Source organism: Camelus ferus, chromosome 27, assembly GCF_009834535.1.
Source record: "Camelus ferus isolate YT-003-E chromosome 27, BCGSAC_Cfer_1.0, whole genome shotgun sequence".
Classification (NCBI taxonomy): domain Eukaryota; kingdom Metazoa; phylum Chordata; class Mammalia; order Artiodactyla; family Camelidae; genus Camelus; species Camelus ferus.
In genome coordinates this window covers 9737563-9801088 of record NC_045722.1, presented here as the reverse complement: position 1 = coordinate 9801088, position 63526 = coordinate 9737563, and the positions used below count along the sequence as shown (strand labels likewise).

The 63526-nt window shown below is 42.1% G+C and overlaps 1 protein-coding gene across 6 annotated transcripts; it reads right to left on the bottom strand.

Moving 5' to 3' along the window:
• Positions 1-5892: 5892 nt before the first annotated feature.
• BNC1 (basonuclin 1) lies at positions 5893-34733 on the bottom strand. Of its 6 annotated transcripts, none has more exons than XM_032468945.1 (7): positions 34680-34733; positions 33646-33747; positions 18245-18459; positions 17697-17796; positions 16431-16666; positions 12554-14418; positions 5893-8169 (listed from the first exon to the last, which is right to left on the bottom strand). In XM_032468945.1, exons 3-7 carry the CDS (start codon positions 18353-18355, stop codon positions 7485-7487), a joined length of 2997 nt encoding a protein of 998 aa, XP_032324836.1. In that variant the 5' UTR covers positions 18356-18459; positions 33646-33747; positions 34680-34733; the 3' UTR covers positions 5893-7484. The 6 variants fall into 6 exon arrangements, with proteins under 6 accessions (XP_032324836.1, XP_032324834.1, XP_032324832.1 ...); XM_032468943.1 differs by lacking the exon at positions 34680-34733 and adding an exon at positions 34239-34356; XM_032468941.1 differs by lacking the exons at positions 33646-33747; positions 34680-34733 and adding an exon at positions 33088-33289.
• Between the last annotated feature and the right edge of the window lie 28793 nt (positions 34734-63526).

Sequence of the window (63526 nt, the reverse complement as noted above, 5' to 3'; positions counted from 1 at the left end):
AACCTGTGCTTCAGTGAGCCCTTCAGATGATCTAGTGCATGTCAAGTTTGAGAACCACTTGCCCAGGGACGATAATGCTTGAGATTTAGAAGTCTAAGATGATGCTTCTAGGATATAATGTGCTTACACTCACAGCAGAACTGTTAAAATGCAGATTCTGATTTAGTGGTACGAGAATTTGTATTTCTTACAAGCTCCAGGTGATGCTGACACGGCTGGTTGGCTGGCTAGGGCCCACACTTTGAATTGCAAGGATCTGTGATATTGCTTCCAAAACTTGCCAGGTAATAAGGTAGACCTGAAGTGTATGTCGAAACTTCAAATTCCCCGAGGCCCACTAAGTAAACCATCTCCAGAGGAGGGGCCTATAAATCTGTATTTTTAATAAGTGCCTCAGAAAATTCTCATGATCAAGCAGGTCTGAATACACTGACTTCCGAGGGCAGGTTCAGGAGTTATTGATCAACAAAGTCATCTCCAAGTCCCTTTTGTCTATACCAGAAGTTCTCTACCCCAGCTGAGGAGAATCATCTGGGGAGCTTTGAAACTCTCCCTACAAGGGCCACAAAGCAGATGGGTTACATCAGAACCTCAGAGACTGGGACCTGGGAAGTGGTGCTTTGAAAAGATGCCCATATATCTGGAGAAAACTCTCATTCAAAAAGACAATGCACCCCAATGTTCATAGTAGCACTATTTACAATAGCCAGGACATGGAAGCAACCTCAATGTCCATCGACAGATGAATAAAGAAGATGTGGTATATTTATACAATGGAATACTACTCAGCCATAAAAAGACTGAAATAATGCCATTTGCAGCAACATGGATGGACCATATGAAGTTAAGTCAGAGAGAGAAGGACAAAGCTCACATGATATCACTTATATGTGGAATCTAAAAAAAAGGTACAAATTTTATTTACAAACCAGAAATAGACTCATGGGTATAGAAAACAAACTATGGTTACCAAAGGAGAAAGGAAGGGTATAGGGATAAATTAAGAGTTTGGGATTACTAGATACACATTGCTATATGTAAAATAGATAAACAACAAGGACTACTGTATAGCACAGGGAAATACATTCAATTTCTTGTAATAAGCCATAATGGGAAAGAATCTGAATACATATATATGTATGTATATATATAACTGAATCGCTTTGCTGTACACCTGAAACTAGCATTGTAAATCAACTAGACTTCAATAAAAAATAAAATTAAAAAAGTAGATGAAAATAGAGTTAAAAAAAAAGATACCCAGGTGATTCTAATGTGCAGCCATGTTTGAGAATCAGTGACCTTAGAAAACAGTCTGGCAGTTCCTCAAAAAGTTAAACATGTAGTTACCATATGACCCAACAATTCCACTCCTTGGTACATACCCAAGTGAACTGAAAACATACATCTACACAAAAAAGTAGTACATGAATATTCATAGCAGTATTATTCAAAATAGCCAAAAAGTGGGAAAAAATCCAATGTTCAGCAATGGATGAGGGGAAAAACAAATTAAAATAGTTGTGGTATATCCATACAATGGAATATTATTTAGCCATAAGAAGGAATAATATATATTTCAACATGGATGAACCTTGAAACATTACGTTAACTGAAAGAAGCCAGATGCAAAAGACCACATATTGTATGATTCCACTTAAATGACATGTCCAGAATAAGCAAATCCATAGAGGTAGAAAGTAGATCAGTGGTTTCCAGGGGCTGATGTGAGAGGGGAATGGACAGTGACTGCTTAATGGGTATGGGTTCTGTTCTGAGGTGGTGAAAATGTTTTGGAACTAGACAGAGGTGGCGGCTGCACAACATTGTGAATGTACTTAATGCCTCTAAATTGTACACTTTAAAATGACTAAAATGGTAAATTTTATGTTATATGAATTTTATCTCAATTGAGAAAAGAAAAAAGAATCAGTGACCTCTAGAATTTCTTAATAGAGGTAGAGTCTAAGAAATCAGGCAAAATCTGGATGTGAGTGGATTAACTCACTCAGAATAAGCCCTAAGATAGGTCATACTTGTGCTCCCGTGGCCTTTGACCCTCTGCTAGAGGGAGTAAGTGGTTTCTGAAAGCTCGGTTGGAGGAACAGATATTATCAGATCCCTATGATTAAGGGCAAAGCTAGTTTTCATCTGTCAGTTGAAGTTGTATTGATTTGAGAGCTTGCTCCCAGAATCTGGGAGGCTTGTGCTTTTTTTACGTTCAAAGGCTGATGAAGAAAGTGATTGCTGAGATGAGTTTTCTTAAAGCGTGGGGGTTGTTTCATGTGAATATAAACAGGATGACCCACAAGGCTGAAGGTTTAGGGATGTGCAGCAAACTGACATTAAGTTACATTTATGTAGCCACACACCTGGGAGGGGAGACTGAGAGTGCCCAACCTTGAAGAGGAGAGGTCACAGGGAGATCACGACCCTGTGCCCTCAGTGAGGTGGGCCCAGCAGTGAGGGATGTTAGCGAGAAAAGTTGGAGGCTTTGCTTCTGGAATATCAGCTTGTGTAATTTTAATTTTTTTAGTATAGTATCTGTCTCCCTTGCTGGGCTCTAGATTCTGCAAGAGCAGGGACCGTGTCTATTGCATTTACCACCGTGTACTCAGCCGTGCTTGGCACATAGTAGGGGGTGTTCTCAGTAAGCCTCTGTTGATTGACAGCCAGAGGCTACACATAGAGCCCCTTGGTGAGGGTGAATGCTGACAGCACAACTGCCAGATGTGGGGGTGAGTTGGGGGAAGGCAAGTCTTACAGCAAAACTGACAACACATGGGTGCCAAGGACGGGTCACTCAGTACTCAGAGGGAAGGAGAGGAGGTCACCAGGGGTTTTCTGGAAGTGATGATACCCGAGCTGAGTCTCAAACGAGGACCAAGGGTTAGTGGGTCAGAGACTGGGAAGGCGGTTCCTGCAGAGAAATCGGCATATGCAGGGCCACAGGGGACTGACCAGCCCTGCGACTGTGGGCAATTGCAGGGGCTCAGCCTGCCTGAGGCTCAAGGGAAAGTTCTCGGCGGGGATGACACGGTTAGATCTGTCATGGGAGGACTCCCTCAGGCTGCTGTGTGGAGGATGGATTTGAGGGAGAAATAAAAGCAAGAGGCTGCTAAAATGCTCTCAGAAAAGGAAGAGAGGGGGGTGGAGGATCACCTGGATGAACCAACATGTATGATGAGCAGGAAAGCAGTTTTGTAGATTTGTATGAAAGGAAAAGTCTAGGACAGCGATGATGATGGTGACGAAGACGATGCTTACAGCTAACATTTATTGAGCACATCCGTGCCAGAAACTGTGCAAAGTGCTTCATATACACCGTGGCATTTTAGTCTCATCGTGAGCCCCTGAAGCAGAGGCTATTTTTATCCTCATTATACAGATGAGGAAACTGAGGCTCAGGGAAGCTGTTACTTAGCCAAGATCACCAGGTTAGTGTGTGGAAAAGCCAAGGACAGTCAGACCTGAAGAGCTATACTGTTAACCATACTCGGTACCGCCCCCAGGGTTTTAGTTTGGGTTGGCCGGGTGATGGCACCACTCCCTCAATCCGAGGAAGCAGAAGGAGGAAAATATTTGATTGGTGGGGAAATGACAGACTGAGCTGGGGACGAGTTGAACTGGGGATGCTGTGGATTATTCTGTGATAACCAATAGTCAACAGGGCAGCTCTGGAGGGTTCCTGCTGAAGGTGCAAATTTAGGAGGCATCAGCCTACAGATAGTAGTTGAAGTCACGGGGATGAATGAGACAACTTAGAGCAGGAGAGTGAGGAGAGAAAAAGGTGAGGGGAAGGGACCAAGAAGGCACTGGAGAACCAAATGTGTCCTTTGGATATGGCCATCTGGGTGTCACTGGGAACTTAGGGTAAAGGAAGCAACAAGAATGTAGTGATTAGGAGAGAGGAAAAATCTACTATTCTAAGGACCTTGGCTGTACAAGGAAGAGGAAAGAAGAGTCACCAGGAAAGATCAGGGGTCCAAAGAACTATTTTTTTCTTTTAAAATTAAGATGAGAGAGCGTTGCCAATGTTACAGGCTGGAGAGGTGGAACCATTAGAAAGGATGTTTGATAATGAATGGGAGAGGGGTGAAGTGATGGAGCAGCATCCCTGAGGCAGCTGCAAGGGTGAGGTGAGAGTGTCATCTTTGAAAAGCAACAGAATCCACAGAAAAAAACAGGTTTGAATCCACCTTGGACAGGACAGAGGGGCTTTAGAAAGGTGAGATCTGGCCAAAGGCTCCAGCTGCTGTGTGCTACATTCATAGCCACATTTCCAGAGGCCACACTTCACACAGGCTGCTCACAGCCAGTGACAGAGCAGGGGTACGATTCCCGGGGAACACATTCCCGGAGATGGGGGACTGCTTGGATGGTTGACCTGGGCTCAAGGACTCCCAGAGGCCTTGCTGAACCTTTCCCAGGTACAAGGCAGTCTCAGATACATGACCCAACCCTCCCTCCTTCTCTCCTTCACTTGGGGTCAGACCTGCATTGCATCCGCTGGCTCCTCCAGCCTTCCCTGGTTTTCTTCCTACTTTCTCTCAAAAGAATGTCTCTTAATAAAATCCTTGTACAGTTAGTCCTATTGGCATCTGCTTCTAGGAGGACCCAGATTAACACAGCCACCCATAGGCACACATGGATAAAATCAGGAAGATTGAGGCAGGGAGACTCTGGTCCCTCAATGGGAGGTGATAAGCCTTAGGAAGCTATGATCGTCTGCTTATGACAGCAAAGTGGGTGGTGGGAGTGCAGGGGGATCCTGGCCACCTTCCCACAGGGGTCTGCAGCTCACTGTGACTGTTTTCCAGGAACAGGATAGATTCTCAGGAGGTCCAGGCAGATGTGACCACCAGAGGATGAGTATGAAGACAGACAAATGATGTGTGTGTGTGTGTGTGGGGGGTGGGCAATGGGGGAGAAGATGAAGGGGTTCCCACCCAATTCTCTGAGAGGAGGAAGTGAGCTCATCTCTGAATATGGTGAGTCCATGGGGTGGGGTCTTGCAAAGTAAAGGTTTGCAAGAGTTACTGTGGAGAAAGGGAGAGACAGCTGACAAAGACTAACTGAAGACTAGTGGGGAAAGAGAATGGAGAAGCAGCAAGGATGGGAAGATATTTTAGGGTCTTGTAGGCCTTGGGAGGGTCTCTGGATTTTATACTAACCGATGAGGGAAGCCTTGGAAGGTTTCGAGCTGGGGCACTACATGATCTGATCTACGTCGTAGAAGGACATTCTAGCTACTGTAGGAGGTAAGAATGGATGCAGCAGACCAGTTAGGAGGCTACAGCAGTCCTCCAGGTAAGAGGTGACGTGGCCCAGAGCAGAGCAGGGGCAGTGCAGATGCTGGGAAAGGTCCCCTCTGATGACTGCTCTTCTCCCAATGAAATACGAAGCAGGAACACTGACATCACCTGAGGGAGGGAGCTGGACGGGTAAATGGGACCATGCTTTTATATCTATATTGGAAGGGTAGGAAAAAGAGGTGAAAACTTATTTTTAAAAAAACTGCATATTTAAGAAAGAAAGAAGAGGCTTAAATCTTTCATTATATTCCATTCTGAGCATTGGCTATAAGACCTATCTCTGATAGCATGGTATTATTTTCAAAATTCCTTTATTTTCCTTGATAATACATGGACACCTAGCCCCTCCTCCTCCGAGAGAGGTAATCACTTCATTTCTTTGGAACTCATGAGTTGCTGGAGTTCCTGTTTGGATGTGGCAGTAGTTACTGATTCCTGTCCAACAGACCTCCCCTGGGTTGTCAGATCTGTAAAATTCATTTTGTGTGTGTGTGTGTGTGTGTGCATGCGCACGCACACATGACCACATGCACTCATACAACAGGCAGTATGATGACAAAAATCGCGGTGACAAATGTTTGCCTTTTTAAACAAAAAGTGTGTCATATATTTTATTAAATCATAGAAAATTCATTTGTATACAAATTTTTCCGCTTTCAGGAAACTGGAATACTAAACAGCTGGGTAACAAAACAGTTGAACGATATATCTCACTTTAAGCAGAGACAAGTTTTAAGTTGTCACATTTATTTTTTTAAAAATTTTGAAATAATCAGTAACAGCATTATTGGCATTTTCCACCTTTGGGGCAGAGGAATAATATCTCTTTTAACCCCCCCCCCCATTCTCTTTAAGGATATTTTTCATTACTGAAACCAACCTTGAGTTTAAAAGGTGGTTAACTTTAAGTCTTAAAACAAAATCAATTTCTTTTTCCCTCCTGTGGGCTTGTAGGGTATTGTAAATGCTGAATTTCAGGAGATGGTCTCCTTTCACAGGACCGATTAAGCTCCTTTCTTACAACAGCAAATGTGTATAACGGTGCAGGATATATTTTAGAATAAGTTAAATATTAAGACATACAGTATGGCAATAATGTCCTATTTTTCTCTCTACCATTTAAATTCGAAAGTTCATTCTAATCTTACACATTTATAAAAGGGTGAAGACTGAGGGATCCAGTGATACTGAAAATGCACAACCACCATCAGAACCGTGTTCTCTAAACGCTTTGGCTGACTATATACAAACGGTCCTGCCAGACCTGCATTCGTTCCACGGGGGATCTAAATGAACAGACTCTGAAGTTCACCAAACGAAAATGGGCAGTGGTTTTGAACTTAGGCTGTCACGCGTTCTGCTTTTGAGCAGAGACCCAGAGGTCACACTGACATGCCTCAAATACTCACCCCAAATACTCACATAACATAAACACAAATTAAATATTATCAGACTTATTTTAAATTAAATTGAAGACCACTATTTTTAAGTGCATGAAGTATTTCTCCCTTAACTTCTTGAACACGTGTTACAGACAAGAACTAACATCCATGTTCCTATGTATTAGAGGCCAACCTGCTTCCTCTGAGAACTCCCTGGAGTAACACATGAGAGACTGGGGGGTGGGGAGAAGCAATTCTCCACTTGAAACGGAGGGAATAATCTCAAATAGTCATTTTTCCCAAACTCGAGCCAGGATTTCAGACTCATTAAAGCAGGAACTGGAAAAAGTGATCTTTGGGACTGGCTTCTGGTGTCACCTATGGTGACAAGTTTGTTTCCCTAAGACATTTGATTGGCCCTTAATACAACAAGCCTCACTTCAAGCCGCCCTTAGGTCCTGGGCCCCTGTTGTCAATGTGCAGACCTGGAGCTCTCCCAGGGAATGTGTAAACAGATCTGGAAAAAAACTCCGTTTCTGCAAGCTTTTGTTATGTCAGTGAAAAACCTCTTGGGGTAAGAAAAATAATAGGAAACGCTGCCCCAGTGACAACTTCCCACAAGGCTTATCTTTTGCTCATCCTGCTGTAGAAGGCCATAGTCAACTCAAATATTCTTTGCCTGGCTTGCCCCAAATGGTATTCGACAGAGTTAGAAACATTTCTTTGGACTATTTTATTCCTGAATTGTGACAAACGGTTATCTGAGCAAATGTGGTACACCACCTTGTTACTGGAGGTGATGTGGAGAGGAGGCCAGGCTTTTGTGCAGGTTGGGATTCTGGCTGTGTCTGTTTCGACTGCGCACAGACGAGAACATCGTGTTGCAGCCTGGGACTTTGCATTTGTGGAGCTGGCGGAGGTGCACGGTTTTGTAGTGGGCCCTGAAGGTCCCTTTATTACTGTATGTCTTTTGGCAGAGGTGACACGTGATGGGCAACCCAGAAGGCAGGCTGGCGAGGCTCCGGTCGGCCTTCTCCATCAGGACGCAGATGGGATAGTCATCTTCCCCGGGGGCCAGGCTCGGCCCGTCACAGTTCCCATCGCTGTCCTCCATGAGCATGGCGCCCTCCTCGCTTGCCCCATCTGAGTCCCAGGAGGAATGGCTGCTGCTCTCTGACTTCATGCTTGAGGTAGTACTCAAATCCAGGACAGTGCCCTCGCTTGGCGGACCAGAGTTGTAGCTCTCCAGGCCGGCGCTGTGGACTTGGGCTATCGGGTAAACCAGACTGCTCATCCGACTTGTTCCCTTGAAGATGACAGATGTCTGGGAGGCTTGTGGTGTGAAAGCCACATCCTGATAGGCCTCCTTGGCCACGTCTTTCAGAAGGTAGGCTGCACGGAAATGGTCTTCACCGCTCTCCAGTGCTTCTGGGGTCAGCACTTTTTGGTGGAGGTTTAGGTTTGAACTGTGTCTACAAGAGTGAAAAGATGATTAGCAATGGACTGTTGTTTGGTTGCTTTAAAGACAGGTGTCATTCTGAGTAGAGTGACACTGGGCAGGGAGCAGGAAAACCCGCAGCATGGGAGAGGTGATACTGAGGACTCGGGACACAATGTGTGTGTAGTGGACACTGCCCGCTGCGGTCTACCGCCTGTCACAAGTTAGCATTTGACCAGGGAAGTCGACAGAGTATGTAGTTCTCTTCAATGTCCACAATCTGATTGACATGTAACTTCTTATACCTCATCTTTAGAGAATGACTAGACCACTTCAGTTAGGCCAATTCAACTGGTACACTGGAACCAGGAGATCCCAGAAGAAAACTGGTCACAAACAGTAGGAACTAAGCAGAGGACTTCATTTCAATGAAACTGGGAATTATTATCTTCTGGAGCTGCACTGTCCACTGTGATAGCTACTCATCAATGGCTACTGAGCACCTACAATGTGGCTAGTGTCATTATGTTGAAATGATAGTATTTTGGATAGACTGAAATAAAATGTTACTAAAACTTGTTTTACCTGTTTCTTTTTACTTCTTTAATGTGGCTACCAGAAAATTCAGAAGTTCCTATGTGGCTTGCATATGGTCTAGAGCATTTGTATGCATATCACCACAGAAATTCTATGGGTGTGAAAATCTGACTGGCTAGAAATAGTACATGTGTGCGTGAGGGTGTATGTGTGTGTGCACGCATGCACCTGGTGTGCGTGTGCTGAATTTAGTTCATATTTGCAACATTTCACTATATACCAGACAGGTATTTTGCAGATGCAGCACTGTGAGCATACCGCCAATCGTCCACCCAATGATTACTCCTGAAGGGCAGATAATGAGTATCCATTATGACACATGCCGTTTACTCCTAAGATATCATTTGGATGTAACTTGTTAATAAATGTTGGCCTTGCTCAAAGATCCCCTAAGTTCTGACGAGCAAAAACAGCCCTTACAAAGGGGTACAGTCCTAAAGGTGACTGGAGAATTATTCCGGACAGGAAAATACCTTTCCCAATGAGATGAGAATGCATGCCAGGGTCAAACTGGGAAAACCCCCCTCAACAAAATAACAAAGAATCGAATTTTCTCTTCTATATCTCCAAAGACATATGGGGGGTGTTACTCATAAAATGTATAAAATTTATTACTCAACTTCTCTTTTTTATCCGCTTATACATTCTTTTTTGTGACATAATCAGAATTATACTTCCGGATCACCCACTTTGCAAGTAGCTCTTCACAACTGCGGCTCTGCCCTGTGATTATGTCAGCATCCTGGGCTGAAGGGGCAGGTATGTCTCGGCAGAAAACCAGACACTAGGCTGACATATAGGTTCTACTACTACATACAAGTGGTCAAAAAAAAGTGAGACAAATACATTTACTGGAACCTTGTACAGAAAGATCCCTGATGCAACAAAACAAACCTCTGGGCTCAAATCCCCAGTACCCCATGAACATCAAGAGCTAAACCGTGAGCTCCCCTCTCTCCTCCTTAACCATTCTCAGAGAGCTAGATGAATTTCCTGAGGTGCCATGTCCCTAAGACCACCAACCACCACAGCTGCAAAAACCCTGTGGACCATGTGTCAGGCTTTCTGCCTCCAGGACTTTGCTAATGCTATGCCTGCTGCCCATGTCTGCATTTCTTCCCTTCAATCTCTACCTCCCTGTCCCATTCTTCTGTTCGGTTTCTGACTATTTAGATTAGTTGAGACCAGTGGTTTTCAAAGTGTGGTCTGGGCACCCCTAGCGGTCCCTGAGATCCTTTCAGGATGTCTGTCAAGTCAAAACTCATTTCATAAAAATACTGAGACAGTGGGAAGGGTATAGCTCAACTGGTAGAGCACATGCTTAGCATACACGAGGTCCTGGGTTCAATCCCCAATACCTCCTCTAAAAATAAATAAATAAGTACACCTAATTACCTCTCCCCTCAAAAAAAAAAGCCACTGAGACATTATTTCCCTCTTTCAGTTTCATTCTCTCACTAGTATAGAGTTCTCCAGAGACTACATGGAGCAGACTGAATACAGAAGAAGCTGATATGAGAATCGAGTTGTCTTATATCAAGCCAGACACTAAAAGATACTTGGAAAAATGTAAAACAAAGCTACTTCCTAAGTTTTTGTTCTGGGAAATGCAGTTATTTTTCATAAAAACATTATGTTAACATAAATAATAGGATTATTACTTTAAGTGATGTGATACATGTAAATTTTTTTGTTTTAATTTCTAATACAGTAAACATTGATGGGGATAAACCCAAATAGACAAAAGCTCTCGCAGGTCCTCAGGTTTTAAGAATTTGTAAAGCAGCTGTGAGACCAAAGCATTTCAGGGCCGCTGGTTTAAACATATCTCCTTTCAGAAATCCGTCCCTAACTTCTCAGAGAGTCTGGTCAGGTGTCCTCCCATGCGCCCACAACAGCCTGTATTTTACCGTCACGTCTAGTGGCCACCACGTTCAGCTGTAATCATCTGTTTACTGGTCTGTCTCCCACACTGGCCTTCGTGGGCAGGGGCTGTGTCCAGAGCACCTAATCCAAAAGGTTCTTCAATATTTGTTGGCTAAATAAGTACCCAAGGTCCCTTCCTGATGGGTCCTAGTAACTGCTGTTGGCAGCAGTGGCGGCTTGAGGAGAGGAAGTTAGTTATCCTTATAGAGATGCAATTCTCATCTCTGACTCAGAAAAATGGTGGTGGACCCAGGCCTGTGCACCAAGTCCTGTTTAACATGGTATCATTTTAACCACAGATTCCCAGGAAAATGCAGCCCAAGTTCTAGACTACTAGAATTAGTGGTTTTACAATTAGAATGCAAGATGCTTTCCTATGGTGGAGGGGGAGGGTTGTATCACAAATAGGTCAGAAAATATTAAATACATGAAAAATAAATGTAAAATAAAATAGTAGCTTAAATTCAATATGTCTTCTAACTTAGTAGACAGTGTAGGTCAGAACAGTATCATAGTGATCAAGGATAAGCTGACCAATATGATGATCTCTTCTTTATAATAACAGCTTATTCATGAACAAACACTCCTTTTGGAGGAGGGTGGAGGAGGACTGGTTCACTAATTAGGGTATCCTGGTGCTTTGGTGCAACTTCCAGCTACAGAAGACAGGAATTTTAACTAATATCACCCTTGCTCCATCCTCTTTGCTCAAGACAATGAGGGTGTTCTTATGAGCCCCGTTCAGGAATGTGTGTGGGAGTCTATACATTTCCATCCCCTTAATAAATCAGGCACTACAATTTGGACTAAGGTGATGGTGGTGTTGAGCTGCTTCAAGTCAAGCTTGTCTGAGCAAATGTAACATTTCAATATTCTGTGAACCACTTAGCATCTATAATGCTGTGTTTCATCAGAGAGCTCTGGTCCTCTCCTCAAAGCCTCCTGGGGTCATCTTTTGGTATGCTTCCTCTTCCCTTTATGGGCTTGGGAGGAAGGTGACCTGAAGAAGGGTTGTGAGACTCAAGTTCATCAAGAAAAGCACAGGCAAGGTGGTAACGCCAGTGCTATGCCCCCAGAGTGATGAGTTATACTCTACACCCAGGCACTTTGTAAACAGCTTGACTCTGTGTGTGGGGCTCATGAAAACCCAGCACTGACACACTTCTCATCTTTCAGCCACACATCACAGACCCTGAAATAACCTGCTAATTGCCTTTATTCTTTGATATCTTAATATTTGAAAAACCTTCAATCAGGCAGTTATTCTTTCTTTTTAAACATAGTGGTCAACTAGAAATCAAAGAAAATATTTCATTCAGTGGACTTCATAGAATAAAATTAAAATCTGACAAATTTTGAGAAACTACAATCCTAATTTTAAAAGTTCCCTCCTAATGTGTGCACTAGTTCATGACCCCTTATCCCAAACCCCTGGGGCCAGATGTGTTCCTGAATTCAGACTTTCTCAGACTTTAGAAAAGCAGAATGATGAATATATGGTAATATCATGTTAATGTCCCCATAGTAAATCCATTGATATTTCTGTACGGAATATATATAAAAATCCACACAAAGGGAGAATTAAAAACAATAAAATAGTCTCAGATCATTTCAGGTCAGTTTTGTGGCCAAATGAATTTAAATTTTGGAACTGAAAATTCAGGAATGTGGATCTACAGAACACAGTTTCTCAATCTATGGTCCCTGGAACAGCATCATTGTCACCTGGGAATTTTGAAATGCAAACTCTCACATCTCGTCCCAGATCTACTGAAGCAGAAATTTTAGGGGTAGGGCTCAGCAGTCTGTTTCAACAACCCACCAGGTGATTCAGATGCATGTTAAAGTTTAAGAATCACTGCCTTGGAAGAAATGATTGCCACTAGATGTCTTACCTGTCTCTGCTCCTGCGGGAAGGGAACGTGGCCTTACAGCCCTCCACTGTGCACACATGCGTTTCTTTGGCGTGCATGTTCTTGTGATGCATTTTCACACCACAAGCATTTTTAAAGGTCTTCTTGCAGATGTCACACTGGAAGCGATTTTCCTCCTTCTGCCTCGATAATGCGTGCTGACCCATGTGCTCCAGCTCTTTGGGATCTTCAAAACAAGGAAAAGCCATTCCTCGGTTGGACAAAGCACTGAAGAGTCCCCCGGCCAGGAGGCGCTGCTGCAGTTTGATGTAGTCAGAAAAAGGAACACAGGGCTCCACCCCAGGTGTGAGGTAAGGTTCACGGCCATCCTCCTCCCCATCCCGGGGCACCACGGTCAGCACCGACGTGTGCTCAGTCTCCCTCTCCAAGTTGTGTGTGGCCTGCTCGGGGGTTCGGAAGATGGCTCCACTGGACTCCAACACCGGTTTGAGATGGCAGGGCCTCTCTCCTTCAGGGCAAGGCTTCCCTAAACTTCCTGACGGCGTGTGCTGCTCCTCGGGGACTCTGTCTGACCGGGGACTGCAGGCCTCCAGCTCATCTTCACTGACCACCTGCAGGGGCATGTCTTCATCTGAGCTGAGAGTGTGCCTCTTCTCGTCAGCTACCTCCACGGACTCCTTCTCTATTTTGATGGGCATACTGGACTTTCGGGATTTCTTCTTCGGAAGGGCATCAAATGGCATTTCATTGGAAACCAGCTGTTCTGGGATTGAAGAGGACAACAGGGGGAGGGAAGGCAGCATCCCAGGTGTGTTTGCCAGCTCAGCTGGAGTGGCTGGACTGCGGTAGAAAGGAAGGACCGGCTGGACAGTCTTCAGGTTGGGAAAAAGAACCCCGTTTTGCCCGATACTTGGGAAGGTTGGTTGGCTCCTGGAATCCTCCCCTGAACCAGTGTAGCCAGGGAGAGGCCGACAGTCTGGAGAAGTCACCCTGAAACCCGGGCGCCTGTAGCTCTCAGAGGCGGCCAGGTTCAGGCTGTTCCTCAGATCTTTGTCCCTGTTATTTCTGTTCATCGGCATGTGCAGCCGGGGGTTGGGGTTGGCGCTGTGGCGGTTCCGGCTCCTCAGGGAGCTGAACACCATGTTGCAGCCTTCAATGGTGCACTTGTGCTTGATCTTCAGGTGGACGGCGTTGTAGTGGATCTTGAGGGTGCCTTTGTCGTAGAAGGTCTTCTCGCACGCTGTGCAGAACACCCGGCCCTTCTTCGTGCCGAGGCTGCTCCTCTCAGACTTCACTTTGGCCTCGGGGGACAGCTGTGCCCTTTCTAGCTTTGTGACGATGTTGTATGAGCTGGAGTCACTTAAATGGGCGTTATCTTCCTTTTTAGTAACAGCATCTGGACAGTTTAGACACTGCTCTTTTTCAACCTGAAATGGAGTGGACCTGGAAGTTAAGAAGCTGCTGTCGGGGAAAGGTCCGTGGATTTCCTGTTTGGGGTCCTGATTCTGGTCCTGACCCTGCTCCAGCACATATGGTTCGGGCAGTGACCCTATCAGTGCGGGAGGCACAGGGTTGAAGAACTGGAAAGGCAGCATGAAAGTCATGTTGTTTATGAAGTTCTCAAAGGGGTGTATACTGCTGGGGTTTCCTTTGTCCACAGGGGCCGGGAGGCTGGCGCTTCTGTGGCTGCAGCTCTCGATGAAAGCCCGGATATCGACGTTTGCTGTCGAAGGCGGGATGACGACGGACTGCTCTTCTTTCTCTTGAATCGCCATGAGTTCAACTATGGACTTGGTCTCCCCAAAACGGAGGAACTGCTGCAGGGTGGCTACCTCCTCCTCGCTGGTCATGATGCTCCAGTGATCCAGCACCTTTCCTGACGCATCCTAAACCCGAACCAGGATTTAAAAGTGCAATCAATTTACTATTCCTTACCCTTTTCTCTTAGAAAGGAGTCATGTATGTGGTCAGGGCCTCCACTAGCAACAGAGAGCACTTTCTTGCATGTTAGAAAAAGACACCCCTGTAAGCACAGGGCTTGTTGAATTCAGCTCCCACTCACCCTTCTCCCCTAGGACAGAAACTCGGTGCAGAGAATAAACTGCACAAATGTAAGCAGTGGTCCAAAAGAGAGAGATAAAATTATTATCACTCAAGCCTAAGGGAAATTGGTGATTATTTTCCATCTTATTTCAAACCAATTGGTTGTCTTGCATTAGGCATAATAATTTTCCTCCACTAAAATTAAAATATGTATCATTTGAACAACAGTAACTTCTTTATCTAAAGAGTATAGATGGGGCAATCAGGCCTAGACACAGCTCAAGTATTTATTCATTGCAAGTTTAATAATCTTCCCCAAGCAGCTAACATCAAAAAACAAATGAACCTGTATTGATCTATTGCCTGTGTTCACAAAGCAGAGCTGTAATTACACTGGAGTGTTGGAGATCTTTCAAACTCTAGCAAGGCCTAACTTTTCCCAAAACTACAATAAATATTTTATCACAGAACATGTATTTGATGGCCTACTGAGATTTTTTACAGTGCATGTAAGAGTTTTGAAGATGATGAGGAATGTAACATCATAAATTTTTCATGTGCTAGAGGTTCAAGGTAATTGATTCCATATTTTTAATCCTAACACTAGAAAGCAAGATTATTAGGATCATTAAATATTGATCTATGTCATAATGTAAGATCATAATGCTGCTCTACATAAAAGGTGGTTTCTAGCCTGCTGGGGGTCCTGATTGCAAGGTGAGCAAACATGTTTCCACAGGAAGACTGGGGCATTAAAAGAGTTAGAAAGAAGTGGGTTCAAATTCTGGGTCTGCCACATATGAGTTAAGCCACTTCAGCAAGATTTAGAAGCACTCAGCCTCTGGTTTTCCAACTGGAAAATGGGGTTAATCTACCTACCTCATGAGATTACTGGAAGAGGGTCTAAGTCAACAAATGGTTGTTATCCGTGTTTGTTTTAATGATATGGCCCATCTGAGTCAGACTGAAATGTATGTTAGTCTTAGAAATACATTCATCCCCTGGTTTCATTGAAATTTTTACCAAAGTTAGCTGACATTTTCTAGTGTAGTGGCAAGGAAGAAAATGCTGCAGCTGTTTCATATGTCAGAGAGATGATATAATTCATACCAGGAAATATGTTCTTTGCTTGTGAAAATGCCTTGATAGCCTCTCTGGATACTTAGCATTAAGGCCTCACCCCTCCCCATCCCCCCAGCATGGTACAGAAAAAGAAATAAAACTACTCCACGTAGGAAAGAGATGAGAGAAGGGATGAAAGGCATGGAATGATGGAGAGACGCAGAGAACAGGCAAGAGGCCGAAAGAGAAGTAGGGGGGGAGAGAGAGAGAGAACGGGCAAGAGCACGCACACAGAAATGTCACAAGATGATGGAGCCTAGGAGGGAAAATCAGCAGTGCGATGGACGCCAGAAGGCTTTAAAGAACAGGAAGGTGTGGCATGAAATTGTAGCTGTTTGCTGTGCCGTTCTGCAATGTAAGTTCCCTTCCTCATCCCCAAACCCTCAGTAAAATCTGAAACAGATGATGTCTTGTGTCAGTAGACGGTCTGGAGATAATAAGAGAAATGGAGGTAGCACCGAGGGTGGGGCAAATGACTGTGGAAGAGCCGGCTGAGTGGAACCCAAATCAGAGAGTATGTAATGCTCTCACATCCTAGCTTTCACAGATACCTTGAGGAAAGAGCTGGATTTCTCCCAGAATATGAGGTAGGGCTTAAGCCATTAGAAAAACTATTAAAAGGAAGGATGACCACCAATGGCTGTAGCATTATATAGGCAACTGGGTTACATCTGTTCCACGGACATGAGTTTCAGAAGACATTCTAGGAGAACTGTGCCCACGGTCCCCATACCTGCAGCACGTATCCACGGATGTAATCCTGAAGGGTCCAGTCCAAGGCATGGAGAATCTGGAGGACCTCATCTTGCTTTAATACACTGAAGAGTCGGTCCAGTAGGATTTTCAGGCGAACAGGGATGGCCTGGGTCCCATACAGCATGAGGCTGCTAATATCAAACACCACATTGGACTGGACAATCTCCACCTGGCTTGCTGGATACACAGCAGGGATCCTCAACTTACTTAGAGCTGAAAAATCAAATTGAAGAAATAACATTGTTCAAGATTCTACTTTCAAGAGAAACACTGCACAGGAAGTAGGCTAGAGCTAACTCTCAGTTATCTGTTCAATAGAAAAACCACAAATATGCTGACAATTAATAATCTTAATAGCTATCTGGTTCCAAGTTACTCACAGGAACTTCTAAAATAAAACGGACTAGCCTGAGAGTCTTCTTTTCTCCCTTTCCTGTGGCATGCCCAAGGAGTAAAATGGCCACAAGTAGGGAAGATGCAAGGAAAAGGGGTAAAAACAAAGGTGGCAGATGCACAATTAAGAGAACAAAAAATCAGGAAGCACGGGGTCTAGGGAAGAACCTGAACTTGGGAATCCAACAGATCTGGGTTTGAGTCCTCGTCTGCCACTTGGAAAGTTAAACCACTGAACTCTATGCTATCCAAAGCAACAGCCATCAGCCACATTTAGCTGGCCAAATTTAGATTTAAGTTAACATTAAATAAAATTAAAAATTCAGTTTTCCTGTTGCACTAGTCACATTTCAAGTACTGAGTTGTCACATGTAGCTAGTGTAGGGTTGTCAGGTTTAGTACCTAAAAATACAGGATGCTCCTGTTAAATCTGAATATAAATTTCAGATAAACAATGAATAGTGGGATACAGTTAAGCCAAAAATAGTCATTAGGATATACTTAGGCTAATAATTATTTATAATTTATGCAAAATTCTCATTTAACTGAGCATTCTGTTTTTTACTGAGCAACCGTGGGCTAGAGGCTACTGTATTAGCACAGAACATTTCTATCATTGCAGAATGACAGCACTGAAGCACTATTTTCTACATCTTCGGAAGGAGGTTAATAGACACTTACATAGAATTGTTAAGATTCAAAGAGATAAAGCTCTTAGTCCGTTACCTGGCACACAGCAGTAACTTATAAATGCTAGTTGTCATTCTTAGATATTAAATCCATTCCTGAATAACTACAAGTTATTTAGAGGGAACACTACAGGCCAAGAGATGGGGAGAAATAAAGTTACCGTGGGCCACCCATCCATGTCTGCACTGCTCACACTGACGGTGGTTTATTTTCCCTGGTTTGAAGCTTTGGCAACTACAGTTCAGAGTGCAGCCGATAGCCTGCAAAAGAGAACACAGGGATACCTGGGCATGTTAGTGATGCGTGGAACACACATCACATTTACAGAACAAAACATATTCCTCTACTGAGCAATGTTCACTGAATGATGTGTGCCTATTCTGTGCCAGGCCCAGATATGTATATTGTATCCTGGAAAGAGGAAAAGCTGGCCCCAGATCTGGAGACAGGGAATACTCTACACAGATATTCTGCATGCGAGAATAGGCTAAAACACCAGAACTTTTTGTAAGAAAAGATAACAAGTTGGAAGGAAATATCCTGCTTGTTATTAAGGACATAGAATGGGTGAACAAGAGTCACATTCTCACTAAATCTCTAAGTTGACGACCAGAGCAGCAACCTTGAAAGGTACATACAGGCTGCCTTGGAACAAGTAAATGCGAGAACGATCAGAACTAAGACTAATGCACATGTGTAATTTGTTACCTGCCACCCCCTGCCCCCAAAAAGGCAGAGGCTGAATATCAAAACAGGTTTGAGGTCATGAAATGGTTGATCATGCTGAGGATGATTCCCTGACTCCACGCACTGGACCATGTGACTGACAGAAAGACATAGGCTGGACAAGCCGTGCACTGATGCCCAGTTGCAGGTCAAAGTGGCAGGTGTGGCGTGGGGGTGTGGAGTGTGCAAATTTACGGCTGAAACAGAAAATAGAGATGTATGTGTCAACAAAGTTCTAGTATTAAGAACAAAGCTTCACACATATTTTTAAGATGAATTTCTCAAAAGGGGATAGAGGCCTGAGGAAAGTAATCTATTATTAAAGAGAAAAAGCTCCCACAGGAGCTCTGTCAGTGAGATTCCCGGGAAGAGCCTCTGGGTGGAATCCATATGATTCAAGAGTCTTGATGCTGGGGAGTGCGTGTGTGTTTGGAGTGAATGAAAAAGCCCTACAACTAAGAGTTTAAACCTCCATGTGCCAATTAAGGGACTATGTGGCCTTGTGTGGGGACAGGGAAGAGGGGAATCTGGCCTAGGACACTTTAAAGAGTATACAACTAGTCTTCATTTAAAAAGCAGTTGCTGGTGGGATTGTAAAATGGTGCAGCCGCTTTGGAAAACAGTCTGGCTGATATGCACACAGTTACCATATAACCCAACAATTCCACTCCTAGGTATAAGCCCAAGAGAACAGGAAATATATGTACACACAAAATTTGTACCTGAATGCTAAAAGCAGCATTATTTATAATAACCCTAAAATGGAAACAATCCCAATGTCCATCAGTTGAATGGATAAACAAAATGTGGTATGTCCATACAACAGGATATTATTAGGCAATAAGAAAGAATGAAGTACTACAACATTGTAGATGAACCCTGAAAATACTACACTGATGAAAGAAGCCAAGTACAGAAAGTCACAGGTTGAATGATTCCACTTACATGAAATGTCAAGAAGAGGCCAATCCACAGAGGCACAAAGCACACAACTGGCTCCCAGGGTTGTGGGGAGCAGGTAGGGATGAGGAGTGACTGCTAATGGGTGGCAGTAGGGGGCAAAGGGGTATTCTTTTCCTGTTTCTTTTTATCATTTTTGAAAACAGCTTTAAATTGAGATAGAGTTCATGTATCATACAATTCACCCATTTAAAGTAGAGAGTTAAATGATTTTTTGTATATTCACAGAGTTGTGCAATCAGCATCACAATCTAATTTTAGAATATTTTCATTAATCCCAAAAGGAACCCCATGCACAAGTTTATGGTGGAATATGTTTCCATTTCTTCGGAATATACTCTTAGGAGTAGAACTGCTGGATCATATGGTAACTCTATGTCTAACTTTTTGAGAAACTCCCAAACTACTTTTCAAAGTTTATACTCTGACCACCAATGTATGAGGGTTCCGATTTCTCCATATTCTCACGAACAACAGTTATTGTTTGTCTTTTTTATTGTTGTTATCCTACTGGGTATGAAGTGGTACCTTACAGAGGTTTTAATTTGCATTTCCCTGGTGGCTAATGGTATTCAGTATCATTTCATGTGCCCGATGGACATCTGTATGTCTATTCAGATCCTTTGCCTATTTTTAAATTGGGTTGCCCTTTTAGTATTGAGTTATGAGAATTGTTTATATATTCTAGGTACAAGTTCCTTACCAGTTAAAGATTTGCAAGTATTTTCTCCAATCCTTGGATTACCTTTTCACTTTCTTCATGTTATCCTTTGAAGCACAGATGTTTTAAATTTTGACCACAGTTTTTTTTTTTGAGGTGATGAAATGTTCTAAAATTAGATAGCAGTGATGGTTGCACAACTCAATGAATATAGTGAAACCACTCTGTTCCTCACTTTATAGGAGTGAATTTTATGGTATGTGAATTATATTTTGATAAAAATATTATTTTAAAAAATCAGCCCACTACATGTCTGTTAGAATGGTCAAAATCTAGAACACTGACCAATATCAAATGGGGGTAAGGATGCAAAGCAACAGAAATCTCATCATTGCTGGTGAGAATGCAAAATAGTAAAGCCACTTTGGAAGACAGATTGGTTGTTTCTTACAAAACTAAACCCACTCTTACCATACAATCCAGTAATTGTGCCCCTTGGTATTTACTTAAGGGAGCTGAAAACCTACGCCCACACAAACATGCACATGGATCGTTATAGCAGCTTTATTTGTAAGTTCCAAAATTTGCAAGCAACCAAGATGTCCGTCCGTAGGCAAATGGATAAATACTGTGTATACTCAAATAATGAAATACTATTCAGCACAAAAAAGACATGTGCTAGCAAACCATGAAAAACATGGAGGAAACTTAAATGCATATTACTAAATGAAAGAAGCCAACCTGAAAAGTCTATATACTGCATGATTCCAACTATATGACATTATGGGAAAGGCAAAAATATGAAGACAGTAAAAAGATCAGTGGCTGCCAGGGGTTTAATGGGGGTGGGAGGATGAATAGGTAGAACACAGGACTTTTAGGGCAGTGAAAGTACTCTACGATACTATAATGACAGTAACATGTCATTGTACATTTGTCCAAACCTGTAGGATATACAACACCAAGAGTGAACCCTAAGGTTAAACCATGGACTTTGGGTAATTATGACATGTCAATGTAGGTTCATCAATTGTTAACAACTGTATCCTCCGGTGAGGGATGTTAATAGGGGACGCTATGCATATGTGGTGGCAGGGAGTATATGGGATATCTCTGTAGTTTTCTTTCATTTTTTTTTTCTGTGAATCTAGAAGTGTTCTAAAAAACCAAAATGAAGATCTTAAAAAACCAAAATGAAGATCTTAAAAAATCAGTGACCTTGCTTAACATTTACATGACTTGACTGTTATCTATAATTTCTTTTGGATTACAATGGGCTTGAACAGTACAAGTAGACAGATTTTTCAGGTGAAAGAATAGCACTCTTCATAACTGAAGTGTGCAGCAGAGAGCAACAATGCTACCTAATCCCTTCAAGAGGCTATCAAAAAACAGGAAATACAGGGGAAAAGGGTTTTGCTCTTTGTAAAGTCATACAATATAACACAAAGAACTCCAGATGATCACAACACTCTCTCACTCTAATAATGCATGATTCCCATCCGGTGAATCCCCAAAGGGTGAAAATTGTTCCACTCTTTTTATGTATAAAGTACACATATACAAAAACAGATAGTTTACAGTGTGATACTAAAATTTCACTGGGAGAGGCACAATTAGGAAAAAATTTCTAAAGTCTCTTTAGAGATGGTGGATAATGGAAAAAAAAAAGACTGAGAAATACTGTTCTAATGCCACAAATTATTTTACTTTTTGGTTATAGAATTTCTACTTGTATATACATACACAAATGAATTAAATGTATAAATGCACACATCTACATACCTATACACATAATCATAGTTATCTTGACTAGAGGATAAAAACAAGTAATTATTACATACGGTCAAAATCTAAAAGAGCACCTATGTTGCCCAGCTTCTCAAACTTCCCTGCAACTCGCTGAACTCCAGCTCACAGGTGAACCAATCAACAATATTCTCAACAGCGACCAGCACGCTCAGTACTAAGCCTCCGAAATATTTCACCACCCACATTCTATAAATATATGACTGCTTTAAAGTAAATTTTTAAAAGGAGAAAAGTTCTTATTTTGGATTAAGTCCCTCAAGATGCCATCCACTTTTTAAAAACAAGATTTTTAGAACTATACAAAGCGAATTCACATTTCATTTATTTGGACAATAGGACCTGCTTGAATCAGAGAAAGATGTCCTTGAGCTCATACTTCCTCTATCCCCTAAAGAGTCTGCTCAGAAGGCTCTCACTCATACAGAGCCCTCAGGAAACACTGAGTGACACTATCTCAGGTCCAGCACAGCAAAACTACAGAGGGAACAATTCCAAGTGCGTTTCATAGCCTTAAGGTTGAAACTCATTTTTTTCTGCATCTCTTGACACCTGACTCAGGATTTCTCAACTTCAGCATTATAGACATTTTGAGTTGGGTAATTCTTTGTGGTGGGGGGCTGTCCTGTGTATTGTAGGATGAAAAGTAGAATCCCTGGCTTCTACCCACCAGATGCCACAGTAACACCTCCCCCTTCCCCAGTTGTGAAAACCAAAAATGACTCCAGACGTTGTCAAATGCCCCTGGGGGCAAAACTGCCCCCAGCTGAGACCCACTGATCTAACCTGACTATTGAGTTTTAGCAGCTTCTAGTTTGGGGACTGAATTTAAAGCAGTTTTATCTGTAATTCCAATGTATAAATGCTGCTTTATAAGAAACATTCATATGGTTCTATATGAACCTATTTGAATAAGGCTTAATAAAGCTCATTAAACATCTATGGAAATAAATCTCAGAGGAATTATTTATGAACTAAAAAAGCTAATTACAGTGTCTAAGAAAACTTCCAATATTAAAGCCCTTTGGTTTTTCCACGCATCTCAGAATTCCACAGTGTAGTAAAATTATGGCACCATTATCTAAAGACAAATTAAAACTTCTAAAATGAAATCAAACCAAAAAATTCTAATTACAGGACGAAAAGTACTCATGTAAATCAAAATGGAAAACTTTTAAAATGTACATCCTTTCTTTTAGAATCCTGATACTTGTTCCATTCTTCAGAAACATAAAGCAGATGTTTGCAACATTCTGAACTCATCAAGACATGATTATTGCTTTTAACGCACTCATTTTAATCAGACTATTTCTGAATTGTTATTAGTCACTTTGATGTGCTACAAATCAACATTCAAAATTCTGGTTTGCTATTCTGTAACTATCATTCGCTCATTCATTCACCCAGGAATTACTGACACACATAGTATGGGATGGATGATTCAGTTATCTGCAGTCTTGGGATGGAAAGTTATGACCTAGTTTTTAGGTAAATTTGAGGGTCCCATTTCATCTCCCAGACACCCATGACCTATCTTCAGCTTGGGGAGATGCTGCCATGGACCTCTTGTCAGGAGATGCTGACTTGAACTCCTAGCAGCGGCCAGCCCAGGCACACAGTGGGGTAGGTGCAGAGATATCCACTGCTGGACAGTGCAGGCCTTTGATGGGACTTGAATTATCGAGCTTACAAATAAAAACTGTTCACTTCAAAGCTGTTTGCATCTCTAGTACATGCAAATATTTTCATATCACTGAAGATAAATCCAGGGGGATATTCTTGGGGGACCAGATGGAAGGTGGGAATAGAAAAATTACAGAGGACTTTTGGGGTTTCCAGATTCAGGGTATTGATGCTTTGAGGGGAGTCATTTGTTATCTGGCTCAGGAACAAAATCCAAATGCATATACCAGACAGGTAGCTTTGTAGGTTCAAGTCACTTAGTCTGCATTGTCCAATACAATAGCCACTAGCCACACGTGGCTATTTAAATACGAATAAAATAAAATAATCAGTTCTTTGGTCATTCTAGTCACGTTTCAAGTGCTCAGGAGCCACATGTGGCTAGTGACTATTCTGGACAGCAGAGATGAAAACACTTGTATCATCACAGAAAGCCCTACTGGACAGTTCTGAGTCTGATGGTGAGACTAGCTATTCTTCCAGCATCTGCCCTCCCACATGGGGCATCTGTATGTATTAGGTGATCTCATTCAATCCTTGCTGTATCACTGTGAGGAGGGACTCATTCTCAGGAAACTTAAATTTATGGAAGATTTGTACTTTGTCCAAGGTCATGTAGTTCGTGATGTTTATGGGTTATGTATTATATGTGAGGCTTTGCAGTAAGCAATACCCATGTGTCACCTCATTTCTTACCACCATGCTGGGAAGTAGGTATTACCATCCCCATTTTATAGATGAGGAAGCTGAGGAACTTATCGGCTATGAGGATGGTCTCAAATTTAGATACTGGGGGTAGATTATATCTTGAAATATCAACATTTGGTACTAACTGCATTTGTATTTACGATTTTATTTAATTTCAACAGCAACTCTGAGAGTTGGACATTATCATCCACATTCTGCAGATAAGGATATTAAAGTTCCACATGGTAAGGAAACCTCATTCATTGAATAAATATTTACTGACCATTTATGAGCCAGGCATCCTAAACTCTGGGGGTTTACTCTGGGGATTAAAGTGTTGAACAAAAATGATGAGTTCCCTGCCCTCACGGAACTTGTATTCTAGAAAATGGAGAGAGACAGAATAAACAAGTAAACACACAAACAATACCTTCTCAAAATAAGGCAAGTGCTGTGAAAGAACTAAGCATAAGCAGAAAGCTCTGCTAAGTAATTTTCCCAGGTGGCATGGAAAGGCAGGGGTAGGAGTAAGAAAGTACCTTTTAGATAGAGTCATCACCAAAGGCTTTTGAGGAGGTGACACTTGAACTGAGTCCCAAAGGAGAGCAAGGAGCTAGTGAAGAACCAGAGACTGAAGGTGTGTTTTAGGCAGAGGGCAGAGCACGTACAAAGGCTCTGAGGCACAAAAGAGGCTAGAGTGTTCAGGGACCAAAAAAGGGGCCAGTGTAGCTGGAGCAGAGTTAGCAAGGTTAACGGTAGAAAACAGGGGTGAGAAAGGTGACAGAGAGCACTCTGCATAGGATTTTGTAGGGGAGGCCAAGGAAAACAAATTTTGTTCTAACAGTGAGCCTTTGAAAAAAAAGTATGAAACTAATATGATCTGCCTGTTAAAATGACACCTCTGGATGCAAAGCTAGGGAGCCTGAACTCCTTTCCCCTTATCGCACTGAGCATCTTTGACTGGGATGTAGTAAAATGTGCCATTGGCCTCAGGCAACCTGTGTCTTCCTTCCTGTTAGGCATATAACCTTCAGCTCCATGCCTTGGAGTCTTTGACTATAAAATGGGCTGGATATCTGTTCCTGCCTACCTCAGAGGCCTATTAGCCATATTAATGAGGACATACAGATGGAAAGCTGAAAAGACCAATTAGGTAGTTGTTGCTACCAGGCCTACAACATGTAGGATCTTAGATCCTCTGGGTTCTGTCCGTCTGACTCTGCACAGACAAAGCTAATTAAATACCTATGATAAAAACTTCCATACAAGATGCTCCACAATGAATTATTTCTGAAAGAGGCAACAAAACAATTGAAACTCCAAACCAACACCCAGTGACCAGCACTGGGTCTGATACTTGGTAAGCCTTCCACTGGTACTGAGAGAACAATGAATGAATCATTGAGAGAGCTTCCCCATGCTTACTAATTACAGATGCCCATCCAATATTCTGTTGCCCGATCTGCCTTGGTAAAGGAACTTTAAATAATTTTCACATCTCCTTTGGTGGCCAGGTGACCAAGCACTGATCAACGTGTACAAGTAGAAGTTGTTGGGTGGAGCTTTACGGAAAGCTCCTTACAAACAGGAGCTAACTCAGCTGGGGGACGTTTTTGCCTTTCCTCCTTCCTCCTTTTTGGAATGCGAACACGATGGCTGGACCTCAAGGCTGCAACCATGAGGCCAACGATAAGTCACGCCCTAAGGATGGCTCAGCAGAAAAGATGGCAACTATTATTTAGGAGCCTTTTACTAGCAGCCAAATGCAGTCCCTAATTAACACGCTGATCTTCCTACTGACTGTGAAGCGGGTCACAAAAAAATTACGTGAAAAATCGCTAACTACAGATCACTGAGGGCAAGTTTAGAGTCTGTGGTCCTCTCTTAAGTGTGAGATTCTAAGGCTATGCCAGATTCTCAGTTGTAAGAATCAGAATCCCCCAACTTGAAATCAAAGGACCCAGTATGCTAAATCACAAATCACTTTTTAAAAGTCACTGATCTTTAGAATGAAAATGTTTCAAGTTTTTCCAAGCTGTATTTTTAAATGTCGAATATAGAAAATTGCTTTTAATATGTTTGAGACCTAGAAACCTGCAGTGCGTACCAGTTTTTTGATATATACAAGATCTACATACAAGACAATCTATAGCACAACACATTTTCTAAAGTGGCTGGGCCACCCTAAGCTCGGACAGAGGATTTGATTTCTGTTCATCTACAGTGAATTTGTCATTCCCATTCTCTCTGTGTGCAGGGCTAGCCTACCTGGTTCAGGAAAATGCTTCATTCAAGAGTGGAAGGTCTCTACCCCACTGCTCCTTGGAGCTGCTCTATCTCTGCCTCTTACACACATTTTGTAGTTCTCACTTCTCTTACTAGAATTGGCTTTTTCTTTCTTTCTTTCTTTCTTTTTTTTTTTTTTGCTCTCTCCTCTCAGTTTTTCCTCTAGCTTCTCTTATTTTTTATTTTTAAGTTTTTCACTGTTTTTCTAACAAACGCAAACCCACAGAGGTATAACTAGGATCCTGAAAACAGTATCATCATTTACCAGATGTCCCAGGACAACTGGGATGAAGGGAGAAGAAAACCCATGAGGTCTTTTGTGAGAGGCAGCTTATCTGCTGCTGGTGGCACTGGACTGGAGAAATACACATGGATCAGGTGTTCATCATGCCATCATCTTCCATTAGTAGTTTAACAAAATGAAATCAATTTATTTAACAAATTGTTTTTGGGGGGTTCGTTGTTGTAGTTGTTTCTAAAGCATCTACCATGTACAGATAACTGTGGGGAGCCTCAGGGAGATGTAAAGATGAGGAATTTCCAGTGTCTGCTCCAGGGAAGCACATGGCTTCATCGGGGAAGAAAAGTCATATATCTTGATACGTCAAGAATTGCTGAATATGATCTGCCAAAAATTAGTGTGAGTTGTTCACTATATTGAAATTTAGCAATTCAAAAGATACTAAAAACAGATGCAAAACTCACTGGCTACCTTTAGAGGATGCTACGGAACCAAAAACTGGTTAACAAAGGGAAAGAATCAAGCGTGTATTCTTTTTTATACAAATTGTACTTCAGGGCAACCAAATCACTGATGAGACAAAGATTCCCTTTACAGAAATATTCCAGTGAATAAGTGAAGAATTAGAACACCAGCATACTGAAATTCTTAATGAAAAAGACAATAACCATGTCACTTGCCTCTGCATGGAAGGATACATACTTCTACATACGAGGTGTTCTTGCTCCCAGAAGTTCAAATCTGAATCATATTCGGCCCTTTGGTACAGGGGATAGAGGAATGTTTAAACGTTATCACGAGGAAGCAATCACCAAAATCCAGACTGGGGAGTACTCTATAAAACAAATGACCTAGCTTTTTCAATAGATAAATTGCAAAGAAAAAAGTAAAGTGTAAACATACAGATTAAGAGACATACTTCACGGACCATATCTGGATCCTGATTTGAACAAACCAATGGTAATATAAAGTTTACAGGACAACAGAATAAATTTGAACCCTAGAAATTTAATGACATTAAAGAATGAATTGTTAATTTTTTAGGTGATACAGATATATTGTTTTTGTTCTAAAATAGAGCCTTTGATTTTAGAGCTACATATTTAAATATTTATGAATGAAATTATATGAATGCCCAGGATTTGTTTCAAAGGAGTCCAGTGTTGGGCAATTGTGAGGGGAACAGGCAGGGAAAATAGACGAAACAGGACTGGCCCAAAGATCATCACTGTTGAATCCCCAAGCACATAACATCAAGCTTCATTGAACTATTCTAATTTTGTTTGAAATTCTCTATAATCAAAAGTGAAAAAAAAAAAGATAAATCAAGACTCTATCTCTCCCCAAAATTTTAGTTTTGAGTAAGACAACATAAATGGAGAGTAATGTTATGTAGAGGCCAGAGGAGACTTCTTCCAGAAGGCAGCAGGCATGCTCTCAGCAGTGCATACAACACCGCAGTCCTAGGCATAAAGAAGGCTCACTCTGCACATATGTGTCAAGCCCAGGAACCTGGGCCACAGAGCACAGGTTTCTGTCATGGGCAGTGAGAGCTAGAAAGGCAAAATAGGGTGAGGGTGGGCTGTCCAGATGGGCATCCACGAGTCTCTCTCTTGGGTTCATGGAACTATCAGGGTTCTGAACAATGGGAAGACACTGTTTACTATGAGCATGGTTGAAAGAGGAACCTGGGAAGCCTCAGAAACCAAGTAGGTAGCATTTGCAATATAAAAATGACACTAAAGGAGAATTGACGGGATCTGGTTTCTCACTGCAAGAATGGGGACGAAAAGAGGCCAAAGAATACTAAGAGCGTGGAGAAGGGGGTCTGGCAGAGAAAGGGCAGGTGGGAAGTAGAACTCAGGGAACAGATGTTGGGCCAAGTCTACCTGTGAGCAGAAAGTACGCATGACACGCTTATAGTGTTCTCTTGCTGGTTAGTTCAAAGAGGGTGATGGGGAAAATACTTGTTCTTTTGATCTCTATAAATCAAAGTATAAACTCTGTGCCAAAATAATTTAACAGCTGTGCCTTTTTTCTTAAAATTATTAGTTCTAAAAACAGAAAACATAAAAAGTTGAAAAATATGCAAATATTACCTTAGCAACCAAACCAAATATTTCTTCTTTAAAAAAGCTAACAACAAAATATACAGATACATAAATGATACAGATACATTTTTTCCTTTATAATGTAAGTTTGGGAGACCTCAGTTGTAATCTTCAGAAACCCTTGATAACAAAAAAAAAAAAGTAAGGATGTAACTGCACATGCAGGGAGCTTCTGGACACAACAATCAGCCTTAGGAAAAAAGTAAAAGCCAAAACAAAAAAGGCATTTACACTTTAGGATAATTTTAACAAAGGTGGCTAGTTACAGAAACAATGCAATTTCACCACTACAAGCTAACACACAATAACAATGAGATTACGAACATCATTAAGTAAAACTTTGCAAACATTTCTTTTTGGGACTTAGAACTAGATTTCAAAAACTAAGTGTAAAAAAACCCCGTAGATTTTCCAAATGAAGTTTTTAAAAAGAAAAGATCAGACTTAATTATGCCATCCTGATCACTGCCTTAACATTCAGCATGGTATATCATGAAACAGAAGTGTCTGTATAAAAATTTTATCTTTATAATGAACAATGAAAGAAATAATCAGACGACGACAGAACAACGACAATGCTTCTGGAAGCTGACATAGAGCCGGAAAATAATCTTGATGTTTGTGTCAGTGTGTACTGAAGGATCACACAAATAATCTGTAAGAGGAATCAAACTAATATAACTCTACGAAAAAAAGTTAGCAGCCTCACTTAAGGTTACCTGAGACAACCATTTCCCTCCACACAGGCTGTTTGGACCTGGTCTTCACAATATTTTGTCTTTGTCCATTTGTCCATCTCTCTTTTCTCTCACATTAGCTGGGTGAAATTATCAACCCCACAAGGCAGAGTCTTTCTGTGATACATTAGGCTGGTTTACAAGAAGGAATCTGTGTGTGGACTGTTTGCCTATAACTATGATAAGTTTGAGAAGGTCCCAAATTGGACCCTGGTGAAGCAGGTCTGCTCTGTTCAGACCCACCCTTTCTGGATAAAATAAGCATGTGTCTGAATAGAGAAATGGGGCCACACCAGAACTTGGAATTTCCAGAATTAGTAAAAAGGGCTTCAAAAAATGACAAAATAAGAGGAAATAAGGTTTTCAGGTGGAAATCCATTTAAAAGGGGAAAAAAAGCCTTTCCAGATGCCCCTCTGTGCAGAATCAGTTATCTTTAACATCTTACAGATAAGTCATCAAAAAATTCTAAAATAAAATTTAAAAATCTATAGACTACTCAGAATAAAGTAATTTAAAAAATTTATTGACTCTTTAAATCTTGATCTTAGATACCAAAAAGATGGATGGCTCAGCACTGAGATTTCACCTTAGCTAGGGTATATCTAGTTCTTTTAAAACAGGGCTGTTTCTGACAAAAGTAACTCATTCTAAATGACATCTGTAGAGGTGAAAATTCACCCTGGGGTAAAGCACGCTCCTCCTGCAAGTAATTTACCTTGTGGAACCTTCAGGGCAACTCTTTAATGGCCACTGTCAAAATAACTTCTAAAGCCATATACAAAAGCTAAAAGACACTCATGCCCCTCACTCCGTATGCTGCGGTTTAGTTTCACGAACAAACTGAACTCTCAGAATGTTTTCCCATTTATATTTATCCCCAGGCATTCATAAATAATAAGTGTATGCTTAAAGAACAATTATTATTTGTTCCACAGGGAAACCTATATGGTTTTTCTCACCCAGTGGGTTGGTTTGTCCTTTTTTCCAAGCTGATGATTCTGAGGTACAGAATGTGGATATGGGCCTGGGACCCAGGCCTGACTGCAGCACCGGAGAGATGTAAAAATAAAAAAATAAATAAAAAAAATAAAATAAAAAATAGCCCTCTATGTAAACCTTATGCCTCCACTGCAATTACTTCATTTTGGTTAACATTTCTAGTGTGAATTACAACCAGAGCAAACAGACCATTGTTTCACATTCCAGTAGATATCAACGGCCAAATAACCATTTCAAACTAACCACTCTCTCTCTCTCTGACTGAAGGAGCATGTCACTAAATCCTTACTATTCTGAAGGGAATAGGATCTATGGGTACAGATGACGTTCCAAATTAAATTATGCAGACGTCTGAACACAGTTACGAATTCCCAAAGTATGGACAGTACTTGTGCTAAGTGAAGATTTCACCACTTCTCAGCATTTAGCTATAACAGGAACATGTTCAACTAACAGCTGAGTTGAAATAGTAATACTATCTTGGTGATATTAAGGTTAGCAAATTAGATAAGAAATCAAATGATGAGTCACATCTTATTCTTTCAGGTATGCCCAAAAGGATAAAGTTATTTATTAAAATTTTATTTTAGTAAAAGTGGTAGTTATCCTTTCACACCTATTTAAAGCAAAAATCAAATCCTGGACAATTTGTAACATATGAAGTAATATTCTTTTACATGTACAAAATTTTTATTTTGACGCTCAATTTTAATGAAGTTTTAATAATACACATCAAGAGATTTGGGGATAATTGAGAAGCCAGTATATTTATCACTGAACAAATTTTTAACACCTAAGCACGTATTTGCAACTAAGAGTCTTATGAAAAGATCCTATGAAATCCAGTAGCAAATTAAAACAACAAACAAGGAATGAAAGGACACAAGAAAAAAAATGATCTGCTAAATGCTGTTTTTCAATTCATGTACTGTCAAACCCAAATCTTTGCTGCTTTGATGAGAATATATTTTTAAAAAATTGTTGCTCCTTGGGCTCAAAGCTGTAGTAACACATGTTTTCTCCTACACACACACACACACACACACACACACACACACACACACACACACACACACACACACACTCCCTGACAGGGATTCCCAGGACACCAGTGGGGCCTCTTTTAGGCCCCTTAAGTGTTAACAGCAGAGGCCTGGCTGCGACCAGGCGTCTGGCCGGATTTAAATGCCCTGTCTTCAGAGGACTGCGGTGAGCACGGCCATAAAACTAGGGGACATTACTGAGCCTCAGAGTGTCTGATCCTCCCCTCAACAACACACACACAATTTTACTCATACAATTAAGGCTGCTAGTTGGCATTCCATTTAACTGTCAAAGTCAGACCGGTGGCAGCCCCGCAGCCACAAAGATGCCTTAAATGAGAAGAACATGTTTCTACACCGCATTTGAGAAAGTTTGGCTCCGAGCTATGCACTGATTAATATCAGATCTCCTCCTTCACTCGCCGCTCGACAATCTTGTCACATCTGGCTGACAAATCCTTAGGAGCTTATGCAAAGCCAGGCCGCCAGTGGGGCTGGGGTCTGGCCGGCGGCGCCCGAGGGGCAGCGGGGACCATGCCGCGGCCTCCTCCTCCGCCCCGCGGCTCCCGGTTCCCTGCTCCACCGCCGCCCGGGCGCTCGGGAAGCGAGCGAGCGCGGCGCCCACGGGCCGGAAAGCCGAGTGTGGCCAGAGTTCAAACCCGGGACGCTCGGCCCGGCCGCCGGGCGCTTGCAGGCAGCGCCGAGCCCAAGCGCTTCGTCGGCACCGCCGCCAGCTCCGCAGCCCAGTCCACTCCTGTCACCTGCAGCCAGCCCTTCCTCAAGTGGCCAGAGCCCACTCTGTGCCTCCCACGCGGAAGCACTAGAGCCTTAACCCAATTCCCAGGACGGTCTGACCCAGCGGGAAACCCCCCGCGCGGAACTACTCCGCGCCCGACCGGGCAGGTCAGCTGTAACGTTCATTAAAAAAGCCTGACCTTGCAACCTCCACGCTGTTCTGTCCCGGAAGCTGCCTGACCCGACCTGTCTGCGTCTTCATTTGCAGTTTTGTGCAAAAGATTTGCCCCCCCCCCCTGGGCAGGAGCCCCCCGTCACTACCCCTCGCCTGTCTCAGCAATTCTCCGCACGCTCAGTTCTCCGGAAACAAAATCTAGGTAGAAAAACGGTCACTTTTAAATATCAGATGTTTAATTCCTTCTGAGGTAAAAGCAGTTAGTCCCAAAGTCCTGGGACTTAGGTGCTGCTGAGGGGGCGGGAAGAAGTGCGGGGAGCAGACGCCGCAGCCCGAGCACGGCAAGACGGCCGCCCAGTCTCTCCCGACCCCGCACTATCGACGCGCCGAGGCCACCCCGGGGGCGCCGGGGACCCGCCCTGGCCCGCCAGCCCGGGTCGCGCACCGTGAGCGCGTCGGGCGGCTCTGGGACGCCGGGAGGCGACGGGTCTGCGCGCCCCCACGGGCCCTCCTCGCCTCAGAGACGCTCCCTCACGCCCTGCCCCGGGGAAGGGCCGCGCCGCCGCCGCCGCCGCCGCGCAGGTGGCCTCGGGGAGGTGGCCTCAGGCGCGACCCCAGGTACCGACCCGCCCGGGAACCGAGCGGCGTTCCCGGTCGCCCCGCCCCGCCCCGCGCCCTGAGGGGGCGCCGCGCTTACCTCGGCCATCCTGCGGCCGCTGCAGTGCCGGGGCTACCGGCGCGTGTCCCCGGCCCAGGCCGCCCCGCGTCAGCCCCGGCTCGGCGGGCGCCGCCGCATCCAAGCTCCCGCCGTCGGGGCCAGGCGCGGCGAAGTGGGCGGCTCCCCGGGCGCCCCGGCCGCGCGGCGCGGTGGCCGCCCCCGCCCGGCGCGCACCGCGTGTGCCCGCACGCCCGCCCCCTGCGCCCCGGGGGGGCGCCCCTCCCCCTATCCCCTCCCCCTCCTCCTGGGCTGCCGAGTGGCCCGAGGCTCGGGCGCTGCTGCTGCGCCGCCGGGGAAGCCGCCTCCTGCTCCCGCGGCCCACTAACGCGCTAAATCGATGCAGCTGAGGCGAGGCCGTGGCCCCCGCGGACAGCGCAGACCTCGCCGGCGGCCGGTGCGGAGGTGTCTGCCCCCGCCGGGCTTGAAGGCACTTGTCGGCAAAGACACAGACGTGTCCGTGTTTGCCTCTCCCGGGAAAGGGCGAAATGCTCTGAAGTTCTCTGGCTCCCGTCTCGGGGGATGCTTCTGACGCCCTACCTGCCCTGGGGCGCCCTCGGGTCCCACCGCGGCCAACAAGAGGGCTGTGCCAGCCTCGCCACCAGACTTTATTTCCAGAGGAAGTGTGGGGACGTGTCCAGGCTGTGGAGAAAGGGGGTCCCCAGGAGAGTTTATTGCGAATTCGAACAAGCACCCCACCTTCCCTTCTGGGCTCTAAGGAGTTATAGTCCCAGCTTTACCACTTTCCTAAGACAAGTGAACTCTCTGAGCCTCGGTTGCTACCGTTGTAAAATGGAATTAAGTTTTCACCTCTCTTATTGGGTGCTAAGGATAAAACGAAATTAAATGTCCTGAGAAACCAAACAGGAGCTTGGCCCCCAAGAGCAGATGGGGAGGGGCCTGCGGGGAGAACCGGCTTCCTGTCCTGGGGACAGAGCAGGCTTCAGCCCTGGGAGCTGACAGAGATGGCCCACAGCTGCTGAAGCGGGATCCAGCTTTTTTTCTGCACCGCACTGGGGCAGACACAGAACCTGAGGAGAATCAGGCCTTCTCTCCCTTTTCAGTTCCCCAATAGGATTCTCTGAAGGCTGGACTTGGGGGATCCTGCTTCCTTCTACCCCAATTTATCCTACCTGCCAGCCTGCTAGTGGAGATCCTTGGAGGGAAACCAATCCTTCCACCTTGTGGAAAAAGATGTGAGATGAAAGGAAAAAGAAGTGAGTTGCAGTCATTCAGACAGAGGGTGCTGGTTCTGACTCTGAACGACGCAGGCCTCTAAGTGGAAGAGAAGGGAAAGGAGGGACCAGGATGCATGTGCAAGAAAGTATGGGTATCTGGGCTTCATGGGGTCCAGAGAGCCCCTGCTTCCTGTGCCCTGCAAGCTGGACACACATATCTGGCGTTCTGGCCAGGTGAGTGTCCTGGGTACCCTTTCTTGCAGGTATGCGGTTGCCTGGACTCATGTGATGGCCTCTGCCCCTGCCTTACAGGTGTTGGGAAGATTCATTTTTTTTTCATATGGCAAACTGTAATATGAAGCTTTGCTTTGTGAATTCCAAACCTAAACCGCTTACCTTGTGTTCTTTTGTGGCCCCTCCTCCCCACCTCCAGCTTTTGGGCTTTTCTACTTGCTCCTCTTCTTGTCTTTCTTGCTTTTAGCTTTCAGGCCTTTCTCCTTGCTCCTTTTCTCTGCCTGTTGTAACACAATGCATCCTTCAAGACCTTTCTCAAATGTCACCACTTCTCAGAAGCCTTCCCTGATCCACCAACCCTCCACATCATGTGCCTTTGTCCTCTTCTGACCCCCAAGCACTTGTATCTGCCTCTCTTATTGTGCTTATTACATTCTCTAACTTGATTGTGATGCGTCTTTGTCTTAACTTCTTTGGTTATTACTCATCTTAGTGGCTTCTGTGTTATGAGTTGCTATAGCAGACAAATCTCAGGTTTTAGAGTTAGAATGATTAGGGTGTACCTAGTTCCCAGCAATTGAAAACTGGCTGAGGAAGTCAGCTTTCTTGACCTCACTGTTCTCATCTTTAAAAGTAGGTATGAAACCTGTCCCTGGTTAGGTTGCTAGGGCCAAATAAGACAGCTTCTGTTCTGTAAACTCTGTTTTCCCTTTCTGCTGCACATAAAACTGATTTTTGTACTGATTTAAATGTGTTACCAGAGGAGTCCTTGGAGTATTATTAAATGGCCATATATACTCATTATAAATACACTGAAACGTGTAAGACCTAGGCAATGGCCCACTTAAATACCTTTAATCTGTCGAATTGAAGGTTTTGGTCAGTATCTTTGTGTTTGTTGCAATAGCACTAGTTTTAGTAAAATTTTCCACTAGCAACAAATATCAGGATCAACCTGTTTAACTCTATTTCTCTTTACAAACAGGGAGGATTTCTGGCAATACAAAATTTGAAAACTTGAAAATAGCCTGCCTCTCTTAACATGTACCATTGGGAGCCACATACACATTTCTTCAAATATGACAATTTGGACCCACGTATGTGGAATCAGTAGGTCTAGATGAAAATTGCTAATTAATCTTCTGCAGATTCATTTAGAATCATATACTGGTAAGTGTGAGCTCTGAAATCAGTCCTCATATTTATTCCCAGATTTGATGGGCTTCTCTGCCACTCGTTGGAAACATGTAAGCAGAAGCTGGAACAGAGAAACCACCCTTGCATATAGAAAAGAATATGGCACCAGCTGGGTAAAGACCATCCAGATCACACTTCTCTTCTCCTACTGGTCAGTAATGGGACCTGGGCATGACTTTCCTGTCTCTGGGTCTCAGCTTCTTCATCTGGCAAATGGGGCATTCTGTGGGCCTGCCTGTTCTCATAATCCTCCCTTTTTGCTTCTGTGTGCTTATGTGCTTTACCCTTGCCACTTTTCGTTTGTGTCCAATTTCTTGTAGTGAGTATGAAAAACAGAATGTCTTCCCTAATACCAGGAATTTAAAAAATCTTGACTAGAAAGGGTAAGAGTTGAAAAGGCACAAAATAAGAAAATTCCTGTGACCTGTTCTTCTGGAGGCACAAAGCAGCTATTCTTAAGTGGAAGGCTTGGTTGGGTTGGTTGGTCCCTGAGCGAGGCCTTTCCAGGGTGGGTGTGCCCATCCTGAGACCCACTGGCATGTGCTGAGGGGCTGGGCAGGTTGAGTCGGGGGAAGCAGGGCAGGTGGGGGTTGTGTGGACCCTCTGAGAGCCAGTGCCTGTGTGAAGTGATTAGTTGTTATTCTCCTTGTCATCAGCTGGGAATGTGAGCTCTGTTTTGCCAGATTTCCTGAGTTTTCAAGAGAAGCTGGAAGTATTCTGATATTTAAAAGTTGGCAACTAATTCAAATTTTTGATAAATATGGTGTGAGTCAAACAAAATATGTTTGCAGGCTGAATCTGGTCTATGTATTGTTCATTTGCACCCTCTGCTATATACAGTGATGTCTTCTTGAGGCCTGGGCTTCAAGTATATAGTAGGTGTGCAATAAATGTTTGTAGAGTGAATATCACTTCTGATGGTGAATGGCTCACAGCCCACCTGAGCTTTAAATGGAATTCTCAAAAGCCACACAGAGATTAGTAATAACTTTTTTTGTGTTGGATTCCGAGTCCACTAATGGGCTGGTAATCTTACAGTATTTATACCCTGATAAGACTCCATATAGTTGTTAATGGTTCTGTGAAATACAGAATAGCCTTTCCTTGGAAAACTAATTCTCACAAGAAATTTTTTTCCCCCAGTAGGGGAGCTTGAAAAAAATTTCTTTTAATTAAAAAAAGGTATTTTCAATCATGGGATCGTTGTAATAAAAAGGAAACAAAAAATCTTTAGCTATGGAGGTTTAGGCACTACTGATGGGAACAGGGTATTACAGCAGGGCAGGTGGGTAGCCGCCTCCTACCTGAGCTTACCAGTGGCCTGGAGGAGGAGCTAGCCCAGGGCCAGTTAGCAGGAGGACTGTGTGAGTGCCAAAGGGGCAGGAGAGGGACAGGTGTTTGACATGGCAGGGTGGGCAGAGAGCTGTAGCTCTGTCAGAAATCTTCTGAGGTGGCCTCATTTAAGTCTTGCACATTCCTCTGAAGACGGTGTCGGGAAACAGTCAAAGGCAAGAGTCACATTTGCTCCGTCACCTCCCAGCCCAGACACAGACACCTGGTGGTGGCAGGTCTGGGCACATCTGCTGCTCAGCTCAGCATTGGAGCCTGACTAAGCAGCATTTGGGCCAAGCTGCCCCCACCCCCACAGCTGCCTGCTGAGGGTTAGGCTGGCCTGCCACAGGCCTGGCCCAGGTGTCACAACTTCTTCCCTCTTGCCACTGGACCACTTCCTGTTGAGAGGAAGCACCTTTCCAAAGGTGGCACAGGGTTTTGGTGGCAGAGAACTATTCCTGTTTCTCCACGTCTCACACAAGGCCAGGGGGCTGAGGAGAACAAAATGCCCCAAAGTTCCTGCTACATCGAGGGAAATGCACTATATCTTGCATTTTGGGTTTTGGTAGCCAAGACTGCCAAATCTCAAAGAGGAAGAGTGATAAATACAGTTGTAAATTCCAAACTGCAAACTAACCCAAGTCCAATTCTAAACTGCTTCCCCGAATGCGTTTGCATGTGATGCAGCTTGTGAGTATCAGTAACATCTTCTGCAATTGGGAAAGAATATTCATTTCTGACACTGACAAGTTGGATGCTTATGATGATTTTTTCAAGTGTAATGCTTGGAGAAAATGTTGCAAATTTGGCTACCATTGTTTTGACATGTCTGGGTTGTGTGAAGTTAGCTTCTCATTTAATCTGCCCTCTATGGCCTTTAAACAATCAATGACAGTCATAAGAAGGCTGTGGCTTGCCTTCCAAACAGCCATTCTCTCTTCACCAAGGCAACAGAAAGCAAATATCATCGGTGGATTCCTCCCTGGACATTTCAGTACTACAATTCCAACCCTGAACTCAAGGAGCTTTATTTCTAGGTAAAGTGTAGAAGAAATACTTGGTTGTTGAAAATCCTTATACTGGCATTTTGCACATTGAGTTGATGAATTTGGGGGGAGTTTTACGAGGACAGGATGGTTTTAGGAGTTTTGAGGGGCTGGTGAACATGCGTCAGAAAAATACTTTTAGAACATGGCATCGTCTGTAAATTTAACGACCCATTATTCAAGTTGAAGGAGAAAATATTTGGGTTACAATAACTGAGAATTCCAAATTAGGTCATATTGCTTTTGGAAATTGGGAAGGAAGGGTTAGGGAAGATGGATTATAGGATGGATTTTAAATCATTCTCAATTACTAACTGATATCAAACTTTAAAAACATTTCTTTGGGAGTTTCAGTGTATTCTTAAGGGGAAAGAGAGCTATGAAAAAACAAACTTAGAGCTATGAAAAAGAAGTATGCATTTTATGTTTTTGAAAAAGTAAAACCATCTTTAAATTCTGACTTATTAAAGTTAGAGGAAATAGATTTCTCTTTACAGACCTCGTCTCTGACACTGAATAAAAATTAATTAGTGATCCAGAGTCTACACATGAAAAAGGATTGTAGCAGATCCTAGGCTGTGATTGCCTCCTCAACTTCCATTTCATTCCTTCTCTAGCATTTAGCAGCTATGTCTTCTGGGTAGGTACCCAACCCCAGTCCCACAGGTGATCAGGTCTAGTAACAAATGCCTAGATCAGTCAGCACCAAGGTCTTTTCTTGGCTACAAGGATTGGTTCCAGGTCCAGTCAGCTCAAGGCTCAGGATTCTTGTTTGATAGTTAAGAGAAGCCAAGTTCTTTCCCCATAGTCATGAAAAAGGAGATGTTACCAGAGCCATCTTGTGAATAATAAAGGAAAATCAGAAAGGGAACAGAGCACATGTCAATGAGTAGAATTGAGACTATTGCAGGGAAATTTAGCCGAAGCTTTGATCAAACCATGTGTGAAGACTTTGGCCTTTTTAGATTTGTGAACAAGAGAATCACTTTTATCATGTAAGTCGGTTTGAGATTTTTTTCCCCTTATCTTCAACAGAAAGCTTCTCAGCTGATATAGAAACTTTGCATTCAGTTTTACTGGAAGATTATTCTGGGATAAAGGATAAATGAAATACCACGTATCCTCTGTCATACCAGTCTTTGTTCATTCTTTTGTTCTTACATGACATTGGGAGAGAACCTCTGAACCAAGGCCCTCAATCCGCAAACCCTGGGCAAGTGAGGAGATCCTTCTTATCAAAGCCCATTGCTGCTGTAGTCATGATTTTCTCCTTGGTCTTAAGTAAAATATTTTCCAGAAATGAACTGACTATATACTTTAATTTTTGAAGAGACTTTTCTTCTTGTCTTTTGAGATTCAGAGGGTAGGGACTGTCGATTTTTATTGTATCTAGAACAGTGCTCTTCTGTACACAGTAGGTGCTTTGTAAACATGGGCTTACCTATAAACATATACATGAAGAGATTTAAAAATACATTCCTGACTTGTAGCTTCTTAAAACTACCTTCTTGTACATGGCATAATTGAAGACTTCTAAAAATGTAATTGCCAACTACACTTGGAAATCCACTTTGTCAAACCGTGGCTTCTAACACCTTGTCTCTGACACCAAATCAGTTTTGATACCGATGTTTCCCAGAGGTGTGGCTTTTAATCCTCAAATTACAACACAAGTTTTAACAGGCCAGTTTTGTCTGTCACCAGGAGTTTAGTAATTAACAAAATGCCCCAGCACTAATGGTTTATCAAAAGGCCAGTGAGTAAGAGACATTATACAGGAAACAGACCTGGTATGCTCATGAAGGAACTCATTTAAGGAGCACCCCGGTTACATTTTATGCTCAATTCGGGCCCAGTCACTGAAGCTTACTCTAAGACTTTGAAGGGAGGCCAAAAGCAAGCCCTGGGCATAGATCCTATACATTAAAAACTAGTGACCTTTGTAACATCCATTCAAGGAATCACACACCTCCAAATCATTTTCACAGCCATGGGTATTTTGCAACAGCCTTTGTTAATACACCTTCTAATAAAAGTTAGTGGTTTCCTTGGGAGTCTGAAACAAGGCACACAACAGCCAGTGAGTAACCTGCAAGTCATGCTGTGGTGACAGTTTTGCTTTGTTCTGTGGGAGTGAGAAGCCGAGTCAGGACATGGATCACTGTCCATGAGCGTTGGGAAAGAAAGGTCCACACACTCCAAGAGGGGAATGTTTTCTTTATCTGAGGTGGCTGCCACGTCTTAAATACTAAAACATGTAGGTGTACTTGAGTAAAGAGAAGCGACTGACATTTCAGAGATAACGCAATAGAAGGAAAGAGAGAAGAGGAACTGGGTTGTTGGGCAGAGATGTAAGTTTACCCCTGGAAAGGTAACCCTTTTTTAGAACAGTCGCGTCCTCAGATCCTGACAGAAGGGTCCGCACATATCCTCACGCTTGCGTTTCTGCAGAGCAGACTTTCTGCCTGAACCTCCCCTCTCACTTTCTCTCTTCAGGACACTCCTAATGGATTGCAGATGTCCTGTTTGGTCAGAAGCACGTTTCAGATACATCTGCCCTTCTTGCTTTTATGCAGAAAACACCTGCAAATCTTTATCTTTGGTTAGATTTACCACACATTTGATGCTTTGAAATTTTGGTCCAGTGGGAAAAGGAGCATGTCACCACCCTCCTCCTGCAGTTGGATTCCATAATGGACAATAGCCTTTGGGGGAGATGTTTTCATTTTTCTTTAAAGATAATAGGAAGGCTTTAACAGTCCAGACCTACGTAGCTGAAGGCTAATTAACTTCTTTAGTCCTATAGAGTCTATGGGAAAATCTGTGGTGACTATGGGTGAACAGCTATCGTGTGTGTGTATGTGTGTGTGTGTGTTATTTTGTGTGTTACTTCAGGTGTTACAGCACCTGAAGAAGAGAGAACAGTGAAATGTTGGCAAACTAGCTAGGATATGGTTACAGGACCAGCTTCCTTGGATGTGCCTTAAAAATGCATGTGATGTATTTCCAATGAGTGAATAAATCCCTTGAGGCCTCAAGGAAGATATTTAACGTTTATTCATTTAACTTCAGGATATTCCATCCCAGCACCCAAGGAATGGCAAATGCCACTTAAGTAGTTTTGAGATAATAAAATAATAAAATTATGAGCTGCCTCTGGGAAGGCTGAGAAGGGAATCCACATTCAGTGTGGTTTTGTAAGGAGCTGGGAAGCTCTGGCTAGCTGAACACTAGCTGTGTAGCTTTGAGCAATACATTTAACCTTTAGGATCCTTGGTTTTCTCATCCGCTTAGTAAAGGGGATGGATTAAAGCCATTTGTTTATTCCACAAATAATTATAACACTGAAGGCCTTGCATGTGCCACACACTATTCTGGTGTCTGAGGACATGACAGACTCATTCTCTATCCTTGTGAGCAGCCCCTCAGCAGAACTGTCACTTCCTGATCACTTTCCATCATTCACTGCTGACACTGGGGATTGACTTAGAAATTTCTGCCGCACCTGGACCTTCATTAATTCCTGGATTTCAATGTTCGTGTGGTCTACCTATTTAATAGTCTAGCCCTACAATTCTCTGACCTCCTCAGTCTTCAACTTCTCTTCCCTTTCTCACATCTTTGTTCACACCCCACTGTATTTTGAACCTATAAAGACTTCTAGTTTCCTGACTCCTCTGTTTTCTCTACTAGTCTCTTCCTGGACTCTGTTTCTTAGCTATGGAGTAAGAATTCTGTTTCTATTATTCAAATTACCCTCTCCAATAACCCGTAACTCCCTGGCACCACTATCCTATAGCACCCAACAACCAAATCCCAAACCTGGATCAATACTGTAATCAGCCCCCTCAGCTTCAACTCCAGACTGAGTGTTGATGGAAAAGCAAAATGATGGTGGAATTGGTGTTACTGTTCTCCGCTGTGTCAGTCTCTGCCGAACACAGTTTCCCTGAGTTCTATGACATCTCCTGCTCCTGGTTCTCCTCCTTCCTCTCTCACCAGATCTTTTCCGTGTCCTTCATGTGCTCCTCTTCCTCCATCTGCACTTTTCATGTTCCTCAGTTTCTGTCTTCTGCCACCTGTCGTTTATACTTCACATTCTGCCACCTTTGGTTTAGACACTACGAATACAATATGAAAAGCAGTATACATAGTCCTAGGCCTGCAGACCACTGTGGGGCGAAGTAGTTTTTTCTAAGCAAGCTTGCCTTGGTGCCTCCACTCCTATCTCATCTGCCTAGAATAACCCTACTGGCTGAGGTGGAATGTTTGTTTTGTAAAATCAATTGGTGGCTTCCCATTTTCCCTAGTGCTATGGAAAAGGTTTTCTAACATGGAAATTATCTGTCTCGCTAAGATTTGACAGCCTTCATCTCTATATTCACTTATTCCTGAAACCTGCTGGTGGGGGTAGAGGTTTTATTTGTATAGTTTTTTTTTTTTTCTATTTGTTTTCCTTTATTACTCTTTGCAAGTTTTCTATTTCTTCTACTTTCAATTATTTATTTTTAGAGTGAAATGTCCATCTGATTGCCGTTTTTAAATGAAATATGACATAATTATGTGCAGTTATATAATAATTAAAAAATATAGCTATCATGTCAATTTTCTCTATTCGAATTTTGTTTTCTTTATTCTCCTAATTAGAGTTGCCACTATATTGTCTATTTTATTTGTTCCTTCAAAGCAGCTTCTTTATCTTTATTATTTTCTTAATCTAATTTTCCTTTGGATTTCTTTGGTGCTCCAAATCTAGCACATTAAGTTGAATGCTAAATTCTTTTAAAAAAATCATTTCATGCTACAGATTCAGCTCTGAATGTATCATTAGCCACATTTACTATATTTTCTTATATAATATATCCACAATAGTTTTTTCTAAATCATCTCTTATTATATTATTAATATTTTTCTTTGATGTTATATAAGGCTTTCCAATTTAATAATGACTTTTTTGTATTAAACCTTATGCTTTCTCACTTTACTACACTATGATCAGAGATTATGGCCAATATCATCTCTTTTTATATGTGTTTTAGAGTTAGGGCTTGGGAATTTTGGAAGCTGTTTGGTGGTTGGTGCTCATATTTGGATGGCTTAAAATAAAAGGGGTTGAAAGTACTAAGGTAGAAAAGATTACATCAATGAACTTTTCTTATGTCCTATACTTCCCTGATTGTTGTATTTACTATCCTGTGTTATAATTGCTTGGTACATTTAACGTCAGATAGGGTCAGACTTGTTCATCAGGTGTCCCAGTAGGTGCTCAATAGATATATTTGTTTACCAAATAAGTGAATATTGTTGGATTCCCTTTTATAAACCAACCTGAGAGTCCTTGTTTTCTAAAATGGTACCTGGTCTAATTGCTATACTTGCTCTGACTTACGAGATTTCATTACATGCTCTCTCTGTTTCTTTTCTATTTTCGTGCTGACACAAGAAATACGTTCTGTTTACTTTTGACTATTTGGAATCCAATCACCATATTGTTAATCCTAGTAATAATTTTCTTGAAGTGTTCTATAAATTTTTTGTTCTGTACTTAATCATAGCTAGTATCTTTTGACTCCCTTTCATGGAAAAAAGAAGTATTATGCCCTTCTGAGCTTCCCTCTTCTTTCTCTTCTTTTGCCCATTTTTCTAAAATCTAAAATACAATCAGACAATAGGTATGTTGGTTATATGTTGTTGTGTAACAAAATAAGTGACTTAAAACAACAGACATTTATTATCTCAGGACATGGTTTAGCTGGGTCAGGATCTCAAATAAGACTGCAGTCAATGTGTTGGCTGCAGCTGCAGTCATCCCAAGGCTGGGGGAGAATTTGCTTCTAACTCACCCATGTGGCTGTTGGCAGGGCTCAAAAGATTCACTTCCAAGCTCATTCATGTGGCTTTTGGCAGGTGTCAGATCCTGGCTGGCTGTTTGCAAGAGTTACCGGTTTCTTGCCACATGGGTCTATCCATAGGGTGGTTCCCAACATGTCAGTACTTCCTTCAGAGCAAGCAATGGAGAAAGCCAGAGAGAACAAGAGATGGTGAGCAAGATAGAAGCCAGAATCTTTTTGTAACTTAATCTCGGAAGTGACATCCCATTCCTTCTGCTGTATTTTGTTAAAAGAGTGTCACTAGGTCCAGCTCACATTGCAGGGTAGGAGGCTTCACAAAGACTTGGACTATGGGAGCCCCCTTAGAAGCTGTCTACCACAATATAAAACTTCCTCTTTTTATTCCTTCACAGTATTTTTTCTTTTGTTCCAATATTTGTATCAGTTATTTAGACATCAAATAATATCCTTTCCCTGTTACTTGTAAAAGCCCTATGTGGATTTTAATACTTATCTACATGACTTAATTTCAATAACAATCACTATTTTCAATTATAAGTTACTGATTAATAGTTCTTTCACTAATTCTGACCACAATGATTTGAAAACACTTGAAGAATCTCTGCATAAATGGCACTGAGCTTATTAATATTTTGTGTATCTGCAAATATCAGGATTTTTTTTTATTTTCCTGTTTTATGAACAGCCTGTGGCTAGGAATGAAATCCTTGGGTGTCACAACTACATATTAGTGGATTGTAGATATTTCTCCTTTTTCTTTCAACATTGACTATTTCAGAAGAGATAGATGAAGCAAGTTTGATTTTTAACTGCTTTGAATATGACTTTTTCCCCCTCTCCAACTATTTATCAGATAATAGGCTTATTTTTTCCTTTGAGGTTTAAGAATACACCAAGATATGTGTTAGTATTGTTTCCTTTTTATTAATCTTATCTGTGATAATCTGGTGAGTCCCCTTGTTTCCAATGTAAGGGTTTTTTTTTCCCTCCAAATTCTGGGAGCTTTGATAATCAATTCCTAACCAGCTGTGCCTTCTTTATCAGGAATGTTTTATTCATAGTTTGGCTGTCAGGTCTGTGTCCTGTTTTTAATATCTATTGTCTTTGTTTATTCCTTTAAATATTTCATATTGATTTATTCTGTATTTGGTGTATCATTCTTCACATTGTCATCTATTTGGATGAATAGAGTCTCTGTAGTTTTCATTCTGCTTTTATTGCTTTTAATTAAGACCTAATTTCAGCTATTATGGGTATAATTTTGTTGCATTTTCTTTTTATGCTGATCTGTTTCTGGATTGTTGTAATGAATTCCTTTATGTCACTGAAAATATAAAGCAGCTTTATCTTCAAGTTTACCTGCTTGAGGAGGAAGATTTTCCCTTGGTGTCTGCAGAATTTTTTCATAGGTCTTATGCTCCTTTTTCCTTTGAACTTGAGTTTTTCTACAAGTTTTTAATGTGTTTGTCTGGAAGACTTGAGGGACTGGATTGCTTAAAAACTTATATCCCATGATTCATTTTAATATGGAGAGCCCTCCCTGGGACTAGTGCCAAAGATTCAATCAAAAGGATGCCAGTGACTCCCTTAGGAAGTTCCTGGATCTGAAAATGAAGGATAGACCAGGAATAGCTGCAGGTTAGCTCACCTAAATCTTTCTTGGAATAAGACTGGAGTATAAATCAATCAATAGATGTAGGTCACTCATTCCTTCTCTGCTGAATGGCTGAACAAAGAGAATCTAGAGCAGACCAAGTTCTTTCTTATTAATGCTGGTGAATTATTTCTTTGTTTTGGCTCATGTTTCAACATTTCCTCTTTATCTTATGCATCTTCAGATAACTTCTGGCCCAAACTTAAGTTCAACAGTTAATCTACCAATATATTTTTCCCCTATTTTGGGTTCTCTGTGTTTATTCACACCTCCTTCCATCCCTTTGGGTTCACTTTTCTTCTTGCTGAAGTAAGTCCTTTGGTAGTCTTTTCAGTGAGGATCTGTGAATGGCACAAGCCTTTAGACTTTGTAAATCTGAAAAAGCTTTTATTTTGCTCTGACTTGTAAGTGATAGTTTAGCTGTGTGAAGAATGTTGAACTGATGGCTTTTATATTCCATTAGAAGTCTTCTGGCTTCTGATATTGTTGATGAGTGGTTCACTGTTGATCTAGCACATTCTGTTGCAGGAAGTCTGTCTTGCCTCTTACATAGCTTTATTTTTTTCTAATCCTTGATTTTTTGCAGTTTCATAATGATGTGCTTAGGAATGACTTATTTTCAGTTATCCTGCTCAATATTTGGTGTGTTCTTTCAGCATGAGGAAAAATTCTCCGTCAACATTTCTTCACCTATTGTTCTTCTCATTTGCTCTGTTCTTTTACTTCAGACTCATATTAAACAAAGGCTAGAACCTCTCTATCCATCACCTGGGTTTCTGAACTGATCTTTGTTATTTATATTCATCTTTCTATGCTCGATTTGGGTAAGTTTTCTGGTACTGTCTCTCAATTTTCTACTTCTCTTTTTGTATCCAATATAGAGGAATATATTTTACATTAATAAACATATTTTTCAATTCTAAGATTTTTTTTATAAGTTCTTTTTCATATTCCCCTGTTTTTGCTTCATTACTGCCTATTTGATTTTATAACTTTTTATTGCTTTATTTTTTTATGGGTGTTATTCATTCATTTATCTCTTTGAAGACCCTAAAACATCTTAAAGTCATTTTCAGGTAGCTCTTTCATTGTCATTTCATCTGAAATGAATTCATCTACTCATTGTTGATTTAAAAAGAGTGGGGACCAGATACGGTATCACTGTATAAAACTGGGATTAAGACGGGACCCCCTCACCCATTAAGGAAGCCTGAGAAAACAGACTATGACTGCCACCTTGTCCTATGACTCTTAGAAAAGCCACATGCTTATGGTGATGGGAGAAGCTCCACCTGGCATCCCCGACCTGAGAAAAGCCATGTCATTGCTCAGTGTTTGGATCTGTGCTGTTCTGCATTGATCCTGGCTTTGGTTCCCCATCTTTCATGGGATACTTTTGAACCCATCAACTCTGCTTACCACTTGTAAACTTATATTTCTGATAAATGTAGAGTCCATGAAAGTGCTTATTTTCTTTTTGAGCATATTTTATACATTTTTAGTGTTCTATTTTTACATTTTATCTACTATTGTCATTTGGTTAGGGTTGGAGAGGGGCTCAAAGTGCAAACTTAACTCAATTTTGACAAAGTCCTGCTTCCAAATGTATAATTTATATTAGAAGTTCAGTATCAATTTCATATCATCTCTACATCTCAATAAGGTGTTCTGATTTCCAGGAACAATTTTAAAGTTCACTTACAACAAGCAAGTGTTAGATATGATTCTTTAATTTTGACTTTCTATTTTTTGCCTATATTGAAAATTAGCATAATCATATTATACATTTTTCTCCCAACCACAGTTTCTACCTAAACTTAAATGCCTTATGAATTTTTGAACTGTGTATATACGTCAAGGGATATGGCCATTATATTAAACAACTACCAGTGTAAGTTATTTCCAGCTCATAGTTCTTGTTTATACAAATTTAGTTTATTCTCTCAGGCAGAGATGTTTATTGATGACTTTGCTCCTGGCCCAGTGCAGTCCTGGGGCCTGGGGGCATTCAACCACACTAGACGTAGGTCAACAGAGGCCCTCCCTGCACCCACGGAGGCTCTGGACCTCAGTGCACACTTATGTTATGCTAACTGTGTCCACCAAACATCTGTGTAATAGTCAGAGCAAAGTGATAACGTGGAAGGCGGGGCATGTTGTCTCTGCCAGTGACTAGGGGAAGGATTTGAGGTGACAGTTATTGATATCCTCTTCTTTCTATCCCACAGTCATCAAGGAATACTTGCAACCTCTCTTCTTTGCTTCCTTGGTCCCAGGGTGTGTGTGTGTGTGTGTGTGTGTGTGTGTGTGTGTGTATGGTGTATCGCCCCCCCACACACTTATGTACCTGTGGCTACAAGGTATAAACTTTTCAGACAGCTGTCTTAGACCCCTACTGACCTGCTCTAAAGGAAAGACTCCTGTCCAAGTTTTAACATGAGGTGCTGGGAGCACCAGAAACTGAAGGACACTGGGAGAGAAGGGGCTCTAGGGCTCATAGTGGGTGCTTAGTAGGCACTAAATCCAGGCTCCAGTGGCCAATGAAGCTGCGCAACAAAGGACTGCGTTTTGGTTCTGTGAGAGCCTCTAGGATGGTGCAGCCAAGAGGAGTGCTTCTATGCAGCCAGCCTATGCGTATTCTGAGACAGATGATGCCGCAGAGTGAAGAATGCCTGGGGAAACGTGGCCAGGAGAACTAGCACTTTACGGCTCCTCATTCACTCATTTTGGTGGTTTAAGGTGAGAAGAGTCAGTATATAAAGTCAGCAATACCCACCGTAACACTTGCACTGTGTGCAAGATGGAGAAGGGATTTGTTTGTGTTCTAAATTCTGGGGACATGATAGAAATTTAACTTCCTATTTTGCTAATCTTATTATATTATATTGGAGTTCTGACAAGCAGCTCTCTCTCTCAGTATTTACCCCTATCACAAGAGTGCACTCTGATGTTTTCATCTATTCTGTTCAATTCTACTCTATTCTGAGTTCATTGTGTGTGTATGTGTGTGTGTGTGTGTGTGTGTGTGTGTTTTAAAGTCTGCAAAGGTACATCAACAGATGAATGGATAAACAAAATGTGGTATGTATACAGTGGAATATGTTTCTCCTTAAAAAGGATGGAAATTTGGTCATATGCTACCACATGGATGAAACTTGAGGACATTATGCTAAGTGAAATAGCCAGTCACAAAAAGACAACTATTGTATGATTCCATTCATGAGGCAGTGATAAATTCATAGAGGCAGAAAGTAGGATGGTGGTTTCCAGGAGATGGGGGAGAAGGAAATGGGGAGTTGTTTCATGAGTGCAGAGTTTCAGATTTGCAAGATAAAAGAGTTCTGGAGATGGATGGTGGTGATAGTTGCACAAAAATGTGAATATACTGAACACTACTGTACTGTATACTTAGACATGATTAAGATGGTATATTTTATGTTATATGGTCCCCCCCCCCAATACACACATACACACACACACACACAACACGGTGGGGTAGTTATGACAGAGCAAGTGAGTGTCTACGGGAATATACAGCAGTGGGACTCTGCCTAATCTGGAGTCAGTCAGGGAGGTCTTCATGGAGGAAGTGACATTTAAGCCAAGACCTAAGGGATAAATGAAGTTAACCATGGAAGGGTGTGGAGCTTAATGGCTGAAGAAGGCTCTAGCCTATGAGCAGGTTAAGCAGCCACCTCCCAGCCCTTATCAAATGGTGTGTGGGTTACTAAAGTCAACTGGCTTCCTGCTTTCAGTTTCTTTCCACCTACACTGATGGCAGATTAATTTTTCTTGAACACCACCTGGATCATGTCACCCTCCCACCTTCCTGGGTAATCCTTCCAGAACTTTTTTCTCTTTGCCTGCTGAATAACCTCTCTGCCTGGCACTCAGGACCCTCTTCACCTGGCCCCCATCCTGGCTCTGTAGACTTACCCTTCCGTTACTCCCCCGTGTGAACTCTTGCACCAGCCATAGCCCTCTACTATTGTTCCCTGAATGCAGCTCTTTAGTTCCTGCCTCAGCACCTTTGCTTAGGTCATTTCTCCTGTCAGGAACAGCCTCCCTTTTCTCCCCTATGTCCTGGTGCCTTTTGTTCCTTCAAGCACCACCTCAACTCCTTCTACTCCTCATGGATCCTTCTCTTTCTGGATCCTGTATCATGTTATTTAGCATTTGCTTTCTTGTCTTTTAACTTCACCCCTTCCCTCCCCCACCTCTGCACACATTACCCAGACTCTCATTCACGGTGAGTCCCTGATGCTTAGCACCACATCCAGGGGGCCAACAGCACTTGTTGGTACATAACAGTAATCATAACAATTAGTCCTATGGTCAGCAGCTTATCACCAGCTGGTGGGAGCTGGCAGACCCGGGGCTGATGTCCACCAGGGAAGCAGCCTGTTTACCCTCAGCCCTGAGCCAGGAGCCCACCTCCAGCACCATTGCATCTACTCCTGACATTCTTGAACTGAACATCCCCTGCCCAGGCCCTCCAGATGCTTAACGGGATTATCTGCCTAACAGTGCAGCCCTCCCAGGCAAGTGACTTGATCTAGAGAGATGCAAGGGGCAGTGACAAGCACAAGGCACATTTTCCTGAAGTCCAGAGTTTGGGGGTTGGGTGGAGGTGGGGAGGGCAGAGGAATCAGGTGGAGGCCCTGTTTTAACTCGGGAGAAAAGCTGCTTTCACAGGCTGTAGTTTTGCACAGCAACTCACTGCCTAACTATTCAATTGGCAAATGCAACCATCTTCGTGGGGCTTCGAGAAGTGGGGGCGGAGAGTGAGGAGGCGCGGGGGGTTGGGAAATCCACCTGGATGCCATCAGTCTTGCCAGAGTAAACAGAGCTGACAGGAGTGCTTGCCGGCAGCCTGGTACAGGTTAGGGGGGGTCACAGAAGCGGCCTGGTGACCCGCCTGCCTTAAGGTAGAGACGCTCTGGAATCTGTCACAAAGGACAGAGCTGAAAGCTCATTCCTCGCTGAATGAACTCGTTTCCTGGCATTCCACACAATTGGGAGTGCGTACACTTTTAAAATGTTTTAAATGTAAATCTGAGCTGGGATCAAATACACACATTTAAAGCAAAACAAACAAAAAGGATTCCCCTCTACCAACCTCAAAGTAGGACCCATATTATAGATGTCACTATCAATAAAAAATAATTTTTTAAAGTTCTTTCTTGGTTTTCTTGAAGCTTGAAGGTTTAGAAAAAAATAGCTGAATTTGTGAGAACCTACCACTTAATTATCTAGAACTCTCCAGTGCTACAGCAGTATTTAACTTGAGCAAAGGACCTTTACTAAAATCCTGTAAGATGGGAGATGGAAATTTCTTCCTAAGAACAAAAACTCGCAAACACTTAATTCTTCTCAGTGCAGCTGAGAAAGTGATAGCGGCATATTTAGCAAACTTTACAGAACTCTTCCATGTGCTATGCAAAGTGGGAGAGAAATTGTAAATAAAAGAATTTGAGTGACTAATAAGGAATTTTTGAATCGGGAGCCCTGGTAAGACTGTCGTTTATTCCTCCCTTCAGCAGGCGCTGAGGTCCTCTTATGTGCTTTGCATGTGCTGGGGTGGATGGGGGCCACCCAGACATGTAAAGTCATGGCCATGACCCTTGAGCTCAAAAGACACACAAATGGTTTCTTGTAAGGCTGAAGAAAAACAGTCACAGCCTAAACCTGCCTGTGCCCTCCAAGATGTCCTGCTGATTTGTTTTGTGACCTTGGGCAAGTCACTTCACCAGCTTGTGTCTTGTTTCTTCACCTATAAAACAAAGATAGTAAAACTCTGGTGCCTTTGGGGTATTTCTGGCACTAATGAAGGCTCATAAAGCGCTTTGAGATCCTTGGGATGAAAGTCTCTTCAAAACAGTAAAGCCTGATTATTATGCTTCGAACGTGACATTCCTATGAAAACCCCGGTCAGGCTCTTACCCCACCTCTCAGTGAAGATTTAACAGCAGAGAGTTGTAGTAAGTTCTTAAACGATGGAGACTCCCATTACTGATACGAAATATGCTGCTGCGAACTAGTATATTAAGGGCTATTATCATGAATAATTAAGGCCAGTTTCTACTTACAGATTAATGAACCGAGTATATGTTGTGATGTAGTGGATTTTCATTGTGGCTTCCCCTAGCCGGCTAATGTCATGAAATTTATTTATTCTCAGTGGATCCTCCAATTCACATGGATTAGCAGACTTACTTCACAAAATAGGTGGACAAAAAAAAATTCTAAGGGATACTTGTATTCCTACTGTAAGAAATAAACCCAATTAGAGCTCTCAGTACAGATGAAGAAGGTTCATTAATGGTAATGAAGGGCTGAGCTACACTAAGGCCCTAAGTTTGTAATTAATCTTGTACAGATCTTCCAGCTTGAAAATACTGAAGAATATCAAAGTCATGTACATTGCTCCAGGCTAAAACACATACACGTGAAAAGGAGAGTGCAGGCTCATGCACAGACATTTTGGCTGATCTTGGACAATGCTCTACTTGTAATGATGCATTCACTTTGGAAGGTGGAACCATAATTAGATCAAACAAGCCTTTGGATAACTCGCTAATTTTGAATATTAAAAATCCATAATTTCTGAATTCAACAGCATTAAGAGAGTTGTCCAGAGTAAGGGACAAAGTGTGGATTTTAGAAGACATGGTTAAGAGGAATTATAGACACTAATGTGTCTGGATTAATAAGTGGAATGACTTAGGTTCTAATTGTCCCAAGATTATTTTAAGCAAATACTCAAAGTATTAGTGTTTACATTGTGTGCTCCTTTCTGTGATTTCTCTCTTTTCCTGTGATTTTTAAAATAACACTGCTGTTGGAGTTAGCCAACATAGGGTAATTAGTGTGCTCTGTGACTGTACATAGTGAGAAAGAAAAAGAGATTATTTCTGCTGGAGATAAGGGTCAAGTTCAGATTTCTGGAATGCTATTTGAAAAGGAAAAGGTGCTGGGTAACAGACGAGGGATGTTACCACAGTGAGCTCTGTCTTTGCAGCTGGGAAACTCATCTGCAGCTCACCTTGACGGGCCACAATACTGAAAAAATAATTAAGGCCATTCAGAACCATTAGGTTTATAGATAAGCAGGATAAACTACTTCCAAGAGAATCTGCAATTCCTGTTCTGATTTAAAGTTAAGTTTTCCAAACGTGCTATGCAGTGGGGCACCTCCATACCTTTGCTCAGCAAGTACCTCCCCACCCGTCCACCGCCCTCCACCTGGGAGACTCCTGCGCATCCTTCAAGATTCTCTGTGGAGCCTTCCTTGGTGTTTCCAGGTAGAGAGAGATGCTTCCCTCTTGATGTTCTCAACACTCAATTTACATCCTCTTCTAGTGCAGCTTAACCTATTGCAAGTATTTCAGTATGCCTGCCTACTTCTCCCTTTAGGCTTGAGCCTTCAAGCACTGGGACCGTATCTTAATCACCTTTGTTGTGGATCTAGCGACATGGGTGATGTGACTAAGTACCTAGTGCCTAATACATGTCCCTTGACTCTAAAGTCAAATATTTACCAACCAGTGTAGCACAGGCACTGATCAATCAGAGCTGGCTGTAAACAATTCTTGGGGCTGTTCTGAAATAGCTGACCTCCACAGACTGCATAACAGGCGCTGGATATTTATTGACACAAATTCAATCGTAGCCTGAATTACAAAATGGGGCTTTTATGGCCCTAGAGCTAGGTATCAATGTTTTCCCACCTATAAAATGGGAGAGTAATACCCTTTTTGTGATATTGTTATAAATCTAAGATGAAGAATCAAATGAGAAAGTTCCTCATACCCAGTAGAAGTTGGCTGATTCTGACTGTGCCTGTGGCTAAATCAGCAACTATTAAAAGCTCTAGAAAAATGGCCCAAACTCATTATTTCAAAAGGAATCATTATCTCTCAAGTCATCAGGGATCCTTCGAGGAGTTTGGCCTGGAGCCCTTTCTGAGAAGGTTAAATGCAAGGGTCTAGGTGAGGAGGTACTTCTACTAACCTGCTAGCCCAGCCTTAGGTAAATTTGGAGATGAACAGTACCTGCCTGGTGGAAAATACCCTCAGGTCAGAGCTCTCCTGACAGCTTGCTTTCTTTAGGGCATTGGTTCTCAAATTTTGCTGCACATTAGAATCACCTGGGGAACTTTTGAAACTGTGTCCCAGGCTGAACCCAGATGATTTAATCAGAATCTTTATGTGTGTGTGTGTGTGGGGGGGGGGTGGTTAGGACCCAGACATAGGTATTTTATCAAACTCCCTTGGATTATTCCAATGGGCAGCCAAGTTTGAGAACCAGAGTCTAGGGCATAGGGGTCAGATCTAGATGCCCACAGAGGCTTGGCAGGTCATATGGACAAACCAATGTAAGACAATTGGGAATGGTGAGGACTGTGGTAAACTGGAAAGCACATGTCCTATTTACAGATTTTCAACTCTAAGAAAATGAATACACTGTTCAAGCCAAATGAAACACAGCTGTGAGCTGGATTTGACCCATGGGACATGGGTTTGCAAACCCTGCCTGTGCTAATATTGCCCGAGAGGCCGTGGAAGTTTCTCAGAATAGGTCAAAGCCAGGCCTCAGGAAGTGCTGCTGAAGCTATCAGCTGCATGCTTCCCAAGGATTTCCCCTACATTCCATTCTCTTTTCCCCAAGCGGCATCTCCCCAGATGCTATTGTTAATTGGCTTTTATTTATTTTACATGCTTTTACATTTCAGGTGCCTAGAAAATAAATTTAAAAATGCCGCTGTAGCACATGCCTACGAAGGTTGAATTTCATCTTGGCAGTAAGTTTTTTCACAGTGATTACTGCTGACATGGCTCTTGTTGAAGCTATTGTACACGATCTTCTGTTTAAAGGGAAGGAAGTAGATCAGGTCAGCCATTCGTTTTTTTCAGTAAAAAGGTTGGACGTTCTTCAGGACGGACCCCCCTCTCAAGACCATCCTTGCAGTGTGGGGCGTTTCTTTTCCGTAGAGGACTGAACGGGCAGACATTTTTATTTTTAAACCCCAGGTACAACCTCTGCTGTGTTCCTTTAACGTTCTCTGGGTTCAGAAGTCATTGACTAAACTGGGTGTGGCCTGGACAAGGCTGGACGAGTCCTGTCACATTTTCCTTCCAGCTCATCCCCACCCGTTATTAGTAAGTAATTCCCTTACTAGGCTGAGGCGTCTTCACGGTCCTTATCACAGGGTAGGCTTGGGTGGGATGGCAGGGCACTGCAGTTCTCATCAGTTGCCCCCAGGGGAGGATGACCCAGCCTCCATTTCCTCTTCCACTCCTTCTGCAGGTCTCCATACTCACCAGGGTGAATTAACAGCATCAGCTTCCCATCTGTAATGTTCAAATTTCTTTCCAGAAACTTCCCTATTTTGTATTGAATTGCTATTTCTTTATCAGCTTTGCAAATTGGTATCTTTAACAAATGAAATTGCTCGATCAAGGACAGTAAAGAAAAATGAACAGCACCCAACCAATTATCGTTAGATAATTATATAAGAATAAACAAGTGTATGTGGAATGAATGAATGATGCCTCACCTTAGACCATATTTCTCATGGACGCATAGCACACAAATTTCATGAGGAAAGATGAAGACAGGGTGTGATTCCATTTTTGGTTCCACTGCACATATTTGAGCATCTGCTCTGTGTCAGTCACTACGTCAGAACTGGGGAACAAAGATGAACAAGTAAGTTCCTGCCCTCAGGGAGCTGCCTGGAGAGTAGGGTGATCTAAGAGTGCTCCTGTGTGCCCAGCGCTCAAACAAAGGGGTGTATGAATTGCTGTGGGAGCACAAGAAGGAAGTGACTAACTCTGCCTTGGGGCACAGGGAACATCTAAGAGAAGCTGGGACATTAGGGCTGGGTCTCAAAGACACTCCCTTTCCCAGCATGAGCCTGACTCTAAGTCTGGGGACAACGTCTGTCCTCAGGAAAGAGACTTGGGCTCCATGCCTGGTTTCCCAGCTCCTGTTTCCCGGACACCTTCATGGGGAGAGGAAGGGGACAGACACATCCTTTAAAGGCCATCCCTTTCCGTCCCTCCCAGATAAAGACTCTCAACCTCCTCACCCATCACTTGGGGTACAAGAACCCCAGTGAGGAGAGACAGTATTGGGGGTTGATGGTCAGCCTCATAAATAAAATGGTAGAAGGTGAGAAAAGCTGAAAGGAAAGCTATGGTGCACCAAGGCTTGTGGGTGGGGCCGGTGGGAGTGGTCCAATCCACCAGGTTGGAATCTCTTATCACTGACATTGTTTAGAATTGTTCGTGATGGAGATAACAGAAAGCAGATAGACTTTTGGTTCTGTTATTGTTTTAAAATTCTCTACAAACAAGGCACCCATTATTCCTTGCATAACAGATGGACTCCTCCCATGCTGCCTGCCCCATACGTCACTGAATAAAATAACTTCTTGAAAGTTCAGGAAAAAACAGAAAACTCAAGACTTGCCCATGACTTGGGATTTCCAACAGGTTCTGACTCTGAATGTGCCCAGCATGTAGCATCTGGTGAGAGAGACTGGGGACTTGATCTGCAAACTCTGAATCCCCTGAGGATACAGTGCTATGAGGCTCCATCATGTCAGAAGCCCAGTGGCTGTTCACCCCTGTCTTGCTCTCCGGATGTGAACCCATGGGGCAATGGGATTGGGGAACAGAAAGGAGCCCAGGGAATCCAAGGAACCTCACATCTCCAGAATCAGGGGCAAATGGATATAAGGTGATGCAGGACATTTCTCTAGGACCACTCTGACGCTCTCAAAAAGAATAATCATAGCCCAGTGACAAGGTAAGAAAGTTTTCCCAAATGACGACGGAAAGATGTGTTTTGGACCCTGAAGTATAGATTTGTTGGTAAAGCGACCCTAAAAAGTCTAACAAGACTACAGCCAGAAAGCTTAGATTTGAATCTTGTGAGTTCAGGCGAGTTTACTTAACCTCTCTGTGCCTCGGTTTTCCATTTCCATCGGGATAATAATGGTACGTAGTGTATAGGGTTGCGGTGAGGATTAAATGAGCATTTCCATTACATGGAAAATGCTTGGAATGGAGCTGGGCAAGTAGTAAGTGTTGAGTAAATATTCGCTATTACTGTTAGTGGAGAACGAGCCCCATCAAACTGCTCAAATTTGATGTCATTTTCTGCTCCTTTGCTCAGTGATTTGGGGGTTTCTGAATTCTATCTGAGGTATTTAGGGAATTAAAAATTTCTCTAAGAACACATATTCATATTCTTCAAGAAGCTGCCAAGTGTTCTCAGGAGCAGAGCATCCTTTAGCAGAACCATGTGTTATTAAGGTAGGAAAACAGCATAAAGAATGTTATGGAGAGAAAATATTGTAGAAATATAGAGGAAATAACACGGTGGTAGGAATATAGCCGAAAGAATCGGGCCTCCAAAGCCACCCCTATTCTGTTCTGCAGTTTACTTATTACTCCTGGTTTCTGCTTCCTGTATATCAGTGTCATCTCAGAAAAGGGAGTGTCCCCCTCAATTTTACATTACATTCCTTTAAAAAGTGGAAAGTAATTGTTTCCTTATTACAAAAGCACTATATAGTACTTTCAGGAAAAAAAAAGCATAAAAGAAGAAAAATCCATGCTATTATCCTCACCCAGAGACACCCTCTGTAACACTGGGTATCCAGCTTTCTGGGTCTTTTATATCACATACACAGCTTTTAAAACAAAAGTTGGTTCATACCACATATACTATTTTGTAACCTGTATTTTTCACTTGACAATATATCATGAACATCTTTCCATGACAATAAATTTTAATTCTACATCATTTTTAATGGCCAAATAGTATTTCTTTTGCTAGATGGACCATTTTTCAACACAACCTTATTGTTTAACTTGTAGCTCCTTTCTGATTTCCAAAATCTTAAACAGGGTTGCTGATCAATTTCCTGGAGGATAGTTGTCAGGACACACTATTAACTATTTCTTTAGTATAAATTTATGTAAGTGATGTGCAGAGTCTCAAACTTTAAAGGTTTGAGATGTACCTTGCCAGATGTCTCCCTTTCCCAAAAGTCTGGACTCTAATTTATGAGAGATTTTTTTTTTATTCTTTGCCAATTTAGTAGACAAACTGTATCTTGGTTTAACATTATATATATTATTAAAGTATAGTTTAATTACAATATTATATTAGTTTCAGGTGTACAATATAGTGATTTGTTATTTTTATATGTTAACAAAATGATAACCCCCATGAGTCTAGTTACCATCTGTCACTGTACAAAGTTATTACAATATTATTGACTATACTCCTTGTGCTGCACATTACATCCTCACATTTATTTATTTTATAACTGTAAGTTTGTTCCTCTTAATCCCTTCACCTATTTTGCCCATCCCCCATCCCCTCCCCTCTAACAACCACTAGTTTCTTTCCTGTATCTATGTCTCTTTCTGTTTTGCATATTTGTTCTTTTGTTTTTTAGATTCCATATATAAATGAAATCAGTGGTATTTATATTTCTCAGACTTATTTCACTTAGCATAATACCCTCTAGGTTCATTCATGTTGTCACAAGTGGCAAGATTTTATCTTTTATGTGGCTAGGTAATATTCCATCATAAATACATAACCATTTCTTTACATATTCATCTGTTGATGGACACTTAGGTTGCTTCCATATCTTGGCAATTGTAAAAAATGCTTCAATGAACTTTGGGGTGAATATATTTTTTTGAATTACTGTTTCCATTTGTTTTTTAGATAAATACCCAGAGGTTGAATTGCTGGATCATATGGTAGTTCTATTTTTAGTGTTTTGAGGAACCTCTATACTGTTTTCCATAGTGGCTACATCAATTTATGTTCCTACCAAGAGTGCATAAGTGTTCCCTTCTTTCCACATCCTTGCCAATACTTGTTATTTCTTGGGTTTTTTGGTTTTTTTTTGATAATAGCCGTTTCTGACAAGTGTAAGGTGATAACCCCATTGTGGTTTTGATTTGCATTTCCCTGACGATTAGTGATAGAGAGCATCTTTGCATGTGTAACTTATATTTCTGATAGCTAATTATATTGAATATTTTAAATATGTTTTCCAGGCATGTGTATTTCAGCTCTTAAGAACTACCTGTTCATGTCCTTCGTCCATTTTCCTGTGGAGGTGTTAGTCTTTTTCTTTTTTACTAATTTGTGAAGTCTGAAAGAATAAGGTTATCCACCCTGCCATGTTTGCTCTAAATATTATTTTGCCGTTTACTATTTACCTTTCAATTTTAAGTTTTTTTAAACACACAGAATCAAACCTGTATTTTCCATTTTAGATTTAATCTTTGGTTATTCCAAGAATATATAGAGAGCTACTTTTCCTTTGGTAATCTTTATGGTTACATTTTAAAACCTAAACTGATATCTAATTCGTATACCATGGAATTCACTACCTAAAAATGCAGATTGCAGTAGTTTTGAGTGTATTCTCAAGGCTATAAAACTACCACAATTATCTAATTCCTAAACAATTTCATCACCCACCCCAAGAAATCCTATACCCATTAGCATCACTCCTCATTTCCCCCTTATCCCAGCCCTTGAAAACCACTAAGCTGCTCTCTGTCTCTATGGATTTGCATGTTCTAGATATTTCATGTAAGTGAAATCATAGACTATGTGGCCTTTGTGTCTGGCTTCTTTCACTTAGCATAATGTTTTCAAGGTTCATCAATGTTGTAGGACAAATCAATATTTTGTTCCTTTTTCTAGTTTCCATTGTATGGATATACATTTTGTTTATCCATTCATCAATTATCGTAATTTTATGATATGTTTTCTAGCGGGGAGTAGTATACGTCATTGGTTCTTAAAGTGTGGTCCTTGACCTTCAGCATCACCTGAGAATTTGTTCGGAATGCCAATTTTCAGGTCTCACCCAGACCTACTGAATTACTACCCCTGGGGGTAGGGCTTAGCAGTCTGTGGTTTAACAAGCCTTCCAGGTGATTCTAATGTATACTTATTTGAGAACCGCTGGTGTACCTATTACTCTTTAATATTTTTTTGATTCTTCTAGTTATATTAATTCCTCTGGCTGAAGTCTAGTGTTTTGGAACATGTATCCAGTTTCTAAGTTTTATAAGTTGTTAAAGTCTTCCCAAAGGTTTTACCCATGCTTCTTTCATTAGGGTCAATAGTTAACTGGTATTTAAATTTTCCTTTCTGTTTTTCTCTCGTTTATAAACTCAGTCAGGGTTTTCGATCAGATTATTATTCTTTTTCAAAATGTGGATTCTCTTCAAGAAAAAAATGTTCACTTTTACATTCAGTCTTACTTTATTTAAAAGCTTCTCTATTTTGGCTGGTTTTAGGGCTCATGTTCATTTCCCTGTACTTGGGCTCTGAATTACTGTAACTCATAAAAACTACTGTTCCCAGCATGCACTGAGACCCGGGTCCTTTTGTCTCCACTGCATCACTTGTGGAGACCACACCTCGAGATATACAGTATGTGTCACCATTGCCTGCCCTCTTTATGCCTGTGTTGTCCTTCTCTGTGTGGATGTGCAGAGACGGTTGTACTGGGTGGTGGGGGGCCAGTACAGGCAGAAGAGCTTCTGTAGTACTGCGCCCAAGAGGTGGGCTGCCTGGTTTTCTGGTGATGATAAGGAAGGCACAGTTATCTTGCTTTCCTCTTTCCTTTTGGTCTCTGTTTTGAGATGTGAAGCCAGATCATTCTGTGAGCTGAAAACTAAAGTTTATAAAATTTCTGCATTGTCCGCCTTTTGTTTAATATCAGTTCCTCACAAGATTTTATTACTTTGACTTTTTTTTCCCCTGGGAGGGGGTGTCTTAGTTTTCAGCAATGTGAATGAAAAAAATAAATGTTTTTCCCCTATGTTTTCATACGCATGTTAGTGACAAGTTGAGAAAGGATGTATTGGGTCATGGTGACCAGACACCAGTTTGAAATATAGTATCACATTCGCTTCAGAGCCTGTGTCTCAGGAGAGAGGCTCCTGTAATTCAGGATCAGGAGCCATGGCATTGCCTCCGTGGCATGTTAGTTTAAAAAAATCACATTTGGATGGAAAGGGACAGAGACAGTACAAAATGAAAAGAGGCCTTTGGACTCCCCAGAATTCTATTAGTGAGAAGCAAGCTAAGAAAACCATGCAGCTGCAAACACAGGTTGCCTTTCATGGAGAAGGAAGGAAAATGGGAAGAGTGGCACCAACAGCCATGAGAATCACCCCTGAGCAGGAACAGGACTGAGTCCTAATCAACAAACTTCCAACATTTGCCCAGCTGAATTTCAGAACTGCTACTTACCAGTGACTTCGGCATGCCTCCTGCTTTAGCCCTTTTTGAACAGAAGCATTGATAGAGATTATTGTATGCCTGTTTCGTCCATCGTATGTTGGGCATGTGTGTCTCCAGGTGGTGCAGATAACTTGTATCTTTAGTTCAGATCGAGAGGACCTGTACTCAAGGAGCTACCCTTAAGGAGCTACACCTGAGGAGTTTCAGCCACACCAGGACTTGGTTTTAATGATGAGCTGCTAGGTTTTGAGCGATGCTCAAATGGGATGAGATTTTTGGTGGCCTTGGAAGGGGGTAAGTGTCTTTTACATATGGGAAGAAGGTAAGTAATTCATGGTCAGAGGGTGGACTTTGGTGGTTTTAAAAATATGTCTGCAATTTAAAAATACTTTTCCTTCAAGAAGTGGACCTTAATTCTCCTCCCCATTCGTGTGGGCTGGACATAGTGACTTTTTTTATAGTGAACGGAATATGGTATGAAAGGTGATATGTGACTTCTGAGGATAAGTGATAAAAGACATTGTGGCTCTTTCTTATGCTCCTTCTCACTCTCTCTGGGGAACCCAGCTGCCATGTTGTGGGGACAGTCAAGCAGCCCTATGGAGAGGTCCATATGGCGAGGAAATAAGGCCTCCTTCCAATGGCCATGTGAATGAGTCATTTTGGAATTGGATCCTATAGGTCCCCTGGCTAAACCTTCAGATGACTGCAGGTCCGGCCAGCATCTTGATTGAAACCTCATGTGAGATTCTTGGCCAGAGCTACCTAGCTAAGTTGCTCCTGAGTCCCTGATCCACAGAAGCTATGAGATAATAAATGTTTGCTCTTTTAAACCACTGTGTTTTGGGGATAATTTGTTATACAGCAATTGATAACTAATACACAGACCCACTGTTATTCTGGCAGAGCTTGATTCCTGATACCTTTTGATTCTTAACACTTACCTGGAGAGAAGGATCCTGGCAAGAATCTCTCCAGAGACAGTGCATGCATCTCTACAAGAATCGTCAGCACCCCAGAACCTCCTTGAACTCCCTTGCAGTCATTACCCCTCCAAGGGCAGCTACTATGTTGACCTCTAACAGCAAAGATTAGTTTTGCCCATTATTGTACTTTACATAAATGGAATTACACTCTTTTGTGTCTGGCTCTTTAACTGAATATTATGTTTATGAGATGTATCTAAATTATCATATGTAATCATAGATTGCTCATTGTAATTGCCCTATGTAAAAACCCACAATTTGTTATCCATTCTACTAGTGATGGACATTTGGATAGTTTCCTTTTTTGGACTATAACAAAGAGTCCAACAATGAACATATAAAGATAAATTTTGTTATATGTGTATCTCAAGAGTAACAATGGAATATGTGGGTTACTTTCCACAGCTTGACTTTCAAACATGGAAAAGAGGAAACAGAGGGTTGTAGTAATTGAAATCCATGTTCCCAAAACCTAATCTGAATAATTTCTACTAATGAACAGCACAAAAGGATTCCCACTGAAACCATTCACTCTTGTATATCCACTGACTGCCTACCATGTGCAGTGCTGTTGAGGGAGAGCCTGGTCCTTTTCTCCAGTTTTCCACATAGAATAGAGTAAAGGGATTGGGCAAAGATCCACATGGCTGGGATCAGAGTAGAACTCTGTAAGAGCTAAAGAGGTACCTTAATGAAGGGAGTCTAGAGAGATCAAGCAAGGCTTCATGGAGGGTCGGTCTTAAATAATAGATATAATTAGACACTCAGAGTTGGGGATGGGGTAGGGAAAAAAGGATATTTCAGGAGGAGGAAATAAGAGAAGAAAAGTCACAGAAATTGGCATTATTTATAATGCCACTAGAATAACTTTATTAAAATTGATTTGAAGAATCTCAGAGGTGGGAAAAACAAATCTTCATTCCAGTGCTTCCCACATCGACATCCCCATTATTAAACAGCATGGCAACTTTTTTTTTTTACAGTAAAAATACCTCACTTCAGATACAGCTTTCTTTTGAACCAAAGCTAATTTTATTCAAAATTAATATGTCTGAAATGGAGACTTGATATAAGTTAAAAGATGCCAAGCTCATTTGTTTATCCACTGAACAACTATTGTATGTGTAACTTACCGTCTTACACCAGTGAGGATTCATGTGAATGAGGGATAGCCTAAGGCAAAGCATTGCCCAATGATCTTAAATGGTACACGGAGGGTTATGAAATGGTTAAGCAGCAGATTCCTGGGAAAGCTTGCCACAGGAAGCTTGGTAAAGTTGATGATATCTGCACAGTGGGGGAGACATTTTTAAGTTGTTCTCAGCCTGGAAATACTTCCCTTCACCAAAAACACCCAGATGTTGTAAAAGCTCCCTCATGGCCATGGTGATGATCAGAAATGCAGACTGCTGGAAGAAGAAAGAGTTTATGGGCAAGAAATGCATGGTACAAAGTCATAGCACTGACAGAGCCAGGCAGGGGGCATTTTGCATTGTATGTGCCAGAATTCATAGCATGCGCACAGGTCTGTGTAGTAGCCAGTAGGAACAGGAGTACCTAGAGCTCTATGAACTGTGTTGAAGAAGACACGCTTACGGTGTAGACCCTGAGAAACTGCAGAGAGAGCAGGAGCGAG

Bases quoted from the DNA above. Each gene is read 5' to 3' on its own strand.
- BNC1 (XM_032468945.1), bottom strand. From the start codon at position 18,355: ATGGTCCAGTGCGTGGAGTCAGGGAATCATCCTCAGCATGATCAACCA. The intron at 17,797-18,244 runs GTAACAAATTAC...TCTCTTTTGCAG, and splicing joins TTGGGGGCAGGGGGTGGCAG to GCTATCGGCTGCACTCTGAA. The intron at 16,667-17,696 runs GTAACTTTATTT...TTGATTTTTCAG, and splicing joins ACATGGATGGGTGGCCCACG to CTCTAAGTAAGTTGAGGATC.